The sequence below is a fragment of the Gossypium hirsutum genome, chromosome A06 (genome assembly GCF_007990345.1).
Source record: "Gossypium hirsutum isolate 1008001.06 chromosome A06, Gossypium_hirsutum_v2.1, whole genome shotgun sequence".
Taxonomy (NCBI): Eukaryota; Viridiplantae; Streptophyta; class Magnoliopsida; order Malvales; family Malvaceae; genus Gossypium; species Gossypium hirsutum.
The window spans coordinates 20,965,018-21,037,106 of record NC_053429.1 but is presented as its reverse complement, the minus strand read 5'-3'; the positions used below and the strand labels follow the sequence as shown (position 1 = coordinate 21,037,106).

Here is a 72,089-nt window from a genome sequence, read left to right as displayed (position 1 = left end):
ATAATTCTACTAGCTTATCAAGCGAATAGTCTGTACGTATTGGGACAAAATGAGCTGACTTAGTTAATCTATCTATAATAACCCAGATTGTATCTTTCTTGCTCAGTGTCAACGGTAAACCAGATACAAAATCCATAGTAACTCAGTCCCATTTCAACTCAGGTATCATAATCGGTTGAAGCAATCTAGAAGGTACCTGATGTTCAGCTTTTACTTGTTGACAGACTAAACATCTTGCAACAAAGTCAGAAATATCTAGTTTCATACCATGCCACCAATAAAGCTGTTTCAGATCATTATACATCTTTGTACTACCTGAATGAATAGATAACCGACTACTGTAAGCTTCATTCAAAATTATCTGAATCAATTCTGAATTCCTCGAAACATATATTCGGTCTCTGAATCTCAAATAGTCATCAGTACCAACTCTTAATTATGAATCCGCATCCGTCTCACACTGGGCTCATTTTACTATCAACTCATTATCAACCTTCTGGGCATCACAAATTTGTTGAATAAATAACGATCTTGCTTTCAATTTAGCTACTATTGAACCATCATCAGTCATGGCCATATGCATATTCATTGCACGCAAAGCAAACAGTAATTTTTGGCTTAAAGCATCAGCAACAACGTTAGCCTTTCCTGGGTGATAATCAATTACAAGCTCATAGTCTTTTAGCAATTCTAACCATCAGCGTTGTCTCAAATTCAAATCTTTCTGAGTCATCAAGTATTTCAGACTTTTGTGATCAGAATAAATAGGACATTTCTTACCGAACAAATAGTGGCGCCATATCTTTAATGCAAACACAATAGTTGCCAATTCTAAGTCGTGTGTCGGATAGTTTCTTTTACGTGGCTTCAACTGTTTCGAGGTATAAGCTATTACTCTACCTTCCTGCATCAAAACAAAACCCAAACCATTTAAAGATGCATCACTGTAAATAAAAAATTCTTTACCTGATTTTGGCTGAACTAGCACTGGAGCTTCGGTCAAAAGGGCTTTCAACTGATCAAAACTTTTCTGGCACTTCTCTGACCACTCGAATTTAACATCTCTCTGCAATAGCTTTTTCATCAGAGCTGCAACCATAGAGAAACCTTTCACGAATCGTCTATAATAACTAGCAAGTCCTAAGAAACTTTGGACTTCAGAAACATTCCTCGGAGGTTTCCAATCAAGTATAGCTGAAATTTTGCTTGGATCAACCCGAATACCCGATGCTGATACCACATGACCCAGTAAACTGACTTCACTTAACCAGAACTCACATTTACTGAAATTTGCATTCAACTACTTATCTCGCAAAGTCTACAACACAAGTCTCAAATGTTCAGCATATTCAGCTTCATCACGAGAGTAGATCAAAATATCATCTATAAACACAACCACAAACCGATCTATATACGGTCTGAAGATCCGATTCATCAAATCCATGAAAACAGTAGGTGCGTTAGTGAGTCCAAATGGCATAACCAGAAACTCATAGTGTCCATACCTCGTTTTGAAAGTAGTCTTTGGCACATCAAAGTCTTTAACTCGCAACTGATAATAGCTCGATCTCAAATCTATCTTTGAAAACACTATAGCCTCTTTCAGTTGGTCAAACAAATCATCAATCTGTGGCAACAGATACTTATTTTTTATGGTCACCTTATTAAGTAGTCTATAATCGATGCACATTCTCATAGTTTCGTCTTTCTTTTCACAAACAACACAGGTGCACCCCACGGAGAGAAAGTCGGTCGTGTAAAACCTCTATCTATCAATTCTTGCAATTGAGCTTTTAATTCTGTAGGTGCTATTCTGTACGGAGCTATAGATATCAGAGTCGTCCCAGGAATTAACTCAATACCAAACTCAACTTCCTGAATAGGTGGCAAACCTGGTAATTCTTTAGGAAACACATCCGGATACTCGCATACAACAGGTACTAATTCAATGTTTCTTTTAGCCGCTTTACTGTCAAGCACGTGGGAAAAATAAGCTTCACACCCTTTTCTCACATATTTCTGATCTAGCATCAAAGAAATTACTGCAAGTAAACCATATAAATCACTAGATTCAATCCGAATAACCTTATCATTTTGACTCTAAAGATCATTGTTCTTTCTCTTATAGTTCACAACAGCATCATGTAAAGTCAACCAGTCCATACTCAGAATTATGTCAAACTCATCAAATGGAAGCAACATCAAACCAGCTAGAAAGCACAGATCTCGAACCATCGAGGGAAAATTCTTACACACTTTGTTAACCATAACACACCGGGTAGAGTTTTGTTGAACACTAATGTCTCACACACATAAGAATGAGTAAAACCAGGATCAATCAATGCAATTACATTAGTATCATACAGAGTAAATGTACCAATAATAACATCTGGGGATGAAGCCTCCTCTTGCGCGCAAATGGCATATGCACTGGCAGGTGCACGAGCCTCAGATCTGGATGCTGTCACTTGCATTACCCGCATTTCTTAGTGGTCTACCCCAAGTCGCAGTATTATCCGATCTATTGTTCTGCACTGGATTCTCTTCAGCTAACCCTAGGTAATCTCAAATATAGTGATCTGTCAATCCACATTTAAAACTAGCCCGATCATGTAATCTGCAACTGCCGAGATGTCGTTTACCATAATGTTTACACTCAGGCTGATTTGATCTGACATTACCCACACTAGCTACTGAGGTAGCTGTCAAACTCACTGGTGGTCTATTCTGGTCTCGTCGAGAATAACCAGAGGTGGCTTTTGAACGACTGAAATCATCTCAGAACTTCTTTGGTGTTGACTGAACTGACTTACTGAATGATCTCTTACACGAGTCTCTAGCTTCAAAATTAGTTTTTCTCTTCTTTTTCCTGAGCTCTTCAGCTTTGCAGGCTCGTTCAACCAGTACTACGAACTCTTTTATTTCAAGTATGCTAACTAACAGTTTAATGTCTTCATTCAGCCCATCTTCGAATCTTTTACACATTATGGCTTCGGTTGAAACACACTCTCGGGCATACCGACTGAGTCTCACGAATTTTCGCTCATACTTTGTCACGGTCATCCAACCCTGCTTCAGCTCTAGAAATTCTTTTCATTTCTGATCAATAAATCTCTGCCTGATATACTTATTACAGAACTCAGTTTGGAAAAATTCCCAGGTCACCCGCTCTCTCGGAACCACTGATACTAGGGTATTCCACCACTGATATGCTGTGTCTCGAAGTAAAGATATGGCACATTTCAAACATTCATCTGGTGTACAGGACAGCTCATCAAACAAACGGATAGTATTATCAAGCCAAAACTCAGCCCGCTCAGCATCATCATCATCCGTAGCTTTAAACTCTTCAGCCCCATGCTTTCTGATTTTAACCACAAGTGGCTTATACAATCTTAATGGGTCACTTACTTAAGGTACAATAGGCATTGAAACTGGATCAATCGAGGGTGGAGGTTGTTGTGCAGCTAGGTTAGTCCGAATATATTGAGTAAATCAATCATTCATCATTTGGTAAACGGCTTGTCTAGCCTCTCCTTCTTGGTTACTAGGAATTGGTCGAGAATCAATCGGCGCTGTCCCTTGTGCTGGAGCAGGTGCTACACTCTTGACATCATTAGCTATAGCTCTATCGGGATCTATTTACTATATGAGAACACATTTCAAATGTCAGAAGTCATCACACTACCAAAGTATATAATTATGGTATGTATAGCTAGACTCACTCGCACTACGTTAGTCCTAGAATCGACTAAACCATAGCTCTGATACCAATAAATTGTAACACCCCTAACCCATATCCGTCGCCGGAACAGGGTCTTAAGGCATTACAAAATAAAACACAATTCTGTACAGTCATACATATATATATTTATATAAGCTGAAGAATCCAATTATAATATCATGTACATAAACTACTTTCATGGCCGAATATACATGATTACATATAAATGCATATCCAAGAATCATTTCCATAATATTCACACCATTTATTCAAAACTGAATACACTTATTTAAATCATGTAAGTTTATTCTTTACATCATATATAACTTATATCATAATACAAGTCACATACTTACCTTATCACTGATAGCTAACAAGCTAAATCATACCTGTCCCTTTTTGCTCATTTTACACATCCGATCACGATTTACCTTTGCCCGATGAACCATTCGAAATTGGATAGGGCACTCGAATAATCACACAAGTTGTACAATGCCAACATGCCAGACGTGGTCTTATATATAATCACATATCGATTCATTGTCCCAGACAGGGTCTTACTCATAAACATATATTGAAATCACATATTGATGCCATGGTCTTACTCGCACACATAAATTAGAATCCTATGTCATGACATACGTATCCTAACTATTCCTAAGCTTCATACGGGGCTTTCGGACTTCGTAACTCGATCGAAACCAATTCGGAAACATAGTAATTAAGCTTAAACATTTTCGGCTATAGCTTAAATAAAATCATAAATTTCATTTCAGCATATATATTTTGTATTCATTTAAATCTAAGTACATCTATTTGCTTATAAACTTACCTCGGACGTTATAAAATGAGACGGGGCTGCTAGTCGACAACTTTCGTGTTTCACCGATCCAAATCTGATTTCTTTGGTTCTTGATCTAAACATATTCAAATTAAGCTCATTAAAACATAGTTTCATTCAATTTAGTCCAAAAACACATAAATGGGTAAATTACCATTTTACCCCTGACATTTACAATTTTTACAATTTAATGCCTATTATACAAAACACAAAATACACAAAATTTCAAAGTACCCATGTTAGGCCGAATGGTACCCTTACCTATACCAACCCATATATTTCATTAATTTCACATTTTAGTCCCTCAAATTATTATTTTTGCAATTTAGTCCTAATTACTCAAAATCATCAAAAACTCCCATACAAAATATGTTAATCTAAAACATATCTTTCATATTTCATCATCAAATAACAAAAATCACAAGCTATCAACAATGGCACAACTCAAAATATTCATCAAAATAAAAAATTAAAGCTTGGGTCTTGAAGATTAGTAAGCAACGATCTTAAAAACGTAGAAATTATCAAAAATCGAGCTAAACTCATACCTCAATTGAGATTCACCCTAGCTTTTGTTCTTTCTTTTTCTTTTTCTAAGTTTCGGAAATGGAGAATAATGAAATAAAAAAATGAATTTGATAACTTATTATTAACTATTATATGTTTATTTGATAAATTACTTAAATAACCTTAATTAAATAATAATGGAATTTTATAACCTATTTCTATTATCATCCAAACATCTAGATAATGGCATAATTACAACATAAATACCCCAACTTAGAAAACCATTAATAATTCGGCCATTATATAAGTTACCACCTAATTTTCATTTTACGCGATTAAGTCATTTTCATCAAATCAGACACTCAAACGACCAAATTAAATCACGAAAATTTCACTGATATAAATTCACACAAAATAAACATAGAAAATAATTTTTAAATATTTTTCTAACTCAGATTCGTGGTCCCGAAACCACCATTCTGATTAGGGTCTAAATCGGGCTGTTACACCTTGACTAACAACCTTGTAAAGATCCTAAGGCCATCTGAAAAGCGTACTGTACCTGAAAAAGGTAAACAACAAAATGTTATAGTAGAATCAGATCATTTTTCCAACAAGAATGCCACGAAAAAACAATATTAGCACCCTGAAGGAAGACCACCTCTAACTTTTCCTCAGCAGTTCCATAATTCTAAATAGGATGTTTAGTTCAACAGTTTTTTGGAGGTCTTGAAGCAACTCCATATTAACATACTGCTAGTAAAAGCTTTAGAGAAAATGCCAAGTTACGTGAAATTTATGAAGGATATATTGTCAAAGAAGCGCAAATTTGGAGAATTTGAAACTGTTGCTCTCACTAAAGGGTGCATAACAATGTTGATGAATAAATTACCTTCAAAATTAAAGGACCTAGGGAGTTTCACTATCCCATGTTTAATTGGAAATTATTATGTTGGTAAGGCGTTACGAGATTTAGAAGAAAGTATAAATCTAATGTCTTTGTCTATTTTCAAGAAGTTGGGAATTGGGAAGGCAAGACCCACACCTGTCATGCTATAGCTAGTTGGTCAGTCTTACGCACATTCAGAAGATAAAATTGAAGATGTGCTAGTAAGAGTAGGTAAGTTTTTTTTCTAGCCACTTTCATTATTTTAGAATGTGAAGATGGGAAAGATGTACCGATTATCCTTGGAAGACCTTTTCTTGCTATAGGTAGAACTTTAATTTATGTGCAGAAAGGTGAACTGACCATGAGGATGAATGATCAGCAGGTCACATTTAATGCATTTAATGTGCTGAAATGTGTTGATAAGAATAAAGAATTCCGTGCCATTGACTTGATAGAAATAACAGTGGAGGAAAAGTTTATGAGATTTTGCCAGAACAATTCTAATAGTGATAAAGAGCCATTTGAGTGGAGACCCTTGTGCACTTTCCTGGAACAAAATAGACTTTTGCATTTTGATGAACAATGCTTAGTAGCTCATGTATATCTGCATGGAGATGTTGATGTCAAGGACATGAAAATGGGATACCCTTTTAAAGTTAATGGACAACACTTGAAGCATTACTGGGGTGCTCATGTAGAGCTTGACAAATAGTCCATTGATCTTAAAGATGTTTAGCTTTAATGTATTGATTTTTTTTAATTTAATTTTGTTGTTTTAAATTTCTATTAGTTATTTCATTTCCTTTGTTCTTTAATGTATTGATTTTTTTAAATTTAATTTTGTTGTTTTAAATTTCTATTAGTTATTTCATTTCCTTTGTTTAATAAACTGTAAGAGGGGAGGGGCTCAGTGATACAGAGCCCGTTAAGACAAATCCTACTAATGAAGAGAATGCACCTAAAGAACTAGAGGAAGAACTAGAGAAAATAGAGTCTGTCAGCATGGAGATTGACCGTGAGGACGAAGAGGAAACAAATCCCACTGAACCAATGAGTAAACATGATTGTGAGATCGATCAGATTATTAATGAACTCACCAGATTTGATTATGAAGAGGAAGATGTACCAATCAATTTACTTAAAAGGCTGATGCATTATAAGATGAGTGTATGAAAGACCACTCGCCACAATTAAAGTACCACCATTCAATTCTAAGCTCAAGAATTTTTTCTCTATTTATTACATTTCATTATGTACAAATATATGTTCTTGCATTCATGATTCATATCTGTACATGCATTGAGGACAATGCATCCATTAGGTGTGGGGGTGAGTATTGTACATTTAGATTGCATTAAATATTTAATTAAGCATGCATGTTTTAGTATTTTTGTTCATTTTCCATTCATTTTGCTATAGTGCACATAACTTCCAAAAAATTTGTTTAGACTATGATGAGTGTATTTTTGTCTGTGATATTCAATGAGGAACTTAATTCTTCTATAAACTTAGAAAGTTGTGACAGTGGATTAGGTGACATTAGCTTAGGATAGTTTACTTGCAAATTGACCCCTAAAATTAGGTTGTCCTAATTCCAATTATAATTGATCTATAGTAAATTTCTTTTGATAAACTTAGAGATTCTTGAAGCTAAATTCAGTACAATGACAATACTCAACAATGAATAAAGTGGAAATGTTTAAGAAAATTCAAGGAAAAAAAATCTTAAAAATGCCATAAATCCTCCAATGCTTATAACTGCTAAGTAGGTCAGTAACATTTATTTTCCTCCATTGTGTTGTTGATTAGAGAAGCAAGTTTGAGTAAGAGTGTGAAAAAAATAATAAGTAGTATAGGGGCACTCCACTGTAGTAATAGGTTGAGTAGCTAAAGGGGTAGTTATTTGCTCGATCCTTCTTTTTAGTCAAAAGCCTTAGCTTCATGAGTGAGTATTCAAATCGTGACATGATTGGATATTTGACAATTTATTGTATGGTCCATTGTAATTGTTGAGTAAAGAATCATATGACGAGCTGAATCCCCTAGTAAAAAATAGGCATAATAAACATATATGTATGGGTTTGAGTATGCATAAGGCTAGATGAAAAAAAAATAATAAAGAAAACTGAGTTAGTTAAAAGATGAACTAAGTAAATTAGGAGATACTTGCTACAGTGAAAGTTGCATGAGAACTTAGTGTTTTTCTTTCCTTTTTTAAGGCAAAATTTTTGCACTGCCTTTGCTAAATAAACTTATGAAACTTGATCAAAATTTTAAAAATTGAAGATTTTTGAGAACTAAAGTCCGTAATGCTCTTTAAATGGTCTAACAGTTCAAAGGTAAATATGTTGCTATAGGAATTCTTACACTCATGCATTCATGCATATTTTGCTTGAGGACAAGTAGTAACTCAGGTTTGGGGGTGTAATATGTAACAGTCCGGTTTAGACCCTAGTCAGAATAGTGATTTTAGGACCACATATCCGAGTTAAAAAATAGTTAAATATTATTTTCCATGCTTATGATATGTCAATTAGCATATGTGAAAGTTTCGTCTAAAAATTCGTTTGTTTGTGTGCTCAATTTGATAAAAAGAACCTAATCGCGTAAAAGATAAAAGTTGCTTGCTACTCGTTAAGAGTGTTTATTTGATTTGGATTTATAAATGAGAGGTCCTTATTATGTTATTTGACCATTAAAAGCATGATTGGAAATATATGGCCTTATTATAAAGGTTTATTTATGTTTTAACGAAAGGGAAAAATGGTAAACTAGTTATAAAATGAATTATAATTAAAACAAGGTATGAAAATAAGCCATTATTCATGTTCTTCAACCGAAAATCACAAGAAAATAAAATAAAAAGACTACCTAGGGTTCGGCCATTGAAGGACTTGATTGAGGTAGGTATTTTGTTCGGTTTTTGATAACTTTTATCTTTTTGTAATCGTTGCTTTGTACACTATCAAGCCCATGTCTAAATTTTTGATTTTGTTGATGATTTTTAAATGTAACATGGATGAACTCATGAGCTTTATGTTGTTATATGATGAAATATGAAAGTTTGATGTTCGGTTTATATGTTTTGTCTTTGGATTTTTGATGATTTTGAGTAAAATGGGCTAAATTTTTAAATTTGTAAATTGAGGGACTAAAATGTGAAATAAATGAAATGTATGATCTTGTATGAGAGCTATAAAAATTTGGCTGAGCTTTTGTACAAGCAAATTATGTGTATTTTGTGATTTTGTGAATTAGGGACTAAAGTGTCAAAATGTGAAAATGTGAGGGCTAGTTTGCAAAATGCCCTAATTGTGTGTATATGGATTGTTTTGAATGAATGTGTGATTGAATAAGTTAAATTTGAATTTATTTAGATTGAGAACTAAAGAATACAAAATTAGATCGGGAAAAGTCGAAAGTCATCGAGTAACAGATTCCATCTATCCGAATCCCTACGAGGTAAGTCGATATACAATAAACGTGTTTGAATTGAATTCTTATTATTCATATGATATTAAATTGTGATGAATGAATGCTCAAGCTAAACATGTGCTACTTGAGAAAGTATTGATAAAGTTTCGACGTCCGAAAAGTCCCGTACGAACCCTAGGAATAGTTAAGATACATATGTCATGACATAGGATTTTCAATACCTGTTTTGCGTGTAAGACCACATCTGGGACATTGGCATTGACTTTTGTTTTACGTGTAAGACCATGTCTGGGACATCGGCATTGTATCTGATTTCATGTAAGACCCTGTCTGGGACAGTGGCATCGATGTTTGACTACATGAAAGACCACGTCTGGGACGTTGGCATTATATATGTTCTCTGAGCTATCTACGTATCCTTACATTTCCAAATGGTTCAATGGGCATTCTGATAAAATGAATGAATAAGTGAATATATATCCGATTCAGGTACATTTGAATTGTGTAATATATTTGAAAATGAAAGGTAAAGTATATGTGCAAATGATGATCTATGATCCAAGTATATGAATATGAGGTTTGTGTTGGTATTTGAGTCTAAAGTATAAGTAATTTGATGATGTTTATATGCTTTAAATGATAAGTTTAATTTTATATGGCTTACTAAGCTTTTGAAAGCTTACTTGTGTGTGTTTGCATCGTTTTATAGATATCAAAGCTACTGTGAGCTCGGGGATCGTCGAGGTTCGTCACCACACTACCAAACCTTATTTTGGTACTTTGAAAAAATATATATTAAAGTATGGCATGTATAGGCTAGAAGTTGTGGATTATGTTTTGTGATGTATATATTTAGCCATGTGATATGGCTAGTTTGTGTTTAAACTTATAGTTTGATAATGGTATATGATATGTGATGCTAATGTGAAATTGTGGTATGTTTTGGTTGGCCAAAAGAAATGGTCAATGTTGAGAAGTTTTGGTAAGTTTTGAGCATTTGATTGAATGATGTATTGATCATATGTTTAGGAATGATTTTAGTTTAAGTTATGGTATGAACTGATTGATGAATTGAGATTTGAAATGATTGGAAATGTTATAGCATGAATTATGTATGGTTTGGTATAGATATTGGCTGAAATGGTTATGCATATATGCTTGGTTTGGTGCTTGTTGGTTGACCCAAATTGGGGTGGCAAATTGGCTATTCAATGGCCTATTTTTGTCCACACGGGCGTGTGTCTCAGCCGTGTGTGACACACGGCCATGTTACACGGCCGTGTGTCCCTTAGGGTACCCTACGAATTAAAGTCAGTATACCCTCCAGTTTTGACACGGCCTAGACACACGGGCGTGTCTACTGGCCGTGTGAGGCATACGAGCTGGCATGTAACATCTTGAAATAGGGCCTAGTCAGAATGGTGGTTTCGATACCACAAATTCGACATCAAAATATTTACTTTATGATTTTTATGAGGCCTAGAATATGAGTAGATACATGTGTTAAAGTTTTATGAAGACATTCTTTGAGTAAGGTGTTCAATTAGAAATTAGGGACTAAATTGAATAAATTGCAAAACTTGAATTCTAGAAGCAATTTGTATGAAATTGCTTTGGGTTATGAATTAGAAGGTCTTGGAGAGAAATTTGTCCAAATTCTAAATTTTTGGACAAAAATAGGCTTGCATGGATGGAATCTTAAGGAAAGGGCTTAAGGGCATTTTGGTCATTTGCTATTTTAATGAAATAAAATGGGAAAAATGAACCAAAATTAGCCTATTCTCTTCCTTGTCCAGCCAAAACTTTAAGGGTTTCCATAGCTAGGGTTTTCAAGCTTTCCAAGTTTAATAGTAAGTGCTCTTAAGCCCCATTTTTCATGCTCTTTGTATTTTTGAAATCCTGGTAGCTTGCCCTCTCCATTTCTACCCATATTTCATGCTAGGGTTCATGTTTAAAAATTTAACCACGCATGAGTTGCTTGTATTTTGATGGATTAGGGAGGAATATGAAAGATGAATGTGTATTTGATCGTGATTTCCGTGACAGGTTTTAAATATTTATAATGAATCGTTCTTGAAACTAACTATTATAATGATGTAGGCAAGTGTACCTATCGAACAGTAGTATAGTTTTAGCAAGACCGGATTGTCGAACCCAAAGGAACTAAAAGTTCTAGTAATAACTGTCTTTTTATTATCTAGCCTAAGAATAAAGAGGTTTTTGTTTTAACTAACTAATTATCTAAACTAAGAACGCACAGAGAATGGAATTAGGGAATTGCTTTTGGAAAAATCGATTGAATGAAGACAATACTTAAGGAAAAATCCACCTAGATTGTACTTGTTATTTTGGCTCCGAATCGGATGATTTATTCATTTAACTTGTTCTGTAGAGATCCCTAAGTTATGTTATTATCCCTATTCAAGAATAATAACGTCTAATCCCTAGATTGAATTATCGAGACTTTTCTCTAATTAACACTCTAGGGTTGCATTAACTCGATCTACGGATCCCCTTATTAGGTTTCACCCTAATCTGGCAAAATCTTGTCACCCTATGTCTAGGCGCACAATCAACTTCGCTTAATTATGACAAATGTACTCTTAAACAGGTCTATTCCTCCTCTGAATAAGAGCTTATCTTGAATCGGTATCCTGGGATATCAAACAAGAATTAAAAACACATAATTAAGAACAAGTCAAATATTTATCATACAATTCAGAAAATAAGAACAAGATTCATCTTAGGTTTCATTCCCCTTAGGTATTTAGGGGATTTAGTTCATAACTAAATAAGAAAACATATCAGAATAATAAAGAATACAAAACATAAAGAAAACCCAAAACTCCTAAAGGGGAATTAAGGAGAGATCTTCAGTCTTGATGATGAATCCAGCTTCTGAGATGAGTCAATCGGCTTTCTTGGAGTAATTCCTTACCCCCTACTCTGTCCTCCCTTTTCTTCCTTCTCTAGGGTGTATTTATAGGTTTTGGAATGCCTAAAAACCCTCAAAATTAGCCTTTTCTGAATTGGACTCAACTTTGGCTCGACAAGGACATGCCTGTGTACGATTACTTCAGGCCGTGCTCGAGCCTGCCAAATTGACACGGCTGTGTGGTCTGCTCATGTGAGGAGGTCTAGGCCGTGTTGATTTCGTACTTTGGCCCATTTTCTCGGCCCATTTCTCGTTCCTTTCGCTCTCTTATGCTCTCCTAAGTGTAAAACATGAAATTAAAGCATTAGGAGCATCAAATTCACCAATTCTAATGGAAAATCATCCATAAAATGCGTTAAACATGGGGTAAAAATATGTATAAATTACGGTTTATCAAATACCCCTACACTTAAGCATTTGCTTGTCCTCAAGCAAAATTCTCAACTCATAATCAAAATAAATTATTCTCAACTTATAATTTCTATCGATAATATCTCAGAATAATCCATAGGTAATCATACATTGAGAATTCAACTAAAAGAACATAAAAGTTTCAAACATTCCAAGTTGAGTATTTAATCATGCAAACATAGGTGTCTCTTCTCATTTAAGTAATTACCTTTGATTCAGAATACCACAGAGTTTCACATCCTCACTACAGATTCACTCAAATCACTTGAGGTGTTTAAGGACAATAAATGAAGCACTCAATAGTCAATAATGAAAAGTCATTACCATAGGCTTGCATGAAAATCAAATCTCCACCACTATAATTTAAGATGATGCATCAATCAAAAGGTCTTTAGAGGGTTGTAATGAGGTTTGGTTAGGGGGTATGGTCACACGCTGAAAGACAGGGTTATAATCGAGATTGAATTGGAAAATTACCTAACTAGAAAAAGAGTTCATCATTACTTGTGTACAACAGAGCTTCTACTCAGACTAAGGAATTTAACTTCTGAAGCTTACAAATCGAAGATCACTAGTAATATGTATACATGTTTTTTTTTAAAGAACACATTAAGTTACAGAGTAGAATAAAACATAGCTAAGCAACTATTTCAATTCAAATCTCGACAAAAATGGGGCTTAAATTAATTTAGGGGATTTCAACAATAATGGGTTAAAGGTTAATATTAAGGGTAATACAAGAAATGGCTTGTTAGGCTCAAGGGGGTTCACCAGGGGTTAATTGTGGAGGTAGGCTTTTCATGACATGAGTGGGTTAATCCTAAGTGCCTTAATCATTTTGACATATCAAATCAAATGGTGTGGTCTTAACATGAATAATCAAGCAAGTTCTAGAATAACAGTTCACTACTGACGCACTCAAAGTAATAATAAAAGTGAGCATGAAAGAATTAATAGATGCTCAAAAGGATGAAAAATCTCACAAAAATTATGGCTTTTTGATGTTTAAAACTTGTGGATCCCAACTCAAAGTAATACCTAAATTTTAGGAAAACAACCTAAAATTTTAAATTCTTAAAAATCAACTTATCATGCTTGATTATCTAATGTCTTAAAGTTTAAACAATCAATGCATAAATGCCTCTGTTTTAATTCAAGATATATCAATCAAAATCATAAATCAATCAAAATTTATCCTAAATATGACATGAGAGCTTTTTAAGAGAACAAGGCAGTCATTCAGGGATTTTTCTGATAATAAATAAATACCCCCCCACATTTAAGATGTACATTGCCCTCAATGTACAAAGATAGATGTTAGAGTATAAAAATAAGATAAGGAGTGAAGTGAAACTTCCTATATGATGAATTCCTCGAACTAGAATTCTGAAGAGTAATCGGTTCGAGAGTGGAGGAGGATACTCCAGCAGTCGTAGAGGTTCATTAGGCCATAAGTCCTGCACCAAAAGGATATTATCTCTAGTGGTAGCTATGGTCGTTGGCGAGCAGGACATGGCAGTCATGGAGAATCTTTCCCGGTGGAGTTTTAGTTCCTATGTGATGATGAGCTTAAGAGCTCTATTTAACTGTGATAAAATCAGAAACTTTTTAGGGGATATTAGGAAGAATAATATCCTGACATCACCTTATGATTAGGGTCTGAATTTAGCCTGGACTGTTAATTCAGATCTGAGCTCATTAAGGGTGTTTGTCGTTATAAGGGATTTAGCTTGGACTGGTAATCCTGACATCACCTTATGATTTCATGATATGGGGAATTTAGCCTAGATTGGTAATCCTGCCATGAAATGTGAGGTTCGCGGGAGTGCATATATGTGAAATGATCATTCGTAAGAATTGGGTATTCCATCGAGATTTCCTAGAAACTCAATGGGATTAATATGATGTATGTTAATAAGATGATGAATGGTGAGCTCATCTACATAAATTACATGATGTTTTGTTATGTAGCTAACTCATTGATTGAGTGCATGTGATAGGGAATCGTTTCATAATTAATGATGTCATTATTTAAATATGGATGTATGCTAATTACTCGGTAAGTGTACTTTTCGGTTATTTGAGCTTACTAAGCATGTAAATGCTTACCCCTCTCTTTTTCCCTGTCTCACAGAGCTCGAGGACTCAAAAGGATTGGAAGACGATTGGAGAGTCAACACACTATCAACTAGGCAAGCTTTGGTATAAAGACTTTGTTTGTTTTGTTCAATGGCATGTATAGTATTTTTGAGTATTTTGTTATATGTGTCATTTGATTTGCCAACTGAAGGCATGTAAAAATATGTTTATTTCTTTTTATTTGGCTACGAAAATTGGGTTAATTGAAGTAGGCTATGACCTACGAATTTATGCATGGTTTTATTTACAAGTGATGGGTCGTTACCAATTGGCAATGAGTCACATGAACGAGCCAATTTTAGATGAATTAAAGTGACATGGGAACCCATAAACATTAAGTGGGAAATAACCTATCATGTATGAAACCAATGATATGAGGTTTCCATACATCTCATTTAATTAAGATTATTTACAAGTGTATAATTGTGTTTTACTTTGAATTTGGTAACCACTAAGCACAAGTAGTAGAAAGTGGTGACTAAAGGCTTGGAAAATAACTTATTAGAGTCCACATGGTTAGAGACACGGACGTGTGTCTAGGCCGTGTGTGACACATGGTTCCCTCCCATGGGCATGTGATATGGCCGTGTATCCTCTGCACTTAAAATTTTAGCTCAAAGTTGTACACGGGTAGGCCACACGGGCGTGCACCATGGCCATGTTAAAAAGATAGTGTCGACCACGGGCAGGCTGCACAGGTGTGAGCCATGGCAGTGTTGATAAGTCAGTGTTGGCCACGGCTGAAGGGCATAGGCGTGCCCCAAGTCACAGGCGTGTGAGTCTACACGGCCCACCTACACGGGCGTGTGACACTTTATGATATGAAAAAAAATTTCTAAGGATCCTAAGGTTTATCGAACGTACCCGAATTTGTCCCGCACTGCCTCTAGGTATGTTATAGGCCTCGAAGGCCTATATAAGGGACGAGTTGTTTATGGATGAAAAGCTTAAAATTTGAGTAAAACTTGGTGACCCAATTTGGTACGTTTCGAAATGTAAGTCCTGGTAATGCCTCAAACCTTATCCCGGTGTCGGGTACGGGTGAGGGTTGTTACATTTATTTGTACTAGAGATACGGTTTAGTCAGTTCTAGGACTACCGTAGAGGATGTTAAAGTTTTCTATACATGCCATTATTCGAATATTGATAGTGTGACGTCTCTTGATTGTTTAAACTGTTTTGAATATAGTGAATGTCTTCCAATCAAGCACAAGATGAATCCGAGGGAGCCGAGAGCCATGCTCCAACTTCTGTACAGCGAGCTATATCTAGTAGCAGTAGAAGGCTAATGTCAGAAGGCTGAGAAGAGGCCCGAGCTGCCTTCTTTGATATGATGGATGAATGGTTTGGGGATTATCTGAGAAATCGCCCCAATATACCAAGACCTCTCCTGCCCCCTAACCAACCTGATGAGGATTTACCACGAGGTATGGCACTGGTGAGAGTCGGTAAAGCCCCTGTAGATAAGCTTAGAAAATATAGAGCTGGGGAATTCAGAGCTAAAGTTGATGATGACGCTGAAAGAGCTGAGTTCTAGCTTGAAAATACTACACGGGTGTTAGATGATTTGTCATGCACACCCGAGGAATGTTTGAAGTGTGCTGTGTCCCTTTTGAAGGAAACTGCATACAATTGGTGGAAGACTGTATCCTCGGTAGTGCCGAAAGAAAATATTACTTGGGATTTCTTCCAAGTAGAGTTTAGGAAGAAATATATTAGCCAATGATTTTTGGACTCGAAGCTAAAGGTGTTCCTGGAACTCAAACAAGAGAACAAGACTGTAGCAGAATATGAGAGAGAGTTTGTACGACTAAGTCAGTATGCAAATGAATGGGTCCAAACTGAATCAGAAATGTGTAAATGCTTCGAGGAAGGTCTGAATGAGGATATCAAGTTGTTGATTGGGATCTTAAAAATACGGGAGTTTGCCGTATTGGCCGATCGAGCCAAGAAAGCCGAGGAACTTAATAATGAAAGAAAACAAGCTAAGAGAGATGCTCGAGAAACAAGCTAAGAGAGAGGCTCGAGTTATGAGCAAGAGGTCTAGCGGTAAAACACTCTCGTTCTCCATCAAGAAAGCTAAGAGCCTGCATGAACGCTCCACTTTGTCAGTGGGATATTCAAGTAGATCGAAAAGCTCTAAACGACGAGGTCAAAAGTCTTCCTCCCCGATGGTGACTAGTGTGAGGAGTGTAGATGATCAAAAACTGAAGTGTAACAGCTGTAACAAATTCCACTTCAGAGAGTGTCGAATGAAGAGTGGCACGTGTTTTAGATGTGGTTCTCTTGATCACTTTCTCTGAGACTGCTCGGAACGAGCTGAAAAAGAAGTGGAAATAGCTCCGAAGTCGAGTGCTCCCATTCTACGAGGTAGACCTCTGAGATACCTTGGGAGTGCTAGTGGTAGTTAAGTCGTGACTAAAGACGCTACAAAAGTAGAGGTTCGAGCCCCGACAAGAACGTATGCGATGCGTGCTCGAGAGGAAGCCGCTACTCCTGATGTTATTACGAGTAAGTTCTCTCTTTTTAATATAAGTGTTGTTGCTTTAATTGACTCGGGGTCGACATATTCATATATTTGCATGAGATTGGCGTCTAGTATGAACATACTTGTTGAGCATACGGAATATATTATTAGAGTGTCAAACCCACTAGGTAGATCAGTTCTAGTTGATAAAGTCTGTAAGAATTGTCCTTTGATGATTCAAGGTCGTTGTTTCCCGGCTAACCTTATGTTGTTACCATTTGATGAATTTGATGTAATACTTGGTATGGATTGGTTAGCCCTTAATGATGTAACTGTGAATTGTGGTAGTAAGTATATTAAGTTAAAGTGCCCTGATGGTAAGATTCTACGGGTCGAATCAAGAGAATTGGGTTCGTCACTGGTTGTAATCACGGCAATGGTTGCCCAGAGATATATGAGGAAAGGATATGAAGCCTACCTTGCATTTGTACTAAACACTAAGGAAACAGAGCTGAAAATCGAGTCCGTGTCGATAGTATGTGAGTATCTAGATATGTTTCCGGAGGAATTACCAGGATTACCTCCTGAAATGGAGATAGAGTTTGGTATTGAGTTGGTGCCAGGGACGACTCCCATTTCTATTGCCCCGTACAGAATGGTACCTACCGAACTGAAGGAGTTAAAAGCACAGTTGCAAGAGCTGATGGATAAAGGATTAGCTAGGCCAAGTTTTTCACCTTGGGGTGCCTCCGTGTTGTTCATAAAGAAGAAAGATGGTTCGATGAGGTTATGTATCGATTATCGGCAACTGAACAAGGTGACTATCAAGAATAAGTATCCTTTGCCCAGGATAGATGATTTGTTTGAACAGTTGAGAGGAGCACCGTATTCTCCAAGATAGACTTGAGGTCTGGCTATTATAAGCTACGAGTTAGAGACTCGGATGTACCCAAGATAGCTTTTAGAACGAGGTATGGCCATTATGAATTTCTTGTCATGTCGTTTGGGCTGATGAATGCTCCAGCTGTGTTTATGGATCTAATGAATAGTATCTTTCAGCCATATTTGGATAAGTTTGTCATTGTGTTTATTGACGACATTTTGATCTATTCTAAAGATGAGACAGAGCATGCGAAGCACTTGAGAATTGTGTTGCAGACCTTGTGGGAAAAGCAACTGTATACTAAGTTTAGCAAGAGTGAGTTTTGGCTCCAAGAAGTTAGAGTTTTGGGTCATATAGTTTGGGGTGAAGGCATCTGAGTTGATCCATGTAAGATTTCTGCAATTATTGAATGAAAATCGCCTCAGAATGTAACCGAGGTTAGAAGCTTTTTCGGCTTAGCCAGTTACTATCAAAGGTGTAAATTTCTCTATATAAAACTATACTTATGAGGGGGTAGAGGTCATAAAGCCTTAGATTTTGGCTTTCATATATGTACACATCACATGACTTTTATCATTAATATATTTATTACAAACATTTATTTCATACTTTTATAAATCTTTACATATCATAGGCAATTCTCCCTCTTTTTTTTTCTTTCTTTTTTTTTCAAACACTCAAATATCACTTTCATCACTGGCGGAACTAGCTCGGTTGGGGGCATCTCTATCTATTAGTAAAAGAATTCTTATCAAGGTCGAGAGATATCACACTATCACAGGTTGTATAATGACATGTATTTCTAGACTTCACATATGCTACGTTCGGCCCAAGAACCGACTAAACCGTAGCTCTGATACCAACAAATGTAACACCCCCTACCCGTATTCATTGTCGGAATAGGGTACGAGGCATTACCGGAGTTTACTGAATATTTTCAGATAATTTTGAGTCATTTATTATTCATATTTTGAAATAATCATAAAGTCTCTCTATTGGGCCCTCGAAGCCCAAAACATACATTAGAAACCAACTGGAATAAAATCGAGATCATAAAAAATTTCACAAAATCTTAAATTTTATTTTCATCTAAATACTTACCATTTCAATGCTCCTTATAATTAAACATGTTACCATTCAATCAATAGCTTGGCACTTGTCTAAGCGTCAAACAACAACATTGTTAGTATACTTGCACATATTTCATATAAATTCAACATTGATATACCTATTTTCTCAACATATCACACTTGAGTTTAATAATAGTCTCAACTTACATAATTTCCTTGTATCAACATATCAAAGATAATTATATATGTACATGTCACAAAATATATTATTCTCTTACTGTTTCTTCATAAGCATATATCATTCATTTCGTTAAATCAATATTTCATCCACCATTATTTCCTTATATCTTGTATATATTTATTTCGGTAATAGTTCGTATTAAACTTAACACAAATTAAATTCCATGTACCTATACTTATTTCATTTATCTATCTTCTTAATTATTTCATACAACTATTTTGTACATATATTTCCATATGACCAATTCCTGTAAACATTTCACACAACCATTTCATATAATCATGCCATCTGATACATATTACCTGAATATCGATTGTTCAATAGATATCTTGGCGTTTCTCTTCCTCGATCTTATTTATCTTCGACATGATGTCATAGTATCTTTCAACTATGGTTTTACTCATTTTTTGTCATGTTGCCATGGTACCTTTCAACCATTGTCTTATTCATTTTCCCGTCATGTTGCCATGGTATCTTTCAACCACGGTCTTACTCATTTCATATCAGGTTGCCATGATATCTTTCTACCATGGTCTTATTCATTTCATATCATGTTGCCATGGTATCTTTCAACCATGGTCTTACACATTTCATATCACGTTGCCATGGTATCTTTCAACCATGGTCTTACACATTTCATATCAGGCTGCCATGGTATCTTTCAACCATGGTCTTACACATTTCATATCAGGTTGCCATGGTATCTTTCAACCATGGTCTTACACATTCCATATCAGAGAGCACACTCCCGCGAACCTCATCCTTATAGTGGGATTACCAGTCCAAGCTAAATCCCCTGTAATATAAGCTCATAGAGTATTGTCGGGATTACCAGTCTAGGCTAAATCCCCTGCAATGACAATTACTCTAACGAGCTTGGATCTGAATTACCAGTCCAGGCTAAATTCAGACCCTAATTCGGATTACCCGTCCGGGCTAAATCCATTTTCCACATATTCTTCGGGAGGGCTATATCAGGATAGGATCACCCGTCCGGGCTAGATCCTTTTTACCGTCAATTCTTTTTCAGAGATCCATCGAATTTTTCTTCCATTCAACCGGGATTTTTTCCCCTTTTTTTTTTCAAATATATCAATGTTTCATAAATTTCCATATAATGAACATTCAAATCATATTCATATAAAAAAACATGCATTTCAAGCATTTAAGAATATAATTCAAGTTACACGAACTTACTTGGCGAAATTGCAAAAATATCAAGATTAAGGGGCATTTTGGTAATTTACCATTTTCCCAATTTTCACCCGATCTTAAATTGAAAATTTCATTCAATTTATTAATTTAGATAATAAAAAAATTCATTCCCTTCAATTTGGTCATTTTTGACATTTTTACAAAATTACCCCCTGAAGTTTTACTTTTATTCAATTCAGTCCTTAAGCCTAAAACATGCAAATTAGCCATGCTAGCTGGATATTCATATATATTTTCCTCTTCCTCCTCTCCATTCCACATCCTTAATGTATATAACACACTTGTAAGTAACATTATCTATAATCTTTATTATTTACTTTTATGAATATTCAAGCTATCCATCTGTGTCATAGTCACTAAATTATTTATATCTGGAGCTATGTAACTCCAAATTAATATCCGATAATTTTCCCTGAAACTAGACTCATATATATTCTTACCACAAAATTTTCAAAATTTTTGGTTTATCCAATAAGTACAGTTTATTCTTTAAAGTTACCCCTATTCTGCTGTCTAACAATTCCGACTCTCCTTCACTAAAAATTAATTATATCCTCGTACAAGATTCAAATGATGTTTTCGTTTGTTTCTATGGAAAATAGGCTCATTAAGGATTCTAAACATATAAATTTAATCCCCTAATTATTTGTCTCCAATTTTTTATGATTTTCCAAATTCAAAACAGGGGAACCCGAAATCATTCTGACCTTGTCTCATAAATTTTATTATATCTCATGATTCACAATTCCATTTCTCACATCGTTTCTTTTATAAGAAACTAGACTCAATAAGATTTAATTTCATATTTTATTCATCCTCTAATTAGATTTTTACAATTTTTGCGATTTTTCAAAGTTACACTACTGCTGCTGTCCAAAACAGTTTTAGTGAAAAATGTTGATTTCCATTTTGCCCCAAATTTCACAGTTTATACAATTCAGTCCTTGCTCAATTAACCCCTCAATTGAGCTAATTTTTCTCAATTAATACTTTAGTCTATCATTTTAAACTTCTTCATAACCCCTAAAAATCAGAACTTTAGCATTAGACATTAATTCAAAACTCTTTCTTAATTAGGTCCTAAAATGAATTTCCATCAATTTTACTTGATAAAATCATCATATACCAAAAGTAAAGCTTCAATTCTATGATTATTCATCATATTATTTCAGCACTCATCCATAAAAACTTTAAAAATTAGCCATGGAATCAAAAACTAATGAAATAGTAAGTTGGACCCAATTGTAAAATTCCAAAAACATAGAAATTTCAAGGAGAAAGCAAGAATTAAACTTACATGAAGCTAGAGCATGAAAACCAGCTTGAACTCCCTTCCATGGCTGTTTTTAAGCTGATGAATATGAAGAGAAATGAAGAAAATTCTAGATATTCCAATTTAGTCCCATTTTTATTTAGCTAATTTTGACAATTTTCCAATTTTGCCCTTATTTCACCCATTTCCTGATTTTTCTCAGCTATTGCCGCCCAAAATATCTCCTTTGGGCTTATTTTCACTTTAGGTCCTTCCTCATTTGACAATTGAGCTATTTAATCCTTTTAGCAACTTTTACACATTTTTCAATTTAATCCTTTCTATTTAATTGACCACCCAAACGTCAAAATTTTCTAACGAAATTTTAATACTACCTTATTGACATTCCATAAATATTTATAAAAATATTTATGGCTCTATTTATAACATCAAGATCTCGATACCTCTTTTTCTCAATTTCTTGACCAAATAAATCTTTATAAAACATAATTTATTATTCCAAAAATCTTTTAAAAACTACATTTGGCTCGTAAATATTAAATAATATAATCTACGAGTTCATTTTTTGAATTTGATGGTCTTGAACCACTATTTTCGACATCGTTGAAATTTAGGCTATTACAACCTACTTCTATTGTGTCGGATAGAGATCCGAGATTCACATCGCGATTTTGGAAGAAATTACAAGAAGCATTCGGTACCAAGTTGCATTTTAACACCACTTTTCATCCCCAGACCGATGGTCAATCTGAGCGGATTATTAAGATACTTGAGGATATGTTGAGATGTTGCATCCTTGAGTTTAATGCTTCGTGGGAACGATACTTGCCTTTAGTTGAATTCGCATATAATAATAGTTTTCAATCGAGTATCAAGATGGCACCTTACGAGGCTTTGTACGGTCGTAAATGTCGTACACCTTTGTTTTGGACCGAACTCAGTGAGAATAAGATTTACGGAGTTGACTTGATTAAAGAGGCCGAACAGAGGGTGAAAGTGATTCGTGAAAGTTTGAAAGCAGCATCAGATCGTCAAAAATCATATACAGACTTGAAACGGAAAGATATAGAGTATCAAGTCAGAGATAAAGTGTTTCTTAAAGTTTTACCGTGGAAAAAGATACTCAGATTTGGCCGTAAAGGCAAATTAAGCCCGAGATTTATTGGACCATACGAAATTTCAGAACAGATTGCGCCGGTTGCTTGTAGACTACTTTTACCACCTGAATTTGAAAAGATTCACGATGTTTTTCATGTTTCGATGCTTCGTCGGTACAGATCTGATCCTTGTCATGTGATTAATCCATCAGAGATTGAAATTCAGTCTAATTTGAGTTATCAAGAGGCACCGGTTCGTATTTTGGCTTGTGAAGTAAAAGAAAAACGAAACAAGAAAATCTCATTAGTGAAAGTACTATGGCTCAAAAACGGGGTTGAAGAAGCGACTTGGGAGCCAGATGACTCAATGAAAGAATGTTATCCTAACCTTTTCGCTGGTAAGATTTTCGGGGATGAAAATTTCTAAAGGGGGGAGAGTTGTGACAGCCCTAATTTGACCCCACTCGGAAAGTGGTTCCGGGACCACAAAACCGAGTCATAAAAATAATTAGATGTTATATTCGGTGCTTATTATATGTGAAAGTTCATGTGTGAAAATTTCATGCTTTGATATTGTCATTTGTGAGTGAAATTATTAAATAGGACTTATGTGGAAATTTTTGAAAATGTGATAGGTAATTTTTATAGTGGTTAAATAATTAATGGTGTAAGATAAATGGATTTGCATGTTAAATTTCCCACTTTAGTTTTAGTGGCCGGCCATAATGATGATGTTAAGCAAAATATGTATTATATATTAATATTATATAATAGTAATGGTTTAAATTATGAAATAAAAATATTAATTGAAATAAGAAAAGAAGAACAAAAGGTTTGGTTCATCTTCTTCCTTGTTTAGCCGAACCTTAAAGAAGAAAGGGGAGATAGCCATTCGGTCACTTTTGAGCTAGAATTAAGGTATGAAATTCATGTTAATTTTTTAAATTGTAGCATATATTAAGTTAGTTACTAAGTCCCTAGCTTAGCCATGTCAAAATTTTGATTTCAGTAGTGATATGAGTATTCGGTATGGAAGATTTTTGAAGAGAAAAAGATTAAGGATGTCGCCTGATTCTGGTTGCTGTTAAATTTTGCGTATCTTGTACTGTGGGTAAAATGAACAAAATAAATATGGTTGGAACTAACATGCATTGCCGTTCGGTTTATGCTTGAGGAGTTTAAAATTTGGGAGCTTAAAACTGTTTAAATTGCTATTTATATTGCTGTCCAAAAGTTTCAATTTTAGTAATGTCCCATTATTAATAGTTGAAACTAAGAAACATGTATTTGATGAAAGGATGTAGGTGGCTAAATTGTCTGAAAATTTAATTATTGTTAGCTCGAAAAGTATTTGAATGCGTGCTAGAAATTAATATCTAAAGGCATGCTAGAGTTTAACATGTCTGAATGTATACAGGAGATTAATTTAACCCTGCTTAAATAGACGAAATGTGTACGTAATTTAACCTTGTCTATTCAATAATTATTGTTGTTGTTGTGTTTCAAAACAGGTCAAGAGCTTATATACTTAAAAAAATTTAAATTAGTACATTGCATGATCTTGAATGATTAATTAAATGCTTTTTGGTGGCTTTGATATATCATTATCGAACTATAATACAATATATATACGAGTACTGTATGTATAAAATATTGAAATTTTATATGTAACGTGATGTTTGTTTGTGTGTTTAGAATGAAATGCCGAATGTGAACATAGATAATAGTTGAGTAATGTTTGTGTTTAAAATGATGGAATGGAGTGGATGCTTTAAATGTGTTATGAACAATTATAAGTTAAATTAAGGTTTGCTAAATTACCATTGTCATTGCCGAATATGTGCTTAATTAAAGAAGAATTTGTTGTTGAATGTTTTAAATGATTTAGATAGTTATAAATTAAGTCGAAGCTTGGTAAAATTGAATAATTGTGGCTTAATTGTTTAATGGCAATTGGCTATTATGGTGAAATGCAATGTTAATATTTAGTTGCTAGTGTTTATATGTGTGTTGGCCGAATTTGAACTTGAATAATGATTTGAGCACGATGTATTGTATTGAGATTATGCTTAAGTGAAATTATAGATATATGTGATGAAATTGATTGGTGATATACATGTTTAAATAATATGAATGCAAAGAGTTGTGAAAGAGTAAATTGTAGTAAATCTGCTTCGGAGCTGTAACGTGAATTTGGTAAATCACCATAAATTGTGGGAGTGGAGTTAGAAGCTGAATAAATTATGTAATTAAAGCTTAATGAGTCTAGTTTCAAATGAAATCAATGAAAACATATTTTGACTTCGTTACAATTAGAAATTTGATTCGTAGTAAAGGGTGGGCAGATTAGTCAAACAGTGAAACAGAGGAAACTTTAAGAAAAATCTGGTATTGATTGGCCAAACTAAAAATTCTGAAAATTTTATGGATAAAATATATATGAGTCTATTTTCAGGGAAATTTTATGACAATTGATTTGGAGTTTCGTAGCTCCAGTTATAAATAATTTAGTGATTGTTGCTCAAGAAGATAGCTTATAGTGAATTTGTTATTATGTGGTAAACATTGATAAAAATTTATTAATGAGTTGCTTATTGTTTTCATATAAACTTACTACGATCTATATGTGTGAAAGTCGAATATATATATTATATTTTTGAAGTAATGCTTGAACAGTCGAATAATGACTAGTTTAAAATTGTTGATTTTAAGCTCAAGAGCATAGAGGGGCAAATTCGGATAAGGGAAAAGAGAAAGTAGTTGAATAGCCGATCCGAGACTGTTTGAAAATATTCGAGGTAAGTTTTAAGTAGTTAAATATATATAATATTCAAAAATGACATGACAGACTATGAGAATTAAGTGTTACTTGTCATATATGTACATGGCCGAATGGCAATTTGTATTGGAAGTAAAAAGTGATATGCTTTCATGATCAAATGATAGTGTTAGATGAAAATGAGTAAGATTTTACGTGTAAAATATTATGTATTTAAATGTGAGTGATGAAATGAGATAAAAGTGAATGAAATGTAGGATGATATATTGAATGATGCTTGTACCTAAATTGGTGTGATTGTGTTATATAAAACTTGTTGATTTGAATATTGTGCAGTACTATTCGGGCCTTTGAGCCTAGCAGGCTATAATGCCGGTGAGATATTATTCGGGCCTTTGAGCCTAGCAGACTATAATGCCGGTGAGATAATATTCGGGCCTTTGAGCCTAGCAGGCTATAATGCCAGTGAGATATTATTCGGGCCTCGAGCCTAGCAGGCGAAATGCCAGTGAATGAATTCGGGTTTTTAAACCTAGCAGGCTGAATGCCGGTGATTTGATAAAAGTCTAAAACTAAGATACCTCGTGTTAGAACGACGAATGAATACATTCAATACGTTAAGTTGGCCAGGTACGTATTATGTATTTATATGTGAGTATGATTTAAATTAAATCATAATAGTATAATTTGATACATATGTGAATACATGATATATTTATATCTATGATTATGATACATTCGGTCAAGGTGTGAATGTATGTGAAAATGTTCAATTTTTTTTATGCCAAATGAATTTAGATTAAGTGTAATTAGAATGCTAAGTGTGCATTATATGCTTGTGTATATTCGGCCAATGGTTATAAATATATAAGAAATGACCTTTTGAGAAATTGGATAATTGATGTATAATTGAGTTTGTCTATTGTATTGCTTAAAACTTACTAAGCTTATGAAAGTTTACTCCTTTTGTTATATTTCTCTGTTTTATAGATTGTTGATTCCAGTTACTTGCTCGGGGAGGGGATGGTCAGCAACTCGTCACACTATCTGTCTTTTTGGTACTGCTATATTTTGGAACTACTATGGCATGTATAGAATAGACTTAAGTGAATGATATTTTGAAATGTTGATGTATATAAGCCATGCGAAAATGGCATCTTTTGAATGTTTGTTTAAAGTTTTTTTTGAATGCATATAAAAGTTAATGTTCTAACATCAATGTGATTGTACAAATGTGGTATTTTGGGTTGGTAACACTTCATAACCCATCCCGACGACGGATACGGGTTATAGGGGTGTTACACACACAGCCTAACCACACACCGATGTACAAGCCGTGTGTCACACATAGTTTAGACATACACCTGTGTGTCTGCCTGTGTGGACAAAATAAAGCCATTTCAAGCCTCATTTCTCACCCAAAATTTTACCAATATCCTGCACCAAAACTTACATCCAAATATCAACCAATTCAAGCATCTAACATAATATATCATTATATATATACCTCAATCAAACCATAATATATGTACTCATGATAATACAATAAGGTTACCTTAATAGATATCCCAAAACATAATCATTACTAGCCATTTCAAATAGCTAGATTACAATTAACATTTATATGCCAATAGTTGGCCAAGTTACCTATACATGCCATTATACCAAAATGAGGTTACTATTTATACCAAAACAAACTTGTGGATAGTGTGATTATGCTCCAACCGTTCACCAACCTTTGCGAGCTTCCGAGCACTATAAAACAGAGAATAGTAAACCTAGTAAGCATATTATGCTTAGTAAGTTCGTATAACTAGAATTAAACTTACCAATCTCTTTATTAAAATTAAGTATATAATAACATAATAACATGTTTCCATCAACTTGGTAAAATTGCCTAAACACATGCATTCAATCAAGCAAGTTAGTAACATAATTCTCATATACATCAAGTAAACATAGATGAGCTTATCATACTATATTCTTTCAAAACATTTTTCATTGCATCTCATTGCATCTCATATCATGTTAAGTATTTTGCCCGTTGAATCATTGAAATTTCGATGGGCACTCAAATACTACACTCAAGGTTTAGAATTCAATAACTCGTCAATTCATATTTAGGAATGACCTTTAAGGAACTTAATCAGGAAGCACACTCTCGAGCCACATATCATATAACAGGATTACTTGTCCAAGCTAAATCATGTTTCCAACATATGCTCATAAGAGCTTATTCAGGATTACTAGTCCAGACTAAATCCTATCTATAACATATGCTGAACAGGGCTTATATCAAGATTAGCAGTCTATGTTAAATCCTTTCTATAATGAGGTCAATAGGATTACTTGTCCGAGATAAATCCCATCAGCAACAAATGCAAGACCTCATTCAATAACAAAAATCACATTTATCCCTTGAAATTCAATATTCAAATGGAACTTAACCCTTTTTAAACCATTTCAAGCATGTATTCATTTCTTATATTGTAACATCCAAACAATTTTCATACAAATAAACCACATTCCATACAAATACAACATCCAATTCAACATATTTACATGCTCAATTAAGTTACGCGAACTTACCTCGACACTTGTTCATGTATATAGATCTACTAATCCAGAACTTTCTCCTTTCCTTGATCTAACTTTAAATTTGAGTTATCTGGATCTATATAAATGAATTTAATCATCAATTTATCACATTTAATATTCAATTGGACTCACTTTACATCCTAAGCAAAATAACGATTTTGCCCTTAAACTTTTCATAAATTCCAATTTCGTCCCTAGGCTTAAAAAATGAAATTCATGCAATTCACTCCTTATTCCAAGCCTAACCAAAATTTCAATATACAATTTACAGCACATGTATTCCATAAATTTCAGAATTTTTCTTCAAATTTTCACCACTTTACAAATTAGTCCCTAAATCATGTTTTCATGAAAAATTACTTTGTAAAAGATGTTTATCTATCAACAATCTTTCATTTTCCACCATAAATTTTAAATTTTCAGCATATTCATCCATGGCATAACTTCTATACTTTGATAACTTTTCAAATTAATCCCCCAAAATAGATAGATTAAGATATCATAATTTCAAAAATAGCAAAATTACTAAAAATGGGACAAGACAACTTACCCAATTAAACTTGATTAGTTTCTTCTCTCTCTCTTAAGGTTTCAATGCAAAATTTTGGGGAAGAATATGATATAAAATTATTTTAATTATTTATCATCTTTAGTTATTTCTATTTCTAATTTAATCTTTCTCTTTTTCTAAATTTCCATGGATGAATCATCAAAAATATCTACTAACTTTTGATTAATGGTCTAATTACCATATAAGTACCTTAACTTTTGAATCCTATAACTATTTAATCCTTCTAGCTTCTAGAATTCAACTTTTGCATTTTATACAATTTGGTCCCTTCTATAATTAAGTACCTAATCGACAAAATTTTCTTATCAGAATTTTCATATGACATTCTTAACATAATGTAAAACATTCAAAATATAAATATAAATTTTATTTTCGGCTCAGATTTGTGGTCCCGAAATGACTATTCCAATTTCACTGAAAATAGGCTGTTACAAATGCTTCATAGCTCATGTGAGCAATATCGTGTAGCCTTCATTTCGACCCACAACACGTGTGAGCAGACCTATTTCATAGTGAGCAAAGATGTAAATGAAAGGTTATATTTATATGTAAAAGCAGAATATGTGAGAGCTTTCCCGAGTGTCCGATGTTATTCTAGATGGTTCAACGGGTATGAAAAGAAAATGAAACGGTAAGGGCACGTTTGGTTCGCTGTATTGGATTAGAGGCGTATTGGATTAGAGGTGTATTGGGATTAGAGGTGTATTGGATTAGAGGTGTAATAGCTAATCCACTGTTTGGTTGAATGTAATGGAATAGAGGCGTAATAGTAATCTTGTGTTTGGTTGAATGGAATAGAGGTGTAATAGCATAATAGAAAAAACTAAAATGACTAGAATACCCTTAGCATAAATTTGTTTTGGTAAATGATTATTGTTATTGTTATTTAAATTATAATAAGATTTTTATTATCAATAATAAATAATTTAATCATATTTAAACATAATTATTATTAAATATATTTTAATTACAATATATAATTTAATAAAATTCTTAATAATTAATATTCTTATATTAATTTACTGAAATCATAATATATGATACTGTAAAATATAAATTAACATAATTATTATTAAATATATTTTAATTAAACTATATAATTTAAAAAAATTCTTAATAATTAATATTCTTATATTAATTTACTCAAATCATAATATATGATACTGTAAAATATAAATTAACATAATTATTATTAAATATATTTTAATTAAACTATATAATTTAAAAAAATTCTTAATAATTAATATTCTTATATTAATTTACTCAAATCATAATATATGATACTGTAAAATATAAATTAACATAATTATTATTAAATATATTTTAATTAAACTATATAATTTAAAAAAATTCTTAATAATTAATGTTCTTATATTAATTTACTCAAATCATAATATATGATACTGTTGATGCTAGTTTTGCATAGATGGTATAATAGACGTACATTTACATTTATATTAGAGGCCACTATCTTACATGATATACAAAAATGTATAAGTGGCCTCAACCATTGATGCTAGTTTTCTTTCACTTCAAATTTACATCATGTAAAATATATGCGCCGAACCAGAGTAACATAATCATGAAGTTTGCAAGAACAACACAGGATTCCAAAACCAAAACCAGCAGATTTACTTATCAAACTGTTGCAGCTCAATTTTCCAGGCAGATGCCAATTGTAATAGAAGTTGATCAGGTACTGCGCCTTCCCAATTCTCTGGTGGATCCATCGTGGAAGCTGCTTCATGTAAATTCAACAGAAGCTCTTTCTTCAACTCCATCGTTATACCCAATGCATCATGTCCGTTTTCTATCACCACTTTGACCAGCTGAATAATTACAGGAATTTTTTTTTTAATAGTAAACTTATAAAAGAAAATGTCTAAATAGAGCAGCTTGAAGTAAATGGCTCAAAGATGAAGAACCCATACCTGTTGAATCCAGGATAGACAAATATCAAACAAATCTTGCTCCATAAGAAATTGCACAATAGCGTGCAAGGCTTCATTTGCTATCTCATTTGACAGTTGATCAACCATAGGGCCTGATCTATCCATCAGCTTTATAAGCAAGAGATCATCCCCTGTAGAGAGAACTTCTGCATAGGCAGAGTCCATATCACCTACTTGAAGGGCATGCATTGCATTGCTCCAAGAAGTCCAGACATTGCATTGCATTGCATTGCAGGGCAGAGTCCCCTTGTTTCGAGTTTCTGAAAGAATTCAGGATTCAACTCTCTGTCTGTTAATGCAGGTGATTTCTTATTTAAAATTACAACTGCTTTGTCAATAATGCTTCCACCTTTGCCTTCAGAAACAGAATCTGAAGTCTGTGTTTTTTTATCACCCGCACTTGGATCTTTGGAGCCATTCTTTTCTGATGATTCAGCTGACTGAGCATTGTCACCATCTACAGCATTGAAACAAGTTTAATCCAATAAGATGAATGACCTACACATCAGAAGGACAACCCGTAACACTTAACTGACACACTTACCATGAGACAAGGCTTTCAGGTCATCTGCAGCTCCATCTTCCCCTTTTCCTGCAATCTTCTTCCATAATTGCAATGCTTCTGTCATGCTATCTCTCACAGGTTTCATCTGGTTGACCAATGATTAAACGTTACAATAGAATAAAATTTCCATGAGGCAGTGTTGAGTAATGTAAATCTGTCATATCTGCACCATTAGAAGAGATGATAGTGAAAGGACTTCAATCCTAACCTTGCTTAATCATAATGTGCTAGCTGAAAGTCCCTTGAAAACCAATTTAGAAAGCATGGATGCATACAGTCCAAACCCACATTTTCTATTAGTCTAAATTCTGTCACACAATTAACCCTAGGATTTCTAATTATATCAAGTTCCTACAAAAAAAGGAAATCTATGTGGAGGATATACATGTTTTCCCGAAGCAAAGTGACCAAATCAACACATGTAATGAAGAAAAGAAAGTACATGGTCTGGCACCAGTCATGTCCAAAATATGTATCAAAATTTCACAATGAAATCATACACAAGTCATTGATGTAAAAGTAATATACATATATATAAGTATGTATGCATGCATGCAAGAAAAATGACTCCAAAAAGCTACCCTATCAAAGCGACAACCCTCAAGTATGGTTATTGTCGAAGATGCTCTATCTGCAATCAAGTTGCTTGAATGCAGTGCCAATGCACTTAAAGAATCTGCAGCTGCCTTTCTCGTCGCCCAATCTGTGCTCCCAAGGCATTCGTGGATGCTTAGCTGCAATGCTTCCAAGCTCTGAGGTGCAATTGCTCCCACCTACATGGTCATCATAAATTTACAGAACTTCAATTTTCTTTTCCTATTTTTTGACCAAAAAAAAAAATTGTTCCTATTTGTGGAATTTTCCATATCTATTCCCCACCTAGCTACCTAATTCACATGATCAAATAAAACAAGATCTACAATACCAGCCAAAAAAAACAAGCACAAAGTAAACAATAAAGAAACTACAAGATATTCATTTACGATGATACTTGACATCCACAAAACCAACAACATAAATCATCAATATCCTTATGAATCAAACACAAAACAACTGCAATACACAAACCTGTGACAAACTTGCCACTACTGGCAAAAGGGAAGCCTTGGCCATAAAATTCTGGTTATTCAACAGCTTGCAGATCCTTGGACACAGTTTCTGAAAAGCAGGCAAAGGAGGATCAGATGCACATTCCACCATCTTAGCCATACACGTCGATGCACCAGATTGTACCCCTTTGTTCTGCTCCCCCATTGCTATTTAAATTACAACAGAACAAACAACAGAAATCGAAGATTAGCAGAGAAGAGAGAACAACTTCGAACGGCATGCATTTCTTAAGCCTAACCAACAACAAAAAACACATTTCAATTCAACATGCAATACAAACAGAATAAAATTGGCTAAAACTAACCTATTAGCAAATCGGGGCACAATGAAGAACCTGAAAAAAGCAAAAGGGGAAACCGATTAGATAAAAACAATAGATCATATTTACCTCGAAAGTATTGGTTTTCATCTACAATAGCAAAGGATATTAATCTATCGGGAAACATAGACTAACCGATGACGCAAATCGGCAGAAACTGTGAGCAAATCGGCCGAAATAGAAAAGAAAATAATCGGGGGAGCAAATCGGCAGAAAAGGGAAGAAAATAATACTGGGAAAAAGCAATGAAACAAGGAAGCAATTCGGATGAAGGTGGGAAACGGAAGAGAAACAGAGGGGATCGATTAGGGGTAAAAGAGGGAAGGTTTAGGGTAGGGTCATCTAATCTGAGAATAAGGGGGGAGTAGAAATCGGTGTTTTTCACCGATTAGGGAAGTAAGGGGATAGACGCGTATTAGCAATACGCTCAACCAAACGGCGTCTTAGATTGGTATTAGGTGGGCCCCACCGATTAGGGGTGTATTGGCTTAGCCAATACACCAAACCAAACAAGCTCTAAGTATTCAAATGGAATGAATCATGATCTATGAAAAGCATTTATGAACTAGATGATGTGATTACATGTGTAAATGCACTTATTTTATGGTTGAATTCATTTGAATCATGTACAAGTGTACTAACTTGTGAATTTGATGATGTTGTATAGGCTTATTCCAAGCTTATAGTTTTGGTTAATATTATAATTATGCTATATACATTATGCAAATGAAATGGTAAGTTGTTTTTAATTTTATACGAGCTTACTAAGCACTCATTGCTTATGTAGTTTCTTTCATTTGTTTTATAGATTATTGGAAGCTTGACTGGTTGGAAGCTCATCGGAGACCTATCAAACTATACAACAACTAATTTTTTTAGATTTTGTGTATTTTGGCCAAGGTTAATAATGGAATGTATAGGATTTTTTGTAATGGTGTTTTGGTATGTTTATGTTTTGAAGATTATGTTTGGTTGATGGCTTGTAGTGCTTGTTAAGTTAGGTCATTTTGACCATCTTTAGGTAATTTAAATGCATGGTTTTTGGTATGTTGATGGTGGCTTGGAAATGGTCTTTTGTGATACTTTTTGGCACTTATTTGAACTAGGTCTTTATGCAATGTTAACTTGATTTGGTAAATGATGTTTGATGCAATTATGGTGTCTTTGAAAGGCACATTGGTTAGGTGATTTAGGATGTTTGAATTGGCATGTTTATGTGTGTTTGAAGGATGTTTAAACCTTGATTGTGTGCTCAAATGGGATGGTTAGTTGTGCATGAATTTTTCTTGAAATGGCTTGATTTTAGGTAAATTTTGGGTTCACACGGCCGTGTGACACACATGGCCTGGCGACATGACCATGTGTCATCTGAGAGTTTCTTAGTGTTTCAAGTAAGTGAGTTACACAGCTTAGCACACGGCCTAGCACACGAGCGTGTGTGGCAACCGAGAGAGTTACACAACCTAACACACCGCTTGATCTCATTGGGTTACATGGATCAAGACACAGGCTGGGACACAGCCGTGTCTCCCTTTTGCGAAAGTTACACAGCCTGGCCACAAGGTCGTGTAACCTCTATTTTCCAAATTTTGTAACTTTTTCTTAAACTTTCTATTTTGATTCAAATTAGTCTCGAATTGCTTCTAAGCTATTTTTAGGGCCTCGAAGACTTGATTTAGAGACAAAATGAATATGAATGAATGGTTTATAATATGTTTAGTTTATTTAAATGTTATGATGTTGTATGATTTTCGATTGATCGGTAACACTCCATAACCTTAAATCGGTGATGAATACGGGTTAGGGGTGCTACACAACATACTCAGTAGATAATCTAAATGATTCCATAATCAAGTAAAAGAATGAAAGTGAGCATTTGATTCAAAAACTAAGAAGGGTTATTATATCATCTACAATTCCAATTAAGTATATGACTAGTCTTCGCTATCGGAGCAGTTTCTCCACGTGTAGAGACATAGATGTATTCATTTGCAGAATGATACATTAGAATAAACCTAAGATGAATTAATTTTGAACCCATTTGTGACTTAATTCATTTGTGACATTCATGGTATGGTTTACCTAAATCCTGAGTTAGTTATTGACCATGCATATGTAACTCATGTGATTTGATATAAGTGGAGGCTTATGTTCTAAAGATGATCGAGCCAATAGCTGGTATGTTGGGTACATGACTTGTGTCTGGCATGGCTTTACTAGTAACAGTGGAATTCATAGCTCAATTAAAGAGTTAATGATATCCTCTCATTGGCATTGTGTGGATTGATAAATATAGAATGTGGCCACGGGTTGCGCATTCTCAAATGAGTAATTTATAATTGTCATTTATTGACAGTGACCATATTAATCATTAAGAAGACACAATGGTGACAATGAGATAAAATAATATTGTATTCAATGAACGGATTTAACTCAAAATAATCAAGAATATCATATGAGGGTAACACACACATGACGTGGTAATTGGACAAAGCAATTGGATGAATTGCTTTCGTAAAGAGTATACAATAAGGAGTTTTCAATTATGGTATTTCTTGTGGGCCGACTCCATGATTAAGTAATTGAAAATTATCAGAACAATGCTTCTGGAAATAATTGCAATTACTAGAGCCTAATTGTATACATCTGATTGGTCCCCTCGCTAGGTCAACAAAAGCTCAATCGGGTTGCATTTGAATTAGAAGTAATTCTTCGACTTTGTAACATCCTAATACCCGTGTCCAAAGCTGGAGTAGGGTCACATAACATAATCTACTCAACTTCTCTATAGAACACTTCGCGTACATAAGAATCAGATTTGCACTTTTAAGTTTCAATAATTTCGAATCCAATGTAATTAAATAATTATAACAATAATAACATGTTTCTATGAGAAATTTCTATAGTATGCGCATACAAAAGGGTAAAAGTGTAAAGTGTTGAGCTTAATGAATAACATTATACAACTAAAACTTTTATATTCATTTGGTCATTTTTCTCCTCTTGATCGAATACACATACATAATATATATCTCAAATGCTTAACATGTTAGTTCAAGCATAACATAATCACACTCATATCACAATACGAACTTATATGTGAAGTTGATTACACTTCAAGATTTATACCTAAACCATTATCAATTCCATACATAGAACTTTAGCCATATTCGCATGGCTTTATATACAATACTATCAAAATAGCAAACCTCCCAAAATATTATTCTATACATGCCATAATGTCTACTAGAGTTTTAAACAAAAGTACCAAAAAGGTTGTCAAAAGATGCGATGACTTCGTAACTGTTCCAAGCTTTCTTCGACAAGATGATCTATGCAAAACCAATAAACACATTAAGTGAGTTATTAACTCAGTAAGTCCTAAGAAATTTCAAGAAAGTAATAACCCAATTATCTTAGCAAAATAAAATTTCAATTCAATACTAGCCGAATTCAACCATTATATCACAAGGAAATCTTATGTCACATACGTACTTTATGAATTTGGTACATACTTACCCGAATTTACTATGTACTCTTATACCAATTAACCACAATTTGAAAATACCATGATAAATGTCATATACAAATCATTGGCGTATATATAAATGACAAACAATGTCCAATTATTTAAATAAAGCACAAACCAAGTCGTTTCATCTATTAATCCAATCTCCAATCCATTTAGATTCATTTATCACTAATTTATATCTTTGTTCAATTATATACTAATTGAGCCGATTACCTTTCTCTTCTTTCTCTCTTCCCAAGTATTATATATAAATATACATATTAAAATCAAGTCCCATGTCTAGTATCCATGCACATTTCATTCCTCCCAATTTAATGTTTAATAAATTTTCATTTGCACAAGTAGTGCTCCATGATCGATATCGCACACTTAGTGCTCAATTTGAAAGTCCGCACACATAGCGCTCTTACTTATTCGCACACTTAGTGCTACGTTTTCTCGCATACATAGTGCCATGTAATCTTGCACACATAGTGCCGCATAGCCTTGCACACATAGATTTGTATTTTCTTATCCATAGCTACCACAATATTATAGATAGGTCAATATTTTCACATTCAATTTTCAAAAACTCATACATACCATGGTTTCTTATCCAACTTATTTTGTGTCATTTATGTGCAATTTCAACCGTAGCTTAAATTACTTAAGGACTTACCTTTTTAGTCGGATGAACAACTCTGATCAGCTACTCAACCGCTTTCGCTTTCCCTTTGGCCGAACTTGGCTCCCTTTGATCTTGAGCTCCAACTAAGCAAATAAAATAACTCAATCATCGTAACCCCAATTCATATTCATTCCTCATAGACACACATACATATTCGGTATTCCATCTAATATTAACCAAGCCATAACAATTTAAAGTTTAACCTTTAAACTTAATGCACATCCAAACATACTTCTTATCTATTCCATTAATTCGATACATATACAAGATAAATTTCGGAAAATTCACATTTCCAAATTTTTCATTACTCAATAATTTGTCAATTAATTAGCTATACTCATTTTTGGTTAGTATTCATTTAAATACTATCAAGCTCATATACTTCTAATTTCATGAGTTCAACATCTATTTCCCATTTTAATCACTCAAATAAATTTCCAATACATAAATTAAGTCACTCAAACAATCTTAATTTAAATTCGGCAAACACACATACCAAACTATCTTAGCCAAATTCTCCATAACACTTAAACTAAGATATACACATTGAACTTCCTAAATTTTGATTATGCCTTTCACTCCTAAAACATAAAAATATCAATCTTATTCCTTCGTCCATGTCTCGGTCAATTTCTCAAATTACACCATAAACATGAATTTTTGCACTATAAATTATCTACCATAATTCATTCGGCCTTAACACTTATTTGAACCATTTCTCATACAAGAAAGTAAAAATAAAATGAACATTCCATTTAAACCCCATATGGCACTAAGAATTCAACAAGTTTAACCTCATTCTAACATCTACTTATTCAATACAACATGAAAACAACCTCTAATTCCAACATCTTGATACACGGCCTAGTACCCAAACCACCATAGAAATTTGATTTTCTTGACATGGAAAAGAAATGTATTTAACAATTATCTTAAACACATAAAAAGATTTCAAAATCACTTCAAAACTTACCTCCAACTAGCAAAAGAAGGTGCCGAATTGCCTTAGTGTAATTTCTCTTTTTCTTTCCTTTTGTTTCGGTTTTTACAAGAAGAAGATGAACACTTATTTTTAATTTCTTCTTTTATTCCTATTTTTATTTTTTATTCATATTGTTTATGATATTATAATCACTTATCAATATAATATTATGATTAAATTAAACTTAGTGGAGGAACATCATTACTTGGCCGGCCACTTAATGCATATTGGGCATTTTGCCATGCAAACCCAAACTTTCATACTTTGAAAATTATTTGGTCCTCACACATTTACCTAACATATTTTCTAAGTTTCTCAACTAAATCTTTTCAAGTGAAATTCACATTCATATGACTAAATTAAAACATCAAATTTTTCACACATGCGCTATCACACATAGAAGATATATTTATTAATTTTTAATAAAATTTATGACTCAGTTTTGTGGTCCCGAAACCACATTCTGACTAGGGTCAAATTAGGGTTGTCACAACTCTTCCCCACTTAGAAATTTTCGTCCTCAAAAATCTTACCAGCGAATAAACTTGGATAACTTTCTTTCATAGAGTCTTCGAGCTCCCAAGTAGCTTCTTCTACTCCATGTTTGACCCATAACACTTTTACTAAAGAAATCTTCTTATTCCGCAATTCTTTCACTTCCTGAGCTAAGATACGGATCGGTTCTTCCTCATAGCTCAAATCCGATTGAATCTCAATTTCAGATGAATTAACCACATGTGAAGGATCAGATCTATACCGTCTAAGCATCGATACATGGAACTCATTATGAATATTTGCGAGTTCAGGTGGCAGAACCAATCTATAAGCAACCGGCCCTATCCGTTCTACTATCTCGTACGGTCCAATAAATCTCGGGCTCAATTTGCCCTTACGGCCAAATCAGAGTATTTTTTTCCAGGGTGAGACCTTCAAAAATACTTTATCACCAATTTGATACTCAATATCTTTACGTTTCAAATCTGTATATGATTTCTGACGATCCGATGTTGCTTTCAAACTATCACTAATCACTTTCACCTTTTCTTCAGTTTCTCTGATCAAATCAACCCTGTATATCTTATTTTCACTGAGTTCGGTTCAATACAGTGGTGTGCGGCATTTGCGACCGTATAAATCCTTGTATGGTGCCATCTTGATACTTTATTGGAAACTATTGTTGTATGCGAATTCAATCAAAGGTAAATATCGTTCCCACGAGCCACTGAACTCGAGAATGCAACATCTCAACATATCTTCAAGTATCTGAATAACTCGTTCAGATTGACCATCTTTCTGGGGATGGAAAGCAGTGCTAAAATGTAACTTAGTACCCAATGCTTCATGCAATTTTCTCCAGAATTGAGATGTAAATCTGGGGTCTCTATCAGAAATAATAGAAGTAGGTACTCGATGTAGTCGAACAATTTGAGAAACATATAATTCTGCCAATCTATCGAGTGTAAAATCCGTACGAACTGGGATAAAATGAGCGAAATTTGTCAATCTATCAACAATAACCCAGATTAAGTCTTTCTTGCTCTACGTCAACGGTAAACCAGATAGAAGTCCATCGTTACTCGATCCTATTTCCACTTAGGTATCATGATCGGCTGTAGTAATCCCGAAGGCACCTGATGCTCCGCTTTCACTTGTTGACATATCAAACATTTAGAAACAAAGTCGGAAATATCTCTTTTCTTACCATGCCACCAATATTGTCTTTTTAGATCGTTGTACATTTTCGTGCTACCAGGATGGACCGACATTCAGCTACTATGGGCCTCACTCAAAATCATCGAAGTAAGTTCTGAATTTCTCGAAACACATAATCGACCTCTGAATCTTAAACAATCATTGTCGTCAATTTGAAACTTTGAACCCGTATTAGAATCACATTGAACTCGTTTAGCAACCAATTCGTCATCGATTTTCTATGCTTCACATTTGCAGTATTAACATTGGTTTTGCTTTTAATTCCGCTACTAGCACATCATCAGCGGAAATAGACAGATGTACATTTATTGCTCGAAGAGCAAATAGAGATTTTCGACTTAGGGCATCAGCCACCATGTTTGCCTTACCTGGATGACAATCAATGACAATTTCATAATCCTTTAATAGTTCAAGCCACCGTCGTTGTCTCAGATTCAAATCTCTCTGAGTCATTAAATATTGTAGGCTTTTATGATCAGTATAAACATGGCATTTCTCTCCAAACAGGTAATGACGCCAAATTTTAAGAGAAAACACAATCGCAACTAGCTCGATATCATGAGTTGGATAATTTTTCTCGTGAGGCTTTAGTTGTCTCGAAGCATACGCAACAACTCTACCCTCCTACATCAACACACAACCCAAACCGTTCAAAGAGGCATCACTGTAGACTACAAACTCTTTACCAGACTCTGGCTGAACTAACACAGGAGCCTCCGTCAAAAGGGTTTTCAGCTGGTCGAAACTTGTCTGACACTTCTCTGACCACTCAAACTTGATATCTTTCTGGAGTAGTTTCGTCAACGGTGTTACGATCATCGAGAAACCCTTAACGAATCGTCAATAGTACCCAGCGAGTCCCAGAAAGCTCCGAACTTTAGAAACATTCCTCAGAGGTTTCCAATCAAGAATGGCTAAAATTTTATTCGGATCAACTCTAATACCCGAAGCGGATACAACATGTCCAAAAAAGCTAACCTCCCTTAACCAGAATTCACATTTACTGAATTTTGCATACAACTGATTATCTCGAAAAATCTGAAGTACTAACCTCAAGTGTTCGGCGTGTTTGGCGTGTTCGGATTCGTGAGAATAAATCAGAATATCATCTATGAACACCACTACAAATCGATCTAAATACTGTCTGAATACCCGATTCATCAGATCCATGAAAATCGCAGGGGCATTAGTGAGCCCAAACGGCATCACTAAAAACTCATAGTGTCCGTATCTCATTCTGAAAGCAGTCTTAGGAATGTCAGAATCTCTAACTCGTAACTGATAATAGCCAGATCGCAAATCAATCTTTGAAAACACGGAAGCTCCCTTCAACTGGTCGAATAAGTCATCTATCCGCGGCAACGGATATTTATTCTTTATCATCACTTTATTGAGCTGACGATAATCAATACACATTCGCATGGTTCAGTCTTTCTTTTTCACGAACAGGACTGGAGCACCCCAGGGTGAGAAGCTAGGTTGCGCAAAACCTCTGTCGGTCAACTCTTGCAGTTGAGCTTTCAATTCTTTTAACTCGGTCGGTGCCATACGATACGAAGCGATCGAAATCGGCGTCGTACCCGGAACCAATTCTATGCCGAACTCTACTTCTCTAACAGGTGGCAATCCCGATAATTCTTCAGGAAACACTTCTGGATACTCACAAACTACAGGCACAGTCTCGAGCTTTCGTTCCGATACCTTGCTATCCAGTACATATGAAAGATAAGCTTCATAACCCTTTCTCACATATTTCTGAGCTAACAAGGAAGATATCACTGCCGGTAACCCACTCAGATCACTAGACTCAACTCGAATCATTTCACCACTCGAACATCGCAAGTCTATAGTCTTTCGCTTGCAATTTACCACAGCGTCATGTTCGGTTAACCAGTTCATTCTGAGAATAAATCGAATTCGTCGAAGGGTAACACCATCAAGTCCGCCAAAAAATAGAAATCTTTAATTATCAATGAACATCTCTTGCATACTTTATCAACTAACACATACCGACCCAAAGGGTTTGACACTCGTATCACAAATTCAGTAGACTCAATAGGTAGAGTCTTACTGGATGCTAATGTTTCACATACAAAAGAATGAGTCGAACCAGGATCATTATAGCAAGCACACTAGTACTATAGAGAGTGAATGTACCGGTGATAACATCAGGGGAGGATGCCTCCTCTCGTGCACGGATGGCATAAGCTCTGGCGGGGGCACGAGTCTCAGATCGAACAGCCGTATCAGAATTCCCTCTCTGATTACCACCCCTGCCTCCTGTGTTTCTCGGTGCCCTACCTCTAGTTGTTACACCACTCGATCTTGCACCTTACATCTTATTTTTCTCATCAGGTTCCGTGCAATCTCGAATGAAATGATCTCGCGACCCGCATCTATAATAGGCTCTGTTAATAGACTTACCCCAACATTCACCTACATGTTGTCTTCCACACTGTGGACATTCAGGTTTTTCTTGCCGATTGTTGCCAACACTAGCAACCGAAGTAGCTCGAAAATCCGTTGATGGTCGCTATTTAATAGAAATTCCTGTAGTCGTCTTTGATCTATTAGTATCATCTCTGAACTTCTTTGTAGCCAAGAAAGAATTTTTACCCGCCGATCTCTTACGAAAGTCTCTAGCTTCCGATTCAGCTTTCTTTTTCTCCTTTCTAAGCTCTTTAGCCTTGCAAGCTCGTTCAACAAGTGTTACGAATTCTTTTATTTCTAGAATACCCACCAGTAGCTTTAAATCTTCGTTCAATCCCTCTTCAAATCTTTTACACATGTCAACTTCATCAGCTACACACTCCCGAGCATAAAGACTGAGTCTTACAAACTCACATTCATATTCGGATACCGTCAAACAGCCTTATTTAAGCTCCAAAAATTCTTTGCATTTTTGATCGATGAATCGTTGACTAATATACTTCTTACAAAACTCCATTTGAAAGAAGTCCCAAGTAACTCGTTCCTTCGGAACAATCGAAATCAGGGTTTTCCACCAATAGTAGGCTGAATCTTGTAATAAGGATATGGCACACTTTAGACACTCATCGGGTGTGCAACAAAGCTCATCAAAAACACGGATGGTATTATCAAGTTAAAACTCAGCCCTTTCAGCGTCATCAGTAGCTGTGGCTCAGAATTCCTTGGCCCTGCGCTTCCTAATCAAATCAACAGGAGGTTTACTCGGCCTCAAAGGATCAGTAGTTGCTAGTATTATAGGCACCGAAGAAGGATTATTTAAATTCGGGAATTGTTGAGCAGCTGGGTTTGTTCGGGCATATTGTGCAACCCACTCATTCATCATGGTAAAGAAGGCTTGCTTAGCCCCATCATCTTGATTACTCGCAGAAGGTTGAGGTTCAACAGGTGCTGTCCCTTGCGCGGGAGCAAGCGCTACACTCTCAACGTCATCCACTAAGGCTCTCTCTGGACTGGATTCCATTTACTAATCAAAACAACAATTTCAACCGTCAGAAGTCATCACACTATCATATACTAGCATTATGGCATGTATAGCTAGACTCACACGCGCTACGGTAGTCCTAGAATCGACTAAACCATAGCTCTGATACCAATAAAAATGTAACACCCTAATACCCGTGTCCAAAGCTGGAGTAGGGTCACATAACATAATCTACTCAACTTCTCTATAGAACACTTCGCGTACATAAGAATCAGATTTGCACTTTTAAGTTTCAATAATTTCGAATCCAATGTAATTAAATAATTATAACAATAATAACATGTTTCTATGAGAAATTTCTATAGTATGCGCATACAAAAGGGTAAAAGTGTAAAGTGTTGAGCTTAATGAATAACATTATACAACTAAAACTTTTCTATTCATTTGGTCATTTTTCTCCTCTTGATCGAATACACATACATAATATATATCTCAAATGCTTAACATGTTAGTTCAAGTATAACATAATCACACTCATATCACGATACGAACTTATATGTCAAGTTGATTACACTTAAAGATTTATACCTAAACCATTATCAATTCCATACATAGAACTTTAGCCATATTCGCATGGCTTTATATACAATACTATCAAAATAGCAAACCTTCCAAAATATTATTCTATACATGCCATAATGTCTACTAGAGTTTTAAACAAAAGTACCAAAAAGTTTGTCAAAAGATGCGATGAATTCGTAACTGTTCCAAGCTTTCTTCGACAAGATGATCTATGCAAAACCAATAAACACATTAAGTGAGTTATTAACTCAGTAAGTCCTAAGAAATTTCAAGAATGTAATAACCCGATTATCTTAGCAAAATAAAATTTCAATTCAATACTAGTCGAATTCAACCATTATATCACAAGGAAATCTTATGTCACATACGTACTTTATGAATTTGGTACATACTTACCCGAATTTACTATGTACTCTTATACCAATTAATCACAATTCGAAAATACCATGATAAATGTCATATACAAATCATTGGCGTATATATAAATGACAAACAATGTCCAATTATTTAAATAAAGCACAAACCAAGTCGCTTCATCTATTAATCCAATCTTCAATCCATTTAGATTCATTTATCACTAATTTATATCTTTGTTCAATTATATACTAATTGAGCCGATTACCTTTCCCTTCTTTCTCTCTCCCCAAGCATTATATATAAATATACATATTAAAATCAAGTCCCATGTCTAGTATCCATGCACATTTCATTCCTCCCAATTTAATGTTTAATAAATTATCATTTGCACAAGTAGTGCTCCACGATCGATATCGCACACTTAGTGCTCAATTTGAAAGTCTGCACACATAGTAGTCTTACTTATTCGCACACTTAGTGCTACGTTTTCTTGCACACATAGTGCCATGTAATCTTGCACACATAGTGCCGTATAGCCTTGCACACATAGTGCTGTATTTTCTTATCCATAGCTACCATAATATTATAGATAGGTCAATATTTTCACATTCAATTTTCAAAAACTCATACATACCATGGTTTCTTATCCAACTTATTTTGTGTCATTTATGTGCAATGTTAACCGTAGCTTAAATTACTTAAGGACTTACCTTTTTAGTCGGATGAACAACTCTGATCAGCTACTCAACCACTTTCGCTTTCCCTTTGGCCGAACTTGGCTCCCTTTGATCTTGAGCTCCAACTAAGCAAATAAAATAACTCAATCATCGTAACCCCAATTCATATTCATTCCTCATAGAAACACACACAGATTCGGTATTCCATCTAATATTAACCAAGCCATAACAATTTAAAGTTTAACCTTTAAACTTAATGCACATCCAAACATACTTCTCATCTATTCCATTAATTCGATACATATACAAGATAAATTTCGAAAAATTCACATTTCCAAATTTTTCATTACTCAATAATTTGTCAATTAATTAGCTATACTCATTTTTGGTTAGTATTCATTTAAATACTATCAAGCTCATATACTTCTAATTTCATGAGTTTAACATCTAATGCCCATTTTAATCACTCAAATAAATTTCCAATACATAAATTAAGTCACTCAAACAATCTTAATTTAAATTCGGCAAACACACATACCAAACTATCTTAGCCAAATTCTCCATAACACTTAAACTAAGATATGCACATTAAACTTACTAAATTTTCATTATGCCTTTCACTCATAAAACATAAAAATATCAATCTTATTCATTCATCCATGTCTCGGTCAATTTCTCAAATTACACCATAAACATGAATTTTTGCACTATAAATTATCTACCATAATTCATTCAGCCTTAACACTTATTTGAACCATTTCTCATACAAGAAAGTAAAAATAAAATGAACATTCCATTTAAACCCCATATGGCCGAATGCACAAAGTATTACCCAACTAAGAATTCAACAAGTTTAACCTCATTCTAACATCTACTTATTCAATACAACATGAAAACAATCTCTATTTCCAACATCTTGATACACGGCCTAGTGCCCAAACCACCATAGAAATTTGATTTTCTTGACATGGCCAAGAAATGTATTTAACAATTATCTTAAACACATAAAAAGATTTCAAAATCACTTCAAAACTTACCTCCAACTAGCAAAAGAGGGTGCCAAATTGCCTTAGTGTAATTTCTCTTCTTTTTTTCCTTTTGTTTCGGTTTTTACAAGAAGAAGATGAACACTTATTTTTAATTTCTTCTTTTATTCCTATTTTTATTTTTTTATTCATATTGTTTATGATATTATAATCACTTATCAATATAATATTATGATTATATTAAACTTAGTGGAGGAACATCATTACTTGGCCGGCCACTTAATGCATATTGGGCATTTTGCCATGCAAACCCAAACTTTCATACTTTGAAAATTATTTGGTCCTCACACATTTACCTAATATATTTTCTAAGTTTCTCAACTAAATCTTTTCAAGTGAAATTCACATTCATATGACTAAATTAAAACATCAAATTTTTCAAACATGCACTATCACACGTAGAAGATATATTTATTAATTTTTAATAAAATTTATGACTCAGTTTTGTGGTCCCGAAACCACATTCCGACTAGGGTCAAATTAGGGTTGTCACAGACTTTGGAAATAATTTAATTGAATTAATTTATTCAATGTGGATTTAAATTGGGTGGTCGTAAGAATTGTTCAACTAGAGAATTGGTTAAAGAATTTTCTTGAAAAATTAATTTGGAGAATCTAAGTGATTTTTGGGAAAATTAATTTGGTTAAAGTAAAATTAAATTAATCAAATTAATTAAAATTAATATGATATTATTGGAAATTAATTTTCAAGTTAGACAATTGGCCAAAATGGCTAATTGAACTTGAAAATTGAACTTGAGATTGTAAATTTAGACCAGGAGCCCAAAACTGAGACTAAGACCCAATTACTAGTTGAACCACCCAACTACTAGTTGAATGAGCCTAGTATGTGAAACCAGACTGACGGTCCAACCAATGGCATGACTGGACCAGCCAGGCCGTTATTGGCCCGGACTAAACCGGTAGAAAACGAGCCAACTCAGGGCGTCAACGACTTCGATGGCGACATTCTGGGGGCCAAAAAATTGTCGCTGGCGTGGGTCTTTTGTGGTTGACATTGGAAAAATTACATTTCTACTAGGACTCTACCAAATAATTTGATTTTAGATTAACTATTTCAAAAATAATATTATTTTAATAGATTTAATATTGAATTTAATTTAATATTTATCTTACTAGTATTTTATTAATATAATATTAAAGTGATTATATTAATATTAAATTAAATTTAATGTTTATCTTGTAGACAAATATTCTATTATTTTAATAAGATTTAACATTAAATTTAATATAATATTTATCTTGGTAAATATTAATAAATATTATATTAATTTAATATTAAAATGATTAAGTTTAATCATAGTTGAACTCTCTGAACTATCCCTATATAAAAAAGTCATGGGTTAGTATTTTTCACACTATTGAATTCAAAAGAAAGTTGTAGAGAGAAAAATTCTCTGATGAAATTATTTCAAAAAATTTCTAGAGATTTTTTTCTTATTTACAACTTCATTCAAAAGTTTAGAGAAATTTTGAAATTACCCCATTGGAAATTGTTGTGAAAATTTTTCTAATTCAAAACGTGCTTACACTCGGCAGATATGAGCTTGAGGATAGCAGAGAAGACTACTCGGTCGAAGCGTTCATCCTAGCTGAATCGAAATGGTACAATATTGATTAAGTGTTTATTACTTTAGATATCATGACCAAGTTCTTATTTTGAATTTTTTTAAAATTATAGTTTTTCCCTAAATTTTTTTTTCACTGCATTTTTTGAACCTAATTTTCCAACTCTAGAAGCATTGTATATGAAAACAATCCTTAGGCAATAGGTTAGTGTTAAAGAAATGTCTTTACATGTGCAAAATGGCCAAAGGTGAGTCTATTAAAGCTCATATTAGTGATTTTGTTACTCTTCTAAATGACCTAAAAAATCTCAAAGTTGAGATTAGCTACGAGGAAGGGACAATATTATTGATTTTTTTCCCTCTTATTAGGAAACTTTCAGAGAAACTCTGATTTATGTGAGAGGTCATCTCTCATTTGAGGATGTGAAGGGGAATCTACCAAGTAAGGATAAACTCCACAACGAGTTAGACCCAAACAAAAGGCTAGATGAGCAAGCCTTAGTTATAGTTGTAAGGGGCAGATAATAACCCATAAAGCTAGATTAATGTTAATGTAGGGCAAGATCTATATCTAGAAACCGAGACAAAGAATGTGGCTACTGCAAGAAGAAGGGCCACATCAAGTCGAAATGCTACAAACTTCAAAATAAGATTAAAAGGGATACTGAAAATGACAAAGAAGATAGGCAGAAAGTCGAAGTTGTTGATGCTATGTAGTTGAAGATAGAGGTGATGATTTCTTATTAGTGTCGACGAGTGAAAGCTCCAAGCTTACTTCCGAATGGATCCTTGATTCAAGGTGCTCCTATAACATGTGTCCCAACAGAGACTAGTTCTCCACATGCACTTCAGTTGAAGGTGGAGTTGTCACATTCCAAGTATGGCAGGTCCAAGATTTAGGTGTATTCTAGTAAAATAATCCATTTAGTGAACTGTGATCCGCCCAATTATTTCTTTCGACGCATACGTATGGGCATATAGTAACCATCGTGCAAGTATATGAAGATTTTATTTCAAATTATTTTGTTATCTAAAGAGAAATATTTTGTTAAGTGGAAAGGTAATTTTGGTATGAGTTATATCGCCTTTTTTGTCTGAAGTACTACACTAGTTAGATTGTAAAGTGACCTAGTTAAGGACCAACTAAATAAAATGGTATGATATCTATAATGCAGGATTCTCATTTATGTTTCTCTTGGAAACTGTAGACCGTTAAGATGGACAAATTCTGAAATTTGTGACACTTGTTAAACTTCACTAAGTAGGGTGAACCATATTTATATGTGTGAGAAGGGTTTTGTAAAGAAGTTGTTTTTTCTTGAATACGCTACTCTTTAATTCTTTTCTTTAGTTTAATGGCATCTTTTTCTCCTTAAGTTGGAAGCTGAGGTTTTTGGTTTATTCAGTGGTCATTCCCTCTCCAGGTAAGTATTACAGCTCTATATGATATGTTTTGAAAGAGTAAGTTTGTATGCGGGAGATGAACATTAAAGCTTTAAGTACAAGGCTTTGCATGAGGTTTTCAACGATTGAGATGATAAGTAAATTGTGTGTATAAGAGTTGTAATAGTGAAATTATGTTCTTTAAGCAGTTTTTGTTGCTTGTTCGAGAAGTATGTCTGAGCCTGAAACTTTAAACTACAGCATGAGAGTATTAGATGAGTCTTCACCCTAACTTTTATATGTGGAATGTTCAAGTAGAGTTATATATATAAAAGGAAATGATATTTATGACAATTGGTAAGTGTATGAATATAGTAGTGATGAGATATGTGTTGTAATGAATTGTTCAAAGTTCTATTGAAAGGAATAATGATTAGTAACCATATAGGTAAGGCTTGATATACGAGATGTACAAACCAGGCAAAATGTGACTAATTTGAGTAAGTGAATACTAAGCAAATGTCCATCTGTGATGCCTCTGGTAGGGTAGTTATATTGCTAACAAGACTAGCAGATCATGATATGAAGATAAGGGTAAAACAATGAGGTTGAGACCTATGGCATCGTATGATATGAAAACATTCATGGTGTAGCCTCTAGAAAGATGAAGATTAGATTTGCAAATCACGATACATGAAAGTATGCAAATTCATGTGGTTGAGACCTATGGCAATATATGATTGTATTAATGTTCATAATATAGCCTTCGATAATGAGTAGATCAAATTAGCAGATCACGATCATGAAATTTATGTAAAAATCCATGAGTGAGAAACCCATGGCAGTTCATGTGGAAGTCCGTCAGGATAATAAACACATGATTTTGTATGATGCATTGGTAGTGTATTTTGTTTGGCCCTTGTGGACTTACTGTATTAAGTCTGACTGGTAGGATAAGATTACTTGCCCTTATGGTAAGTTTTGGATAAATTCTGATTGCTTTGTACTGTTATGACAAGGTTATGATATGTTTGAAGTTAAGGTAGTTGAATAAGAATTGTGGTTAAATTGAATAAGTCTTAAGGGGATTTCTTGAAAAGAAATGTGTATATGTATGTTCAAAAAGGGTATCCCCTATGATAACTTATTAGTTTGGAATTTGGGCGTGTTCATAGTTATGATTGAGAAAAGTAACCATTAGTCTAAGTTTTGTCTGTACCATGTAGTGTAAAATCTAAGTTATCTGTATCTGTCATATCTGAACAATATCATGTCTTCTTCTGAGATCTTATGGAATCTAAGTCATCGTATTCCTGAGTATTTAGGGTTCTGTAATAAAATTTTTTGGATTATATTTGAGGATTTGTATAATTCATTATTAGTGGAAACTTGTAGGTTATTAGACAAGAATGTGATTTGACTAGTAAACTAATAGTATTCAAATCTGCATCAGTATCTTCTAAATGTGTATGTATCAACTAGTGAACAATATCTGTGATCAACCATTCTAAAATCAGTGTATGTTTGAAAAGATGGTCTATATTGTAGCAGGCTCTGAAGAGATATTCTTTGAAAAGTACCTTTGCGGTTCTAAAAAAATGAAAAGATTAAGGTAATGTCTCGAAGGATCTTAAGTTAGTCAGGTATTTAAGAGAGAATTCATACGATTAAGAATATAGTAGTTAGCGTGTAAGTGTAAGCCTGAAACTATGATAGTATCCGTCCAAACAGAAGTGAGTGGTTAAGAAGGGTAGCTAGCATATAGAAGTTCTTCAAATATTATAAATGAATCTCTCAAGTTATTCTATATTAATTCTCACTAAGTTCTATTGAACTTATAGTGTTTGTTGTTGTTTTAGGTGATGTAGTAAGAGAAAGCACCATGAGGGACTACGCCAGAAGTACGTAAAGGTAAAAGCAAAGTGGGTTATTACGCATATAGTGGAAAAGTAGCTTATTGTAGGGTTACACCCTAAGAGTCTATATATAGTAAATTTATGTGTTGTAATGTGTTGTACTAAATGTGATGTAATAGTTCAATTCTAAATATTTACTTTTGTCTATTTGAAATTAAGTCTTTAAAAGAAATGTTTTTAAACAGGTTTTATGTAAAAAGTGTTTGTATATTGCTTTTAATTCCAGTAAGTATTAAATATGGTAACACTCGAGATACTGTAATAGCCTGGTTTAGACCCTAGCTGGAATAGTGGTTTCGAGACCATGAATTCGAGTCAGAAAAATAATTTAATATTATATTTCATTCTTAAAGTATGTGAATTTTTATGTGTGAAATTTTCGTATGAAAATTTTATCGTTTGTGTGCTCGATTTTATAAAAAGGACTTAATCACGTAAATTGTAAAAATGGCTTGCAATTTGTTAAAATGCTTTATTGCTATGTTATTTTAATGTGGAGGCCTTATAATGAAATTAGGCCATTAAATGATAGTATGGACAATAATGGACAACCATTATTAAGTTTATATATTATTTCATTAAGGATAGTTTACTAATTATGTTATTAATGATAATAAAAATAAAACAAAATGAGTTTTGGTTGTCCTTTTTACACCATTTTGCCAAATGTAAGAAAGAAAAAGACGCTATTTTCTTTGTTTAAGGTTTGACACCTTGGATATCAAATTAAGGTATGGGTTTTGTTCGGTTTTTGATAATTTTTACGTTTTTGAGATCATTGCTTCAAGTACTAATTAGCCCATGCTTGAATTTTTGAATTTTATGAAGAATTTTTGATTTTCCATTGTTGATAGCTTGAGGTTTTTGTGTTTGAAGATGAAAAATAAATTTGTATTAATGGATTTTCATTTTTAATTAAGTGATTTTTGATAAAAATGTGTACTAAGGACTAAATTGAGAAATTTCCAAATTGAGGGGTCAAAATGTGAAATAAATGAAAGAAATGGGCTGCTAGAGACCTTAGTGAAATTCAACCAAGCATGGGTGTGGTCAAATTTTAAATATTTTGTATTTTGTGAAATAGGGACTAAATTGTAAAAAATGTGAAATGTTAGGGGCAAAAATGTAATTAGCCCATTTATGTGTTTTGGATGAATTTGATTGAATATATGATTAAATAAGTTGAATTTGTATTGAATTAGATCAAGAAATGAGGAAATTGGATTTGGATCGAGAAAAGTAAAAAATTATCGAATAGTCGTTCTGGTTCGTTTGTATTAGTATGAGGAAAGTTCATAAGTAAATAAATGTTGTTAAATTGAAATGTATGTGTATTATATGTTCTGAATTGACTTATAAAGATATATATATGTGATGCCGAATTGAATCGAGCTTTCGAGAATCTGTTGCGATCATGAATTGTTCGAACAGGTGAAATTGAGAAGGTTCTGATAATGTGACAACGTCTAAAAAGCCCCGTACGAACCATAGGAATAGTTAGGATACATATGTCATGACATAGGATTTCGATATGTATTATTGTGTAAGACCACGTCTGGGATGTTGGCATCGATTCGTGATTTACGTGTAAGACCATGTTTGGGACATTGGCATTGTATATGATTTCGTGTAAGACCCTGTCTGGAACAGTGGCATCGATATTTGATTACATGTAAGACCACGTCCGGGACATTGGCATTGTACGAGCTTATGTGCTATCCGAGTATCCTTATTGATTCCGAACGGTTCAACGGGCATTCCGAGAAATGAATAACCATGTGAAATTGTGTTTGATTCAGGTACGTGTGATTTGTTATGAAATTTAGAAACGAAAGGTGAGAATGTATCATATGACCATATGTAAAATATATGATAATGAATGATATGAATGTATATAAATGAATGATGTGTTATATATGCTCGTTATATGAAATTGTGGTTCTATGTTTCGGACATGAGATATATGAAATATGAAACATTACTTTGACGTATGATTTCTTGGTTTGAAAACTTGAATAGTTAATAAAATTAAAATGGTTCAGTTGGCTATATGGTTCATATATGCAAATTTATTTTATGTGAATAAAGGAATTATGGATGTTCGAGGTTAGAAGTGTTTATAAAAAAGTTGATATAATCTTATGTATGATTTGTAATAAATGAACATAATTTGATTGGCGATGTAATGAATATGTGTGAGCTTGACTTATATGATTGAGTTAACGGTTGTTATTCTATTTTGAAAGCATGGTTATACGTTCTTTGATAAATAAGTTAAGTGGAGTCATTTAATGTGGTTATATAGATTTATGAGTACAATAAATGTATATGTGATTGAGATTTGATAAATTCGGTTTAGTGATATTGGTTTATAGATATTATTGAAATGATTTATTTGCTTATGACTTACTAAGCTTTCAAAACTTACTCTATGTTTTTTTTCTATGTCTACAGAGTTTCAGAGGCTTGCTTGGGTTAGAAGTTGTAGGAGACGTCATCACACTATCCGGTTATCACTTCAGTAAATAAAAAGCTTTGAGTTTTGGTTATGTGGCATGTATAGGCTAGTTTTGAGATGATTTTTGTGTATATATATAGCCATGCGAAAATGGCTTAATTATGATGCTAATATTGTGTATATTTGGTTATGTATTGAGTTCATTTTTAGAAGTATGATTCATGGGTTATGTATGGTGTAATTTGTTATATGATTTAGCTTGAGCATTGAGGTGAAATATCGGATGTATTCTCGACTTATGGTTTATATTTCTATAGGTAAAATGATGAGTATAACATTAATGATGCATTTGTTATTTGAATACGGTTTGAAAAGGCAAATAATGTGATATGTTTAGAGATATACATATATGTATATGGCCAAGTGAAATGGTCATTTTGGTATGTTCATAGTTGAGAATTTGGTAATGTTTAGCTTGTGATTTTAATATGCTTTGATATAGAGAATGAGCATGAAATCGGTTGATGATATTATGGATTGATTGATACATGTTTGGAGTTAAATTTGGCTGAAAATGTTGCATATATGATGCTTGATTTTGGAATTGTAGGGAAGGCGTAACTGGGTGGCATATTGGCATTGTAAATGGCCTATTTTCCCACACGGGCGTGTGTCTCTGCCATGTTGCTCGAGGGCCATTTCAAAATGAGCCCGGGCAGACCACACGGTTGAGCACACACGAGCGTGTGCCAGGTCGTGTGGCCAAGTTAGTTTTGACCACGGGCTAGACACACGGGTGTGTATTGTGGCCGTGTGGATAAGTCAGTATGTATGCCCTGTTTTGCCATGGCCTAGACACACGGGCGTGTCTAATACCGTGCAAGGTATGCAGCCTGTTTACACGGGTGTGTGACCTTTGTAACTTAGAAAAATTGTTAAGTTTTGGAAAAATTTGTATGTGTTCGGTTTAGTCCCGACCTCTTCCTAATGCATGTTTATGGTCTCATTGACCTAAGAAAGGGACTTAATGTTGATGCTTGACTATGATGATGCATGAATTTTGATTCTGAAATGATTGCGAAATGTTCTAATAAGTCCAGTAATGCCTCTTAACCCTAGTTCGGTGATGATATGGGTTAGGGGTGTTACATTTGGTTGGTATCAGAGCTATGGTTTAGTTGGTTCTAGGACTACTATATTGTACGTGAGTCTAGCTATACATGCCATATTTAACTTGCGATAGTGTGATATCTCTCAACTTTGACGAAAATTATTTTGATGAGACAGATAAATTTTCCAACCGAGCTAATTCTGATATTATGGAATGTGTACTCAAATGTTTGAATGGAAATGTGTTGATTATAAGTTGAAATTTATAAAGGTATGGATCAAAGAGTATGACATATTGTTATTGATAAATGTTATAATTATATGAGCATATGGGTTATGATATTTGGATTATGATTATTATATGAAATACTTTGACCGTGAATTAGTGATTTGAGTTGGCATATGAACTATGTGTTCAGAATAAAAGTGATTAAAAGAAAATGTTTATTAAATGTTTTGAGAATGTGAAATTAGAAATGAACTGACTATTTGTGATAGTATGTGTTAAGTGCATGTATGAGAGAGTTAAACTTGAGTCTTTACTACCCTCACCCCCTTATCCATAAAATGTTACAATGAAATCTGTAAGATTTGGGTTGAATAAGCCTATGAGTGTGGAATTATAGAAGTCCATGTTTGGAAGATTAATAATGTGGTCAAAGAAGTGAATGAACCAGTAAATGAATATAGTACTAAAGAAGATATTGAAAAGCTCTAAAGACTATTCAAATTATGCAAAGTCATTGTTAATGAAAAAGTTGAATTCTATGAAATAAAAGTATTCAGGTATGATATCTAAAGAAAGGTATTAACTGAAAGTTATTTAGAATTGATTTTTTTTATTAATGGGATAATATGGACTTAATGATGACATAATTAGGCAGTTGAATAATGTTTGAATTATACTAATGGCTGAGTGTTGTGGTTATAGTCGGGCAGTTACTATGACTTCTTCTGGACATTTTATATGTACATTTATCCTCAGAAGTATATATGACTGTTTAATTTCAGAAGCAATTCTTATCGTATGACAACATTAGCTAAACATGTTAATAGACGAAAGTATCGTTAGTCTGTTTGAGTTATGTTTGACATTGCTATGTCTTTCTCTAGTATTTATTCCATTGTGTGGATATGAAAGTGAATGGTAAAATCTGTATGATGCTAATACTCTGTTTCTGTTGGCTATTGTTCTATTGAAAATATGTAAAGATTATATTGCTTCTGTTACTGTGGATACCAGTATTTATGAGTGATATTGTTCTTTTTGGAAATTTTCTGGGATATCATCGGAGTTGATATCATTCTATATGGATTGTAATTTTCTGAAACTTTGTGTAACTACAGATGTTGAAAATTTCGCAATTCTGGTTTTCTTATGATTCTATGTGATTATCTATAAGAGATATCTATTTGACGAAAATAGCCATATCTATTATAATCATAATTTCTGTTCTAAAATTTGGGAAGTACTATAGTATCGTTATCAGAGTTATAAAAGTTGTGTTTCTGCATTGGGAGCTGTTCAAATCATATTTGATTTTCTTTTGGATTCAAATGCTTATTAATAGCTGGGATATTATCTATTGTTATGGGTAAGACATCGGTCTTATTATGACATTATGATTCCTATTTGATGATTGTGGCATCTGTATAATGATATGTCTAGGTTATCCTTTTTAATGAAAAGAAAGGATTTCTTCGAAAAGATCGATTCAATAGTTTAATCTAATCTGAAAATATTTGATTGAAAAGTTAATTAGGTTATATGTGTTTGAATCTATCCATAGGATTAGAAATAAACTTTGAACGTACATGTGTAAATTGAAGGATAGTTAGGAGGAAGAATTCGTATTCTTGAAGTCTTGATCCAGAATTATATCTATCAGAACAATTCTATCTGAGAAATGTTGTGGTAAATTAAAGTTAGTTCGATTGTTGAATTTTTCCTTCATGCACAGAGATATTGTCGACCAAAACATCAGTACTGGTTTAGTCTAATTTGAAGAAAAAGTTTATGATCTTCAGTCATGCGTCAATGAACAGCTTGAAGTGTGTTCTAATAATAGAGTTTACAGAGATATCATGTGATTCCATATGGTTTAAGCTGCATGAAAAGAGTTATGTGATATATTTGATGATTACAGGAGTTTAAAATGTTTGATGTTGCAGAGCGAGATCCGAACTTGGCACAACAAAGCTATCTTGAATTGTTGAACAACTTGTGATTCTGTAAGTAAATATTATTATCCGAGGGAAATGATTATAGTTTCAAATGATCTGAATAAGAAACTTTTGTGTGCTTTACGAACGATGAAGACATGATTGATCTTATCAGAGAATGATTATATGTTAGCTAGATTAGAAGTTAAATTGATGCTTACTAAGTGAATTCGTGAAACTTAGAGATGTGTTATCAAATTATAAGTTAAAAATGGGTTTAGCATAAATTGATTTCTAATTCAGAACTTCAGATGTGGGATTGATGATTGCTTGTTGCTTTGAATTAAAGTGTGCATACCAAGAAGTTCTGAGATTATACAACAATTGTTATAGGAAACTCTCAGTGATAGTTTGTCTGTTCATATGGGATTAACTTGATGCACAAAAAAAAAATCCGAGATATGGTATTGATGAATGGGTGTAAAATGTGATATTTCTGATTTTGTTGATTATAGAAATAGAGTGTTAATAAATTATGTATCAGGATTACCCTTATCATTGAAAAAGATAGATGTTATCTGAATTATTGTTAATTGTATGAATATGTCTTTTCGTATGCATGGATTTCTCTTTTAATAAGTCAGTTGGGTTATTCATTTCAGGGATTGTCAGTTTGCACATAGTGCCCATTTATCATTGTTTCAGATTGAAATCTGAAAGTTATATGGTAATTCTGGGAGAAACTACAGTAAGCTTTGAGTACGAGATTGTAGCGTAATCAGATAAAGCAATTCAAATTCTCGAAACTATGTCTTGTCAATGTGTTTAAGAGTTTGAAAGCAACAAAGAAAGACTATTGCTGTTCGATAAGCTATCATGTGATTATAATAACAACATTATATGAGGTATTGTATGGTTGCAGTTATCGAACTCAGTTGTTTCAGGACCGAGCTTTGCGAGAAAATGATCTGTGGGATTAATATCATCAGAAGAATTGAGCAAAAAATGAAAGTAATTCAATACAGTTACAAGCAGTTTCAGCTTGATATGATGTATAACGGAAGACAAATCAGAATCTTGGTTGTGAGATTAAAGAGATATGAAATCCGAAACTATATGTGAATTTTAAATGTACTGTGTGGAAGCAAATCCTTAATCTACTTTCTAGTAAGATTTTCGAGGACGAAAATCCCTGAAGGGAGAAAGTTGTAACAGCCCGGTTTAGACCCTATCGGAACAGTGGTTTTGAGACCACGAATTCGAGTCAAAAAATATTTTAATATTATATTTCATGCTTAAAGTATGTGAATTTGTATGTGTAAAATTTTAGTATGAAAATTTTATCGTTTGTGTGCTTGATTTTATAAAAAGGACTTAATCACGTAATTGTAAAAAATGGCTTACTATTTATTAAAATGCTTTATTGCTATGTTCTTTTAATATGGAGGCCTTATAATGAAATTAGGCCATTAAATGATAGTATGGACAATAATGGACAACCATTATTAAGTTTATATATTATTTCATTAAGGATAGTTTAGTAATTATGTTATTAATGATAATAAAAATAAAACAAAATGGATTTTGGTTGTCATTTTTACACCATTTTTCCGAATGTAGGAAAGAAAAAGAAGCTATTTTCTTTGTTTAAGGTTCAACACCTTGGAGATCAAATTAAGGTATGGATTTTGTTCGGTTTTTGATATTTTTTACGTTTTTGAGATTGTTGCTTCAAGTACTAGTTAGCCCATGCTTGAATTTTTGAATTTGATGAATAATTTGTGATTTTCCATTGTTGATAGCTTGAGGCTTTTGTGTTTGAAGATGAAAAATAAATATGTGTTAATAGATTTTCATGTTTAATTAAGTGATTTTTGATAAAAATGTGTATTAAAGACTAAATTGAGAAATTTGTAAATTGAGGGGTCAAAATGTGAAATAAATAAAAGAAATGGGCTGCTAGGGACCTTAGTGAAATTCGGCCAAGCATGGGTGTGGTCAAATTTTGAATATTTTGTATTTTGTGAAATAGGGACTAAATTGTGAAAAATGTGAAATGTTAGGGCAAAAAGTGTAATTAGCCCATTTATGTGTTTTTTAGATAAATTTGATTGAATGTATGATTAAATAAGTTGAATTTTTATTGAATTAGATTAAGAAATGAGAAAATCGGATTTGGATAGGGGAAAGTCGAAAATTATCGAATAGTCGTTCCGGTCCGTTTGTGTTAGTACGAGGTAAGTTCATAAGTAAATAAATGTTGTTAAATTGAAATGTATGTGTATTTTATGTGCTGAATTGAGTTATACAGAAATATATATATGTGATGCCAAATTGAATTGAGCTTTGGAGAATCTGTTCCGATCACGGATTGTTCGAATAGGTGAAATTGAGTAAGTTCTGATAATGTGACAACATCTGAAAAGCCTCGTACAAGCCATGACAACGTCTGAAAAGCCCCGTACGAAACATAGGAATAGTTAGGATACATATGTCATGACATAAGATTTCGATATGTGTTATTTTGTAAGACCACGTCTGGGTCGTTGGCATCGATTCGTGATTTACGTGTAAGACCATGTTTTGGGACATTGGCATTGTATATGATTTTGTGTAAGACCCTGTCTGGGACAGTGGCATCGATTTTTGATTACATGTAAGACCATGTTTGGGACGTTGGCATTGCACGAGCTTATGTGCAATGCGAGTATCCTTATTGATTTCGAACGGTTCAACGGGCATTCCGAGAAATGAATAACCATGTGAAATTGTATTCGATTCAGGTACTTGTGATTTGTTATGAAATTCAGAAACGAAATGTGAGTACGTATCATATGACCATATGTGAAATTTATGGCAACGAATGATATGAATGTATATAAATGAATGATGTGTTATATATGCTCGTTATATGAAATTGTGGTTCTATGTTTCGGACATGAGATATATGAAATATGAAACATGGCTTTGATGCATGATTTCTTGGTTTGAAAACTTGAATAGTTAATGAAATTAAAATGGTTGACTTGGCTATATGGTTCATATATGAAAATTTAGTTTATGTGAATAAGGGAATTATGGATGTTCGAGTTTAGAAGTGTTTATAAAGAAGTTGATATAATCTTGTGTATGATTTGTAATAAATGAACATAATTTGATTGGCGATGTAATGAATATGTTCGAGCTTGACTTATATGATTGAGTTAATGATTTTTATTCTATTGTGAAAGCATGGTTATACGTTCTTTGATAAATAAAATAAGTGGATTTATTTAATGTGGTTATATGGATTTACGAGTACGATAAATGTATATGTGATTGAGATTTGATAAATTCAGTTTAGTGATATTGGTTTATAGATATTATTGAAATGATTTATTTGCTTATGACTTACTAAGCTTTCAAAACTTACTCTGTGTGTTTTTTTCTATGTCTATAGAGTTTCATAGACTTGCTTGGGTTGGAAGTTGTAGGAGACGTCATCACACTATCCGATTATTGCTTCGGTAAATAAAAAGCTTTGAGCTTTGGTTATGTTGCATGTATAGGCTAGTTTTGAGATGATTCTTTTTTATTTGTGTATATATATAGCCATGCGAAAATGGTTTAATTATGATGCTAAAATTGTGTATATTTGGTTATCTATTGAGTTCATTTTTGGAAGTATGATTCATGGGTTATGTACGGTGTAATTTGTTATATGATTTGGCTTGACCATTGAGGTGAAATACTGGATGTATTTTTGACTTATGGTTCATATTTCTATAGGTAAAATGATGAGTATAACATTGATGATGCATTAGTTATTTGAATACGGTTTGAAAAGGCAAATAATGTGATATGTTTAGAGATATATATATATGTATATGGCCAAGTGAAATGGTCATTTTGGTATGTTCATAGTTGGGAATTTGGTAATGTTTAGCTTGTGATTTTAATATGCTTTGATATAGAGAATGAGCATGAAATTGGTTGATGATATTATGGATTGATTGATACATGTTTGAGTTGAATTTGGCTGAAAATGTTGCATATATGATGCTTGATTTTGGAGTTGTAGGGAGGACCCAAATGGGTGGCATATTGGCCTTGTAAATGGCTTATTTTTGCCCACTCAGGAAGAGACACGGGCGTGTGTCTCTGCCATGTTGCTCGAGGGCCATTTTGAAATGAGCCTAGGTAGACCACATGTAACAACCCCTGCCTGTGTCCGACACCGGGACAAGATATGAGGCATTAACGGACTTAAATGCAAACAATCATGCAAACCGTGCCATAAAATTTCATTCATATTTAAAACATTCAATCACATGCACATAGTCCCTTATTTGGGTTTACGAAGCCCAAAACATACTTGAGAAAGGGTTCGGGACTAAACCGAGAACTTTGGAAAGCTTTGGGAAAAACTTAGAAATTTTTCTCATGAAACAGGGTCACACGCCAGAATGCCATCAACATGCCCGTGTCCTCAGGCCATGTAACTCTCTGTTTATGATGTCAGCAAATAAATTGAAACACACGGCCAGGCCACACACCCGTGTCTCCAGGCCATGTCCCTCACACGGTTGAGACACACGGCCATGTCTCATCCCATGTAGTTAAATCTTAGGCTAGTTTCCAAGCCTTTTTGTTACCCTTACATGCACACACATATACATGGATCCAATGGCATTCAACATCCTAAATTATGATACAAATATATGATTTACCTATCAACATGCATGTGTTACACATTCCTACATTAAGCCAAGACTAGCCATACCATAGTTATCTTTATGCCAATTTATTTCAACTTATCATCAAACTTCCATGTTCAAAGCATTATTATTTATGTCCATATTACACATTTAATTCATGGTCATAAAACATGCATTCAACACACATGAAATATTGCCAATCATGCATGACAAACAAACATAATCATATCTTCACATCATAAGCAATAAATCATAACTTGACTAGCTATACTTACAAGCCATAATCAATATGAGCCACATCTCAGGGCCATATACAATTGCTCAAAATAGGCCAATACATTTGGCCTAATCATAATAACACATGTCATAGAACTAGGTCCCTATACATGCCACTTGTAACGCCCCCGTACCCGAAACCGTCACCGGAGTCAAGCACGAGATGTTAACGGACCTAATTCATTAATTAAACAGCTCAAACAATTTATTTTAAAATTTCTAGACAAGCTGGCTAACTGCGTCATAGTTGCTAAAAAAATCCATATCTCAAGTTACAAAACTCGAAATTCAATTCCATAAATTTTCCCTGAAACTAGACTCATATATCTACTTACTAATTGTTTTCTATGATTTTTGGTTGGGCCAATTAGTACAGTTTATTAGTTAAAGTCTTCCTTGTTTCAGGGTTTGGCTACTCTGACCCCTGTGTATTACGAATCAGATATCTCCCTGTACAGAGTTTCAATGACTATGACGTTTGTTTCTCATAAAACTAGACTAAATGGATTTCATACATGTAAGGTAAAACTACTAATTGTTTTTTTACAATTTATGGTGAATTTTTAAATTCAGAACAGGGGATTCAAAGATCGCTCTGACCCTGTTCCACCAAAACTTAAATATCTCATAAAATAAAACTCATTTACCTGTTTCGTTTCTTCCATATGAAAATAGACTCATAAAGATTTGATTCCATAACTTATTCATCATTTAATTCCATTTCTACTATTTTTAGTGATTTTTCAAATTCACGTCACTGCTACTATCTGATTCTGTTTTGTGGCAAATTTTACCTTTCCAAGGATTTTCATGGTTTAGTTAAGACATAAAGCATACATGTTATCATATATAAACTTGATTAGCCATTCCAATAGCTAATCATTCTCAAACATTTCCATTCCATCCATGGGCCATATTGTAAGATTATACACACAAAATGATTGGAATGCTATACATGCCATATTTCCAAAAATTACAAGTCATTATACCGCGATTGTCCAGTGATAGTGTGAGCGTGCCTCCGACCGTTCCGATATCCAAATTGACTTGTCAAAACTAAAAAGAATGAAAAGGAGGGAGTAAGCATAGATGCTTAGTAAGTCCACATGCAAATAACAAATAACTTAACAAAGCAATTATACCAACCAACATTAGCATAATATCACCAAAGCATTCATATCATATTTCTCATTCATGATCCTACCATATTATTGTTATATTGAAGTCTCAACCCGAAGGTTAAGTACATACCTGTCTAAAGTGCCCATTTCACAACACTTACCAATACGTCACTCGCATCTTGAGTATTCTTCCATTTCACTAGAATTTTACCCGTTGAACACATCGGAATATAACTCAGATACATGGAAAGTTTGCACATAAGTGCCAAATATGCAGCCAAGCTACCATGTAACCCGCCCATAAGTGAACTCGGACTCAACTCAACGAGCTCGGATTCCTAGTTACATCTCACGAACTCGGACTCAACTCAACGAGCTCGGACATTCGCATCCATAAGTCAAATTGAACTCGACTAAACGAGCTCGGATGCCCAAATATCCTAATTTATTCCTAAGGTTCAACGGGACTTTCCTCGTTCGTACTCCTTTACCATTCTCCTTGGAATACTAATGACGATACTTCGGTAGTCTTCCACATTTTTCACATAATTCATAAAATTTTTGCATGTTGTCCAACAATGACCACAAAGCATAGAATTGCATGATAACAATCATAATATCGCATAAATAGCATTAAATGATTTAAAATAACGGTTATATTACAATATTTACATATGAACTTACCTCGATACAAAATGAGAATAGTCGAGCCTATTCCTCGTAAACTTTATTTTTCCCCCGATCTCAACTTGAATCTCTTTTCTCTTGATCTATAATACCAAATTAATTTATTTAATACACACATTCATCAAAACAGCCCCAAATATGAACTTTGGAAAAATTACCATTTTGCCCCTAAACTTTCACATATTTACACTTTTTCCCCAAGGCTCGTAAATTAAACCTCATCCTATTTTCTTATGTTTTATGACATGCTGATAATTTTTCCCTTCTATAGCAACATCAAATTCACACTCTAACATGTACTTATGAATATTAGGTATTTTTACCGATTATGTCATTTTACTCGTTTTTACGAAAAATCACTTAGCAAAAGTTGTTTAACACAATCTCAAACTTCATATTCTACCATAAAACATAAAAATTCATACATATCATCCATGGGTAAAATTTTAAATATAAACCCTAGCTCAAAATATTGGTAGAAATAGGTAAACTGAGTTACGAGGATTTTAAAAATGTAAAGAACATTAAAAACGGGCATAGAAATCACTTACAATCAAGGCTTAAAAGTGTTGAAACCCTAGCTATGGTGGAGAGAAAAATTCAGCAACAACTTATGGAGAAGATGATCATTGTTGTGTTATTTTTCCCATTTTATTTCATTTAATATCCAAATGACCAAAATGCCCTTCCTTACTAAACTTTCAAAAATTTCATCCATGTCCAATTTTTGTCCATAAACATATAAATTGGTCAAATTTCTATTTAAGACCTCCTAATTAATATTTCAAAGCATTTTCATACTAGAAACTTCTAGAATGAAAGTTTTGCAACTTATTCAATTTAGTCCCTAACTTCAAATTAAGCATTTTATGCATAGAATTTCTTCACAAAATTTTCACACAATCATGCAATCATATCATAGACCTCAAAATAATCATAAAATAATTATTTCTATCTCGGATTTTTTGGTCCCGAAATCACTATTTCAATTAGGCCCTAATTCGGGTTATCACACCACTCACTTGATAATTATAACATATGTTACAATATTCCAAAGGTATTGGCTTGATAGTGTGATGCTGCCTCCGATGATCCCCAACCCCTAGCCGACCTGAAAACACTAAAAGAAATGGAAAGGAGGGAGTAAGCTTAAAGATTAGTAAGTTTATATGAAAATAATAAGCAAATTATCAACATGATTCCATGAAAATATAATCATAATTACACTTTTACTTATTTTCTTGTCATGTTGTTTTCTCGAGTCATAGTTACTAAATTATTTATATCTAGAGCTACGAAACTCCAAATTAAGATCTGTAAATTTTTCCTTAAACTAGACTCATATATATTTTTATCATAAAATTTCCAAAATTTTTGGTCCAGTCAATAAGTACAGTTTATTCTTTAAAGTTACCCCTGTTCTACTACTTAACAGCTTCGACCTTTCTTTACTAAAAATTTATTATATCATAGTATGGGTTTTAATTAATGTTCCTGTCTATTTCTAATAAAAATAGAATTATTAAGGATTTTAAGCATCTAAATTATAACACATAATTATTTTTGTACAATTTTTAATGATATTTCCAAGTCAAAATAGGGGATTCTAAAATCATTCTGACCCTATCTCACAAAAATTAAAATATTCCATAATCTAAAATTATTTTGCTTACACCATTTCCTATATATAAAAATAGACTCAATAAGATTTAATTTCATATATTATTCAACCTCTAATTTGATTTCTATGATTTGTTGTGATTTTTCAAAATTACACAACTGCTACTATCCAAAACTATATTATTACAAATTTCACTATTACATAATTTCACTTACTCCATTCCATCTTACCAAAAGTTCGCTCAACAATCGAGCACATTGCTCATAAATTTCCACAAACATATAACTGCACTTATTCATCACATAGTCATGTTCACATGTATTTTCACTTAGTCGACTTCCCGTTGAACTCATCGGAATAATAACAGATACGCGGTTGTCTGCACATATTACCACCCTTGTAACCGAAGCTATTTGGCACGCATAGTAGCCTACACTTAGTACTACACATGCAACCAACAATTCGGTACACGTAGTAGCATGTACTTAGTACTACACACGTGACCTAACCATCTGATACACGTAGTAGCCTGCACTTAGTACTACACACGTGATTGAAGTTCTCGGGTACGCATAGTAGCCTGCACTTGGTACTACACATGTGACCTAACTATCTGGTACACGTAGTAGCCTGCACTTAGTGCTACACACGTGACCTAACCATTTGATAAACATAGTATCTTGCACTTAGTACTACATACGTGATTGAAGTTGTCGGGTACACATAGTAGCCTGGACGTAGTACTACACATACGACCTAACTATCTGGTACACGTAGTAGCGTGCACTTTGTACTATACACGTGACCTAAAACCATCTTAAACACATAGTAGCTTGCACATAGTACAACACATGTGTTCTCACAATGGATCATTCGTATCATTTCTATTTCAAAGGTTCAACTGGGAAATTCCTCACTTTTCAATATTTAACAAACTCATTCATAGTCTATTTCGATTCGTAATTTACATCAAATGATCATTCTATAGGCAGCCACATCTCATATAATAATGAAATATAATAAATTAAAAAGAATCGATATATTATTTACATACAAACTTACCTTGAATGCGAGCACGACTATTTATTCCGATTTAGTCCATAATCTCATTCATTCCCAATCTATGCCCGAATCTCATTTTCCTTGATCTATAATATAACATTTAGCTTAATAATTAGTCACATTATTCATATGGGTCCAAAAATCATATTTTTACAAATTTGTATTTTGACCCCTAAACTTTCACATATTTGCACTTTTTCCCAAGGCTCATAAAATGATTTTTATCCAATTTCCTTGCATTTTAAGCCTAGCTGAATCATTTTCATAACGATAGCAGCCCCTAATTTTCACTAAATCACACCTTTATGACAAATTTTGTAACTTTTGCAAAACGGTCCTTTTTGACAATTTCACCGAAAATCTCTTAGTAAAAGTCGTTTATTACACACCGAGCATTCATTTTCTACCATTACACTTAAAAACACATGCATGTCATCCATGGGTAAATTTTTAAACAGAAACGCTAGCTCAAAATATGGGTAGAAATGAGTAGATCTTGTTACGAGGATTTCAAAAACGTAAAAATCATTAAAAATGAGGCTAGAACGGACTTACAATTGAGCTTGGAAGCTTGAAAAACCCTAGCTATGTCTTCTCTATGCAAGTTTCGGCCATGGGGTAGAAGATGGACAAAAATTGGCTTTTAATTTTATTCTTAATTCATTTTAATTACTTGATTACCAAAATGCCCTAACTTAAAAATATTCTATTTCACCCATTTGATGTCCATTTTTGTCCAAAAAATTATCAAATGGTCTAATTACCATTTAAGGGCCTCCAATTTAAAATTTCATAACAATTAGACACCTCTAAGATGTAGAACTCAACTTTTTCACTTTTTACAATTTAGTCATTTTGACCAAATTCAGTGCCCAAACGTCAAAAGTTTCAAACGAAATTTTCACAAAATCATCCCGTGAAATTGCAGACCATAAAAATATAATAAAAAAAATTTACTGTGTTGAATTTGTGGTCCTGAAACCATTGTTCTGACTAGGCCCTAATTCGGGATGTTACACCACACGGTCGCACACACACGGGCGTGTGCCAGGCTGTGTGGCCAAGTCAGTTTTGACCATGGGCTAGACACACGGGCGTGTCTTGTGGCTGTGTGGATAAGTCAGTATGTATGCCTTGTTTTGCCAGGCTAGACACACTGGCATGTCTAATGCCTTACAAGGCACACGGCCTGTTTACACGAGCGTGTGACCTTTGTAACTTAGAAAAATTATTAAGTTTCAAAAAAATTTTGTATGTGACACCCCTAAAGTGACCCTAGTCGGAAAGCGGTCTCGGGACCGCTAGACCGAGTCACCAAATTATTTGAATGTGATAATTATTGCCTAAAATATGTGAATATAAATGTGTGAAAGTTTTAAGCTTCGATTTAGTTAATTGCATGTGAATTTAGTTGATAGGACTTATGTGAGAAAATTTAGAAATGTGCTAGGCAAATGCAAGTGGCCTAATAGTGCATGTAATCAAAGGGGTGGACTTGCATGTCAATTTCCCCCCATTTAAGTACTAGTGGCCGGCCATGACAAGGGATGATGGGCAAAACATGTTGTGTTAATGGAAAAATAAAATAAGAAGCATGGGCAAAACATGTCATGAAACATGTTGTGTTAATGGAAGAATAAAATAAGAAGCATGGGCAATAAACTAATAAGAAATTGAAGGAAGAAAACAAAGAGAAAAAAATGTGTTCATCATTCTCATGCATGACAAAAAAAAAGAAGAAGAAGAGAAAGGCTCTCATGTTGTTCTTGGCCGAATAGGAGAAAGAAAAAGAAGGAAAAAGAGCTTTGAGGAAATCGGCTATGGTGGTTTGATAGACTAAGGTATGTTTGATGATGTTCCATGAGATGCATGCATGTTTTAGTAGTTAGCTTGAGTTCTAAATAGCCCATGGTTCAAATCTTTACTATGTCATGGAGATGATATTCGGCCAAGGTGGATTGGTGTTGATATCATTTGCATGCTAAAAGTGAAGCTTTGTAATGGTGCATGTGATGGTGGATTGATGATTCTTGAATCTTCTTTTTAGCATTTTTGAGTGAGACATTAAGTTCTTTGTTTAACCATGACCAAAAATTGAAATGGTATGGTGTTGTGATGCAATCGGCCCCAACATAGACATGTATGTTCGGCCACATGAATAAGTACATAAGTTATGTGTATATTCGGCCATAAGCTAGCAAAATGAGACTTTAATGAGTTAAATTTGTTTGAATTAAGCTCAAGAGCAAAGGGGAACTAAATCCGATAAAGGGAAGGAAAAAGTGGTCGAATAGCCGCCGAAATCGTTCGACAACATCCGAGGTAAGTTTTAAGTGATTAAACGTTGAGTAAATTCAATTATAATAGGACATGATGAGTTGATTTAATAAGATATGATGTGGCCATGATATGTTTTAAGTTCAAATGGTAAGTTCTTAAGTGTTTGAGCTTGGGAATTTAAGGGTAATTTGAAATAGTCTGCTTAGGACAGCAGCAGTAACGTGACTTTAGAAAATCACCATAAATTTATGGATTTGAATTAGAGGCTGAATGAGACATGAAATTAAATCTTAATGAGTCTAGTTTCTTATAAAAGAAACCGTGTAAGCAAAGGAATTTCTGATAATGAGATACTTAAAGTTGTGTGAGACAGCGCAGAATGACACTGTAATCCTCTGTTCTGTATTTAGAAAATCATTATAAATTGTACAAAAATGGTTATAAGATAAAATTTATATGCTTAGACTCCTTAATGAGTCTAGTTTCAAATGAAATCAAATAAAACACATTTTTAATTCTGTAAAATGAGAAATTTGATTCGTAGTGAAGAGTGGTCAGATTAGTCAAACAGTGAAACAGGGGAAACTTTAAGAAAAATCTGGTATTGATTGGCCAAACCTAAAATTCTGGAAATTTTATGGATGGAATATATACGAGTCTATATTCAGGAAAAATTAACGGAAAGTGATTTGGAGTTTTGTAGCTCCAGTTATAAATAATTTAGTGACTATTGCTCAGGAAAAATAGCTTGTGCTGAATTTGAGATTGTGTTGTAAACCTTGATAAACTTGTTTTAGTTGCTCATAAGTTATTGATTAAACCCATACGTGAATTCTAAATTGTGATATTGGAAAATGATAGATGTAGATTCAGCCAAGACAGTGTGTATACGTGAAAGTATATGTGGTATGTGAAGTATATTTGGATAATTGTGATGTGAATACATGAAAATCTATATTTTGATTTAGGATTCTATGTGATGGATGTGAACATGCATATACGAGATAAGGCCTAATGGCCGATGTGATGAATGTGAAAGTGTATATATGTGATAAGGCCTAATGGCCGATGTGATGAATGTGAAAGTGTATATATGTGATAAGGCCTAATGGCCGATGTGATGAATGTGAAAGTGTATATATGTGATAAGGCCTAATGGCCGATGTGATCAATGTGAAAGTGTATATATGTGATAAGGCCTAATGGCCGATGTGATGAATGTGAAAGTGTATATATGTGATAAGGCCTAATGGCCGATGTGATGAATGTGAAAGTGTATATATGTGACAGGGCCGAGTGGCCAACGTGATGGATGTGAAAGTGTATAAATGTGATAAGTCCCGAAGGGCATTTGTGTCAGTACTATATCCGGGTTAAAACCCCGCAAGCTTTATGCGAGAATATTATCACTGATTAATGTCCGTAAGCTTCGTGCTCGTACTATATCTGAGCTCTAAAGACCCGATGACTACGTGTGGGGATTTTGTCCGGGTAAGACCCGATAACTTCGTGTGGAGATTATGTCCGGGTAAGACTTCGTAATAAGAATTGCTTATAAATATATTCAATGCGAAAGGTTAAACAGGTATGTACTCCAAGTTTATATGTGAGCTAGATTTGCACTAAATCATAAGGTAGTTATGTGATGCATACGAGAGCAATCTATGAGGCTATTCCTATGATTATGTGACATCGGATTAGTGTGAGAGGTTATGTGAAATCATACGATATATCTATGTCACATGAGCTCACTTTTATGTGAAAGTTTATCTGCCTATTGTATATGATGAGATGTGCATATTCGGTAAAAGGATGGTATGCCCGAAGGAAGAGTAAAATAAAAAATACGAACAACTATGTTATAATTTGATTGTTATCTGTTGACACTGCTTAAAACTTACTAAGCATTAAATGCTTACTCCGTTCTTTGAATCTCTGTTTTATAGATTTTGGTTCATCAGCTATCGGGCTCGGGATTTTTGGAAGTCGAAGTCTCCCACACTATCAAAGCCCCCTTTTGGTACAATTTTGGTTGAACTTTGAAATGGCATGTATAGGACTACCCTTTTGTTGTTGGTCATGTACCCTTCGGTTTTGTGTAAATTTGGATAGTCATGCGAAAATGGCTTAAATATACTTTGATCATAGCATTATAATCGTTTTGTATGTTGTCCATCGAGAGGTATGGAAATGTTGGTAACGGTTAGCCATGGGAAGGGTTATTCTTGATCACTTTTGGAATATGTATGACAAACTCTAGTTGATCCATGGAGGATCATGAAATAGGTAAAGTTTACCTTAAAAAAAAACAGATGCTGGCAGCAGCAGTGATGTGGATGTGAAAAATCACTAAAAATAGTAGGAATGGAATTAAATAGTGAATAAATTATGTAAGCGAACCTTGATGAATATATTTTCATAGTAAAGTAACAAAACGATCATATGGACAGTATGTTAAGAGATATTCAGGTTCTTGTGAGACAGGGCCAGAACGGTTTCTGGATTCCCTGTTCCGACTTTGGAAATTCATTATAAATTAACCAGAGATAATTAGGAGTCATTCCATATATGTATAGATTCCTCTATGAGTTTAGTTTCTATAGAAACAAACGGCATCAGTATTGAAACTCTGTGCAGGGAGATATCCAAATCGTAATGCATGAAGGTCAGTGTAGTCGCACCCTGTAACAGGGGAGAATTTAACGAATAAACTGTACTAATTGGCCCAACAAAAAATTCTAGAAAAAAATATGTAGATAGGAATATGAGTCTAGTTTCAGGGAAAAATTACGAAACTGATTTTTAAGTTGTGAAACTCAAGATATGATTTTTAAGGTGACAGTGATGCAGTTAGCCAACTGCCTGGAAATTTTTAAAATGGACTGCGATAGTAAGCGAATTTAGTCTGTGAACCCCTCGTGTCCGACTCCGGCAACGGTCTCGGGTACGGGGTGTTACATTGTATGTGTTCAGTTTAGTCCCGACCTCTTCCTAATGCATGTTTATGGTCTAATTGTGAAATATGATCTGAGTCTTTGATAAGTTATCTTGTTTATCGACAAATTGTGTTAAATGTGCCATATCACTATTGAAAGAACTAAGAGAATGGATCAGATGGGAATTCTTTCAAACTGAGTTTTGAAATAAATATATAAGTCAAAGGTTTCTCGATCAGAAGCGCAAAGAATTTCTGAAGCTTAAACAGGGTTGTGTGACAGTATATGAATATGAAAGAGAGATTGTCAGATCGAGTAAGTATGCTCAAGAATGTATTCCAACTGAGGTTGCTATGTGTAAACGGTTTGAAGATGGACTGAATAAGGATATAAAGCTTCTAGTCAGCATTTTCGAGTTAAAGAAATTTGATGTTTTGGTTGATAGATCACATAAAGACGAGGAGCTTAGTAAAGAGAAAAGAAAACTGATTTTGAAGCTAGAGATTCAAAAAGGTGATCAACTAGAAAATCGTATCATTCATCGTTAAAGAGATTAAAGGACTACCATAATCACTCAACTACTTCAGTGGGATATCCTAGCTGATATTGTGGTAAGCAACACGCAAGTTTTAAGGCTCAAGCTACATCTGTAGCAAGCGTTGGTAGTGTTAAAGACAACAAACCTGATTTTCAACAACATAGACGACAACATTTTGGCGAATGTCGGATGAATGATAAAGCCTATTTCAGATGTAGTTTGTAAGAGCATTTTATTTAGGATTGTCCTTAGTTACCTGAAAA

The 72,089-nt window shown here is 33.8% G+C and overlaps 1 pseudogene; it reads right to left on the bottom strand.

Moving 5' to 3' along the window:
* Positions 1-30,540: 30,540 nt before the first annotated feature.
* Positions 30,541-41,814, bottom strand: LOC107951088 (microtubule-associated protein TORTIFOLIA1-like; annotated as a pseudogene).
* Between the last annotated feature and the right edge of the window lie 30,275 nt (positions 41,815-72,089).